Below are 72,089 nucleotides of genomic sequence, written 5' to 3'. Positions count from 1 at the left end.
AAGTCCCCTGGACTGTAGTATTTTAGGGGACAGAGTAAGATTTGTTGGCTGTATTGTTCTTGTTCTGTCCTCATATTCTTACCTAGGTAGTCATGAATAATAACTGTCAAAGCTAAGAAACCAGCCAGATTAACTTTTGATCAGACCAAGTGCTTTTCCTCTTACTTTTTAGGAATAGTAAATTATTAGTTCATAACAGAATTAAGAATAATAATAGTAACAGTAGTATTACTGGTAAAATTAACAAAAAATAATGTTCTGTAGTTCTGGAAAAATTATAAATAAGTCAAAAGTTGCATTTGTGTAATAGGTAGGGGAAAGCAGTGACTGGTTGATGAATAATAAAATTTTGAAAAGTTGAATGGTATTTTGTAGAATCACTTCTAGAATACACTCAGTATATTTTGCAATTTTATTTTCTAAATTAAAGAGTACATAGTCCATAAAATTCAGAATATAAATAAATAATAATAAATAAATAAATAACAATAAAATTTTAAATGTATAATTATAATTTATAATAATAAAATTAATCATAAGAAAACAACTTATCCTTGATCATTTATTTATTTATTTATTTTAAGCAAAAGATTAAAACAATCAGTATTTTGACTGGGAGAGTAGAACAACAGAAATTGTGAAGCAGAAATCAAATTTTAAAATGTTTCTTCTTCATCACAGCATTCACTGCTCTTAAGCATGAATGTGAGGTCATATATGTGAGATCTGAATGGGAAAACAGACTAATGATTACAAGATTCAAAATATCCCTGCACAATTGAAAACAACAACAAAAGCATTGAAAAGAAGGGCTGTGTGTATTAGGAATATTTTATTCCATACAGACTTGTGATAGATAGCAAGTAAAGCACTAAATATAATTATAACAGTATATATGGTTTGTATTCTCAATGCATTGTTTAGATACTGTTTTTCTTGTTTAATGCAGACAGACCAGCACATATCAAGACATCTCCACATACACAGGAGAAGAACAGAAGTTACGTGCAATTTCACAAAGTAAAAACTGCTCACGATCTGGAGAGGCATGGAAGATAAGTCTCGTTCTGTCACTCAAATCACAGGGCTGAAAACCAGGGCTGTTCCCCATACCGACCTTCACTGGGATATCAATATACATAACAGATGGCCACTACCAGCATGTGCTGTATAATTCTGACACTTCACAATAAGTGCAGGTGCCAAGTGCCAACCCTCCGTGCTAGTTCTAGGCAGATTTGGCCTCTGGGAATGATCCTGATTTTCTCCAGTCAGAAGAGTCAGCACCAGTAGTTTCAGCTGAGTTATCACCAGAGACTTGGTGTGAAACCATCCTCCTCCTTTGTTCATTAGGGGAGTTTCATCTGAGCAATAAAATGTCATCATTCTCCCAAAGTAAACTGAGCTCTTTACTCTTGCAACTTCAGACACTGGAGCTCTTTGACACAATTGTCCAAAAGGTTTGGGTGAATTTTACCTGATATTTTTATATTTTACACAAATGTCCTAATAGAAAAGGTGACAATTGTATGGAGTATTTCAATATATTAATTTTGCAGCACATGCAGTATGACCACAAGTTATCTTTTCAAATCATATTGACCAAGTGTTTTTGCAACAGGCAAGATAATCACATCAGAATTAAGAATGAAATTGTAATGATGAGAAGTATAAAAAGAATCAAAATTTCATTTTGATGCATTTCTATTTTATCACAGTGGCCTTTTTTTCCCTACTGATTTCAATTTTTTATTATTATATTGTAAAATTTGTAAATGATAATCATTTAAGTTACATAACGCTACTCCTTTTAGAAATTCCAAAGCACAAAAACTTAGCCATAGTTCAGAGTTCTGTTTTTGAAACATGGTGAGATCCAAAATTAACTGTAATTCCACCATGCTTAATCACTCAATTATTATCCAGTATTATCAGTCACTCAATTATATTATTATTAGGTAAACAGTAAACAGCTACATTTGATAAATATCTTGATAACAGTTTGGTTAAGATATTATGGGAAAGACTTTTTCTCTTTGAAATAGCAGCTGTCCAACAGTTATGTTTTCCAATACTCTCTTCATCCTAAATTGTATTTAAAGTGCATTCAAATATTTAAGCCAGCTCTAGTCCAGTGGTACATGACTTACATGCATACAATTTTGTAGAATTAAGAATTCATGAATTATGCATACAAAATGTGCCTTTCTCCCCCCCCAAAAAAAAAACAAACAAACAAAAGCATATAAAATTTGATCACCTAAACAAAATGAATAGTAAGAGTTTGACACAGCCCCTGAAATAAATGGTGGTGGATGCTCCCATATATCTATCACCTTGGGTACATGCTCCAAACAAAGCCTTAACTGTCCTCTTCATTTTCTTTCCACTACAGCTGATTCCTGGTACACAGAATTGAATCCTTCTATAAAATAACCTGAGATGTCATATCTTATGTGATATAGATCTGTGCCCCAAAATGACAAATAAATTATTTTTTCCAAACTCCAGAAGAACATGGGATATGATTTCTAGTGCTTCTAAAAGAAAATTTTAGAAAATTTTGGCTCACTTTTTGATGATTTAACTAAGGTATTTATATTTCATTTTCTATTTCACTCATACCAAATGAGAGTGAAACTCTTGGTTTCTGGCTAATGCATTCAAAAGTCCCTTGGCCATCACAGTGAAAAGGAAACCTTCAGCCAGACTTCGCAACTTGTAAAACCTAGGCAGAATGTACCATGTACCCTTGATAGAGGTAAGACAGAATTTTCTCCTCTGGTTTTGTGTGATTTTTTTTTTTTTTTTTTTTCTGTCAGAGGTGTGCGCAATATTTTTGAAATAGATGGAAAAATAGATGATCAATAGATGATTAATAATGATAAAAAATTAAAAATCAAGCTTGTCTCTTCTTTCTTTTCTTGTACTTTCCTATTAGTTTTTCAGGAAACTTCCACTTATGTCTATAAAGGATAGGAAAATTTGTGCAGATGTCAGCATGATTCATTTGTATAGTTTGCTGTGCTCTTGTGGTTGTCATGTTAATGCTCTCTATCATATATAGATACTCAATTCTCTCCTTCACTCCCCTTACAGTTCGCTATTCTTTCTTTTTCTTTATGCACTGATGCACAGCCCCATTTTCCTTCATTGCTCCTCATTTTAAGCAGTAGCTTGTCAGGGCTGGAGTCATAGTGAGCAATAGCTTAAAGACCCTGGAGCTGGGTATCTGGATTTTAACCTCTCTGTCCCAGCAGTTAAAATTGTTCTTTTATGCATCTGCACTTCCGTGTGTGAGTTAGAAATTCACTTTGTATGCAATTTCACATCTTTAAACTTTTTAACCGCCCTTAAATAACAAGTTCATTTATTTATTTATTTATTCCCAAAAATGTCTTTCTGAGCTCAAAGTACTCTTGTCCAGAAATTTGGTCCAGAGGATGAAGTTCCACCAACAGGTACACCTTTGCAACTTTGTCTTTTCAAGAAATGTACTTTGGAGTCTCAAATGGGTGTGCCTACATTCTCTGGCATCCATACTACATTATTATGGATCATACAGACCACAGGTAAGGGTTTTGAGGAGAACAACAGGAAGTAGTAAATGAAAAGAATTTGATTTCTGCTTTCATGTAAAGGGGGGAAATCTCTATTTGGAGGAAATTAACTGTAAATAGATTCAGAAAATATAATTTGTCTTAATGTCTTTCTAAATTATGATATTTAACTGTATATTAGAATAGAACATAGTTCTTGCCTACTAAAACAGTGTGTGCCTACAGTCTGTGAAATTCTTTAGAAGAAGAAATAATAATAATATATTTTTTTTTCCAACAACAAAATGGTGATGTCCAGTGGGATATGTTCTTCTCCAGCAGTTAAAAGACTCTGCCAGATGCTTTATTCCTTTAACATTTGCAAAGTTTTTGTTTCTGTCCTCATGAGTCCTGCTGTTTCGTTTAAGGCTGGAAAGGGTAAATGTTGGTGCAAACTCATTTGCATCAGAAATACTGAGCTTATCACAAAGTAATCTAAGAACAAATACCCAAGGCTCTGGAACATGTATTTAACCACATTCTGTTTCAGTGTATATGAAATGAAAACCAAAGCTATAGTCTTACACCTCAGGCTGTATCCTTGTAAAGGGGTTATGTAGTTTTCTTAAGAAGTTTAGGTTAGGGATTTTTATTTGTTGCAATTCTTTGCTGTGACTTACCTCTAACTCTCTATCTATGGTTTTACTTAATTGAAAGTAAAATGACCTTGAAACAAGACCTTTGTTCTAAATAACCTAAAGCATGATTCGGTAAGAGAGTCTGAGTCAAACAGCTTTTCTAGATGTTATGAAATGTTAGAGCTGGTTCATTAAAAATAATAAGCTTACAAAAGAAATGATACTTGATTACAAAAGACTATAACTTTTAACTCTTTTTTTTTTTTTTTTCTTCAGGGATTAGTAGGTCAGAGAGGTCAAGAATGTAGAATGATCTGATAGATATGATGAGAGAAATTAGGTCCCAGGAGTCTGCCATATGAAGGAGGAGAGACAGCAGATGGCTCTGTGGCCTGTCTTGGTCCCATCTTCGTGATACCTATATGCCCCTTCTGACAGAACATTAAGTAACTTGCTCCAAATAAGATGAAGATTGATTGTTTCTGTCTCCAGAGTGATAGTCTTCTCCTGAGGCAATGTATCCACTATAAGGATACAAATGTGCACCTTGAGAGTTTCTCTTTTTTGTTTTTCCTCCCCAAAAGAAAAGCCATTATTACTTCCTCTTGCTTGCTTGTTGTAGTCACAGCCTAGGGTTGTATGGATAGTTTTAATGTGGATTTAAGGTGCACTGAGCTGAGAAGGCTGTTGGCATTCCAGATGGTTTGAGCTCCTCGAGGAAAAGAAAGTATGGTCCATGCAATGAGTCCTAGCAAGACTAATTTTCAAATAACCAGAATGACATTTATTTTAAGCAACATGACATTGTACTTAGTTGTTTAAGGCCAGACTTTTAAAGGCAGTTTGACACCTGGAATTCAAACAAAATTCCAAGATAAAGTGTACTACCACTGACTTCAATGGGAGTTAAGTGCTTTTTGAAACTAAATTCCATTTATTTGCATCATCTTAAAAATTTTTTTTTTTCAAAAAAGAAAAGAAAACAAAAAAAATACAAACAAACAAACAAACAAAAACACTTCAGGGCAAATCGAAAAAGTTGTTTCCTTGCAGACATTCCAGTTGACTTATAAAACATCCCCTTAACATGACCAGGCTGGCTGGCAGTGATTCAGTACAGCTTGCTGGAGCTGATTACCAAGAATAAGCACCAACTGTCCTCACTCTTGTGGTCTCCTCACTGGTAGTTAGGTTCCTCTTGCTCTTATGGCGTGGACCCCTAAAGTGGGGAGTCATCTGTCCCAGGGACCCACTTACTACCCTGTAGGTAGCCCAGTGACTATCCCCATCTTATATTACTACAATGTCTGCTGAGCCCTACCCTAGCTTGATAACTATAAAACTCTGTGTAGCAAGGGTTTCTTTACATATACAAAACTTGCTTTCATTGAAGGCAGAGGTAATCCTTGTTGCTGACTTTACTGGGAGAAGAGGGAGATTACTTCATTTCAAAAAGGTAAGCTGGTCTTTATCACAATTGTAAGGTATGTTTAAGTAAGTGGATGTGTTGTTTTCATATTATAATATCTAAGTGGTTTTATATATATACATATATATATATATAAAGCTATTTTTTATTATAATTTGGTGCCTTAAGTAACTGTAAAGAAGTTTCATCTGCACCTTGTTACTTGATTTAAATTATTCTCCATTAAGTCAGTGAAACAGAGTTATCAGGACTTAACTCTTTTCCACTTTTTATCATTTTATCTGATAAAATTGTAAAATCACCCTGTTTCATTCTTTAATTCTTTGTTTCAAGTTAATAAATTCACTTTAGAGATTTGGTACTCTTAATTTATGCAGGAACAAGGAATATGAAAATAAGCACATATTAACGTACTCAGAGAATGATGCATATAATGATGTAATATTTCTTGTTTATTTGTCCCCCATTTTATAAAAGTAAGCATGAATATGTGACAAGATAAATGAGGTATCATTCTAAGTTTATGTTATTTTTAGGCTTACTAAATGATATGGCTAGCACTGATGAAATTGTGGTGAAACTGTGTTGATAGTCTGCTGTTGAAAGGTGTAGCACTAGATCAAAGTTCATCTATTAAATTCTTTACTCTGAATGATCAGCTGACGCACAACATTTCAGCATCATGCTTTGTCCTCAGAAGGTAATGCATGGGCTTGACCTGGGTATAATTCACTGAACTTTTCATTTTCATGGCTCACTATAGAACCTTACAGTGGAGATATCTCTCTTATTTGTTACTAAGACTTTGCTGGCAGAAATATGTCTTCATATGCTTCTGTCTTTTAAGAAGCAGAAATCAGCCTTGATAATTCACTTCTAGGTTCAAATTTTAAATAGTAGTTTGTTCTGTAGAAATAGTTGGTTAAAACATTTGGGGAAATAATATGTTCCCATTCTTCTGCTTGATGCTGAAATCTCTTCTACAAAGCATCCATTGTTTATAGTGGACTGTTGATTGTCTTGATTTGCTGGTTTGAAGCCATGTGTGTATATGTCTCTGTGTCCTGGACAAATTCAGTTACGTTTACAGTCTTTTATTTAAACTTATCCCAGTAGCCATGAGTGTGTTATTTTTAGACCCTTTTCCTAAATTTTCTAAAAAGATTGTATGTGGAGCAGCTGTTCATCTCACTCTAGAAAATACTGAATTTTATGAGTGAACGGAGTTTACAGATGCCTAGAAAGCTGCAAAGATAAATTTCAGTATTAGAAGAACATTTCTCCCTTCTGTAATTTCAAGGCTATTAGATGTACATTTATTTTACTGTTTAAGTATGAGTCTCCTATTGGTACAGTCATACATAAATATGGAAAGCTACATTGAATCAAGAGTGTACTAGAGACACAAGTGTGATTCACACAAGTCAAATGGCCTTTTGAGTTCCTAATTCAGAAAGGACTTAACCAAGAGCAGACAGGTGTTAGCTGCCCACCTGGCACAGATCTAGCTCCCCACTGCATAGGCACTAGGCAAATACCAGTACACTTGCATGGTTTTGGCATACACGTATGTGTAGTGATTTAAACTCTCAGATGGAATGAGTGGCCCCTTGTTCACTTCATACTGCTCACTTTCTCTTTTCCTAACTCCATGTATGTTTTTAAGCAACACAGTTTTACAATAAGTCACAATGAATCATGCAATGTTTGAGGCTGGAAAGGTCCAACCCCCCTACCCAGAGAAGGTTACCCTGGACTATGTCCAGACACCTTTTGAAGATCTCCAGGGAGGGAGACTTCACAGCCTCTCTAGGTAAAGGTTCCAGTGCTCGGTCACCTGCACAGTGAAGTGCTTCCTGGTGTTCAGGAAGAACCTGCTGTGTTCCAGTTTGTGCCTATTTCCCTTTGTAATGTCAGTGATCACCACTGAAAAGAATAGGCAGCAAATTTAAAGAACCTTTTGGTAAAGGAAATATAGCATTCAGCTAATCTGCAGAATTTTTTTTTTTTTTATTAGTACTTTGTAATTAAAAAAATATATCAGTTAAAGTTTAAGAACATATTTCAATTATTAGGTTCTCAGGGCCAGTTCCTCACATTTTCCCCCCATAATAACAGCCATGGAACTATTTCCTTCCCCAAGATGGAAGACTCTTAAATCCACAAAGGACTTTAAAAATTGATTACTTTTATAGCTAGGATTTGTTATATGAGTATTCACATGATGTGATTTTTTTTTCCTGTCAAGCTTATCACAAAACAAATTTTGCTAACCTGATTATTCGTAGGAAATAAATAAAACACTTCAGAAATTCTACTGAAGTGGATGTATTGCTTTTATTTAACTGAGTATTTATAAATACATTTTTATAAAATTTACCCTCTTCCAATTCTTATAATTCAAAAAAGAACTTTTTAATCTGCAATAACTATTATATGAATGTGGATGATTGAAATGTTATGATGATTTTCAGCCACGATATTAGTAAACATAACTAATCAGTACTCAAAGTAAAACTTGATTTTCTGAAATGTTAGTTATTTGTCTGAACCTCAGCTGGTATTTACAAACTGCAATTTTCCTCCTGTATAATGTGTTTGTGCTCAATATAAACAGCTCATTAGGAGCCTCTGTCAGTACCCATGATTAGTTAAACCACAAACCTGATTTCAGGCTATAGTATGCCAGACTGATAACCTGCATGTTTGTATTCATATTGCTAGATGTGTTTGAGTGCAGTGACATCTCCTTGTGGGCAAGGCTGTGATATATCTTCTCTGCACAGAATTTATCAAGGAGATAATTCTATGTCTTGAGTTTCTTTAGAGTTTGGAATGATTGCATGCTTGTATGTAAACAGTGTTCAATGTGAACAGATATTTGACTCAAAGGATAGAAATAGAAATGTGTGTCATATCAAATTGCCATCTTCATAGAATCATAGAATGGCTTGGATTGTAAGGGACCTTTAAGATCATCTAATTCTGACTTCCTGTTATGGACAGGGGATGACACCCCCTCGATCAGGTTGTCCAGGTGCACATCCAACCTTTTTTTTTAACACCTTTGGGGATGGGGCAGCATTTTCCAGTGTCTCACCACCCTATCTTCATTTTTAGTAACTAGAATCTTCTTAATTTTCTTTTATTTTCTTTTCATGGTGAATTGTAATACATGAAAAGTACCTTGCTTAAAACTAAACAAACAAAAAAATCTCTTCAAGTCTTTTTCTGCCTTCAGATTTCATCACTGTTTCTCAAGGACATGATTACTCTCTTGGTGTTGGTATTTTGGCTGGCAAGGGATCACTGCTTGTAGAAAAACATAGATCACCTAAATCAACTGTTCAGAGGGGCACCTGGCACCACTCCCAATATGCAGGGTGAGGGTAAAAGGGGCCCACGAAAATATGTTCATGAAAGCAAGGAAGATGGATTTTCTACTTTCTGAGCTGCTGACTCAGCCCCCTGTGGATGCTTAAAATGTGGGTGTAGCACTTGCTGGAATTGGAGATACAGTTCTTAAAAAGCCTGTGGCAGGTCCTTTACACTTGAAAGTACAGTCACTATGTAGCCTGGGCATAAAAAAATAATACCAGCTGAAAGTGCTACTGATAAACATTTTTTAAAACTGAAGTTGCTTACTCGGCCAGCTAATAAGATACCAGTTATATCCTGAAATAATGAAATATTTTATTAGCCAGTGCTCAGCAGAATTGCCTCACTGCTGTTAAAAATATTTATAAAATGAATTTGAAGGACATTGTGGCCCATTAATGTCATCACTCCTGACATATTATCGGGACAGCATACCACAATCTAATGTTATTTAGCAAAAACTATCAGCTAATGCCAGGACCTAGCAGTGTCTGTACAAAGTTATTTAGCTAAGTTGACTTCTACTGCAAAGAATAAGAAAAGGACAGCTTACTCTAGAAATGTATAATTATTTTTATTCTCTATGTGTACTTAGATATTTTAAATGGAAAGGGGAAAAAGCTATTAAATGTAGCAAGAACAACATATAAAAACATTAATTCTATTGGACTGATGACCAAGGACATTTTAAAACTGTTAAATGGAAATTTATGCATATCTGTTGGGCTTTAGCTCCCAAAAATTTCATGGTATTATGCTCACCATAGTATAGCACATTATTCACCTTGCAGATTTTCTACATAATTTCCTTGTGTAGCATATGATTAAATTTCAGAAAAATAATACAGAGGGGAAAAATACAGTGTTCAATGGACAAGCAGGTGCCAGACCAGAAAAATCCTTCCACCTCCCCATCTCTCCTTTTTCTGTCTGCAATTTTCTGGCATATCCTCAGAATCTGTGCCTCTGGCTGCACAACTGCAGTTAGAGCCTAAGCTGCTCTAGCTTCTGACTGACCCCACGATCCCTCTTGCCCTTGGTCTCAGGTTTGCACTCCTTATCTTGTATATTCTCTGCAGTTTGTGCTGGCCAGGGATGTTCTGTTTCAGAATACTAAACCTGCACAAAAATGCCACTTGCCACATTGGGGCAGCTTTCTGCCAAAGAAGGGCACCAAATCTATATATACAGGGGAAGGAGCTTACTGCAGTGAGAGGATGATTTTGGTGCTGCAGTTGGTTTTGACTCCCACAGAGCTGCCCCCTCAGCCCATTGACTCGGGGGAATCTCTGAACATCTCTCTGAAGACATCTTAATCAGGGCTGGAATAGCACAAAGATTATGCTAGAGATAACCTTCTAGAATGATTTTGGAATTAATTTCGGCGCTCCTATTAATGCTGTAGGATACTTTTTCCCAGGAGGGGGATATTTGACTTCAGTAAGATTATTAGTCTGAAGGAGTGTTGCTTCACATGAGTAGTCCTGCTTAAATAAGTTGTGTTTGACAGCAAAGGCTACAGCGTACTCCTGTGTTTCCTGAGACTGCACAAGGATATCTTTGTCTGGGTGTTTTCCAGTTTTTCCTGTCATATTAATTTCAAGGAGTTGGGAGCATTAACAACTCCTCTTGAAGAGCACTGGCAAGGATTTCTATCTCCCCTTCTCCCATACCTTTAATCACATATTAGGCCCCAGGAGGAGACTGTAGACCACTAATGCTGCACAAATATGCCAAAGAGATAGCATCTCTGAGTTACCTGTGAAAGAAAGACAACAAGTACTGAATAATGGAGTATTCAGCTATGTCAACATCACCTGTACTGTATGGAGGAAAGGGACATTTTCACTAAATATAGGGACTAGTTGGAGGTATGCATGGAAGGGCAAAGGAAGGAAGGAGAAAGCTCCTAGTCACAGATTTCACAAGCTTGCTCAGTCTTAAACATAGGAATTAATGCCTTTCCAAAGTCTTATTCCAACAAAATAAAACATTGACTGCATGTCAGAAATATGCTTGCCTCTTTCCCTGGAGATGAGAACTCTCTCTGCCAGAAACTCATCCAGAGACACACTCTCTCTCTCTCTCTCTCTCTTTCTCTCTCTCTCTCTGTCTCTCTGTCTCTCCTTGTGTTTTGGACTCTTCCATGCTATGTTCAGAGTTGTATGTAGACAGACCAGGAAGGTCAGCCATAAACTGTGTATTCCACTGGAACACTTGTCATAATATTAGATAGTAACCTGTACTGTGAAAGATGCTTTATTTGAATTAAGACTATACATGTTAACTGAAACTGGACCGTTCTTTCCATGTATATTTAACAGTCAGAAAATCTTCGTTGTTAGATATAAATTACTGAGTTTGTTGAAAAGAACTCTCTTGTTTTGTGCAAAGCTATTTTGCTGACTGCTTCCTATCCAAGGTGTTCCTATGCTGATAGCATCTTGCTCTCTTAAGTGAATTTCTTGTAAAAAGATGATGTCAGCTTTTTCTGTTTCAACAGTTTTTTGTAGTTATAACTCTAAGCCATTTATGTTCCACATTACAAATTCAATTATTTGATTTGCCATCATTCACCTCTGTAATACTCGACCATCTGATATACCATAGAATGTCATTGTAAAAATTTAACATAACTATAAAGAGAACAACATATTCTAAAGCTATTTGTTTGGAGATGTTGGTTTTCATAATAGTTAATATATCAGCATGACACTCTGAAACATACTAGAATACTTTGCATATTTTGATACTTTATCTTTCATAAAGTCAGGATAACCCATTTTCTCATTTCAGATTCTCTTAGTTTCTTATATTGCCAATTAATTATTTATCAATAAAATAATGTAATTAAAGTATTTTCAACAAAAATGAAACAAGAAAGTTTGAATTATTTGTGACAAGTAACAAAGGTGTGGATAAGCTAGTACCATAAACAGTGCAGTAAACCAGTACAAAAACAATGACAGTGAGATTTTTTTTTTCCTTTCAAGGTGTGCAGATGTGGTTAGACTGATTTTAAAACAAAACAAACAACAGCAACAAAAAAAAACACCACCAACAACAGAAACCAACGCTTTGGCCTTGAAAAATTCTATTACTGACCAGTCATCATATCCAATTTTCCCTGGCTGATGGAATCTGACAAGATTGCAGCCTATGGGAATATGGCTGCAGGCCAGTAATTTTTTTTTGTTCTTGTCAGGCATACTCAAAAGGGTAAGGCCATCTGCTTTCCAGCAATTAGATACTCCCCTTTCAATTGTAATATATTGTGAGTTGGATAATTTATTCATCCCAGGGTAAACTTAAACATTTGCAGTATGGTGAAGCCTGACACAGGAATAAATAGCTCCACTCTTTCTTGTCCAGTCCATGGAATTCCTCAGGAGCTCACTCATGTTGTCCCTGTGAATGAACATGCCTTCTCATGCTCTTTTTACTGCTTTGATATGTAAAGCATTGGTCATCATTACCCAGTTGCCTGAGGAATTCTGGAAGTCCATGGAAATTTAGCTTAAATATTTTCAGTAGCCCATAAAGACCTAAGTAGATGGTATGATTCAACCTGGTAACGTGGCTGTTATGGTGAGAAGCAGATACAAAAGTGGATAGTAATATAAAAGACAATGCCATAGTTGATCTTTGAGTTTTGCAGAGATTCAGAGAAAATTGTCCCACTTGAAATAAAAATTAATGTTTTGTCTTGTACTTGAGAGTTTTTCTCAATTATAGTGTGTAGTTTTCAAGAACATATATAGATAAAATTTCACTGGTGGAACAGTTTTTTTAAAATATGCATAAAAGATACATATACAAGTATTCCTAGAAATCAGCCTTAAATCATAATTTGCACCCATATGGTAGGGAATATTGAAGTGAGTCAGGAACTAAAAATATCACAGGACATTGATCAGAATTAAGAATATCAGTTCCAACAGAGCGGATCCTAGAAATTAGAGTTCTCCTGGGTGAAATTAGAAATACTTGGTCATCATGGAAGTCAATATGCTAGACCTGGTACTTGTGTAGATTAGGATTGAAATCAATACAGCTCTTGCAGTTTGTCATAGCTTCCAGTGATGTTAATTTAGGGTAATATTTATGACAGTATTTTCTAGTGTTTTGTCTCAGAAATGTGTAGATGGTCAGAAGGGGTCTGTTTGCTCTAAAAATGCATTAAGAAACATTAGGCATGAAAAGGAGGAGACTAATGGTGAAGATGATGTGGTTGTGGTGGTACATACTTGATCTGGAAGTATTTCAGTAGCATATCATCCCATTAACAGACTGAACCTTTAAGAGAAGAGGCAGTGTACAGAGCCTTATTGCAGCATTTTCCATCTGCTAAAAAGTTAGATGTTGCCATTAATTCCATAGGCTCATGATTTAGCACTCTCTCACACCTGATGTTGTGTACGTGCCCCCTGGCAACCATCAATTGCAGTGGAGACTGAAATTTGTCTTGCTTTAGGTGAAACAAAGTGATATTTACTGAAATATTAAACAGGAGAACAGATTGCAAAACCCCAGGCTAGACATCACGAGGAGCTTCAGACACATCTTTAGGGCAATTTTTTTCTACTTCACTTCATAAGTAGGATAAGGTAAACACCTACCTTTTATGAGCAAACATTGCTTCTTATAAACCCATAGGCAGAAGATATTTACTTACTTACAAAAGAAAGTTAAATTCTGATAGGAATGTGATGTATATTATCTCTAACTTAATGGAAGTGTGAAAATTCATTTTTATTTTCTGGAGTGTACTTGCTTCCCGCAAATTCTTTGAAAATATACTCTTTACTTTAAAAACTTCAATCTGGCTGAATTGAGGTTACAACCCTAAAATGTTTCCTAACACTAATCTCACATATTACCAGGGTGATAATAACTTTCTTCGGCTGAGAATGGTGTAAAATGAACAGTGAATAGGACTGCTGATCTTTCATTTTTTGTTCCTTCAGTCACCTTTTCTGAACATATATTTGATCAAATCTTTAGACGAGAAAGAACAGGGATTCACAAACTCAAAGCAGTATTTCAAGAAGATATTTTTTTTTTCTCTGTATATGCTAACCTTATTTTATCAAAATAGGAGAAACACCTAGGACTAAGGAAGGCCTTAGAAAAGGGATCCAAAAGCATCTCCAGATAATTTTGTTCTTGACATCTGTGAGTTTTTCTTATGAAAATGTTTTCTCTATAGACTGTGGGAATATTTTACCTGAGACAAACAACTACATTTCTGCAAACTTTTTATCTATAAAAGGACGTGGGTGAACTGTGGCAGCATTGTGCCTAATGTTCAATTTCAGGAGTAGTATTCACAAACTCAGCTGCATACCCACACTTCCCTGGAATGAGTGAAAATCGACAGAGTCTAGGAGTGAGGTGGATAAATCCCAGCACATTGGCTGGAGGATGCCTACACTGAATTTCCAGAAGAATGAGGAAGTATATGAATATGTTTCTATGTTGAATATGTTTCTCTCGGATTTACAGTATTATCTGCAATAAGCATCTGTGTAAGAGTTGGATTTTTATGCTGAAATTCTTCTTTTCATGTCACTTTACTGAATGGCTCCACTGGCAGAGTAAGGCAAACTCGGTATTCTTCTTTTAACATGGTACAAGAGGTTTGGCCAATTCCCATCAAGAATTCCAGACTCTCTTTGGGAATTAGAAATGTGATTTATTTTCTTTATTTCTTTTTAAAATTCAATTTATGGAGCTGGGACTCTGTGAATTTCTATTTTCTCCACCGTACGGTGGAGAACCAAGAACCCTGTGGAAATATGGCTTCAAACCTGGCTCTGAGGGAAATCTTATTACAGTGCTGTAGCTGTAGCTGGGATTGAGACTTGTGCTAATACTTGTTCCTGCTCTTTACAGATGGCAGCAGTTTTTCTTTGGTTTAGATGTCACCTGTGGAAAACAGAGACAAGATACTGTATGTGCAGTTGAAATAGTTTTTTTCAGTATGGTACTGCAAACCCCACCATTAATTCATTTCTGTACAACTTGAGTATGAATCTTGCAGGTTAGTTGTTTTGTACATCTCTCTCTTTTTTTTTTTTTTTTTTTAATTTATATATATATGTGTTTATTATTATTTTTTAAACTCCCCTTAGCAGGAACTGTTACAGGGTCCTCAATCATCTGAAATGGGAGATGGCCTCAAACTGGAATACCAACTCTGTGCTGCTGCCCACATTTGGGACAGTTTCTGACTTGACAAAAATGTCATGTTTCCTGCTCTCTCTGTGATAGCCAGAATGTGAAACATAAAAATCAGATGCTGTAATCCAGGGAGGAAAAAAAAAAGAGGAGGGAGGTGTTCAAATCTAGGCACAGTCAGGATCTCAATTTTACATCTCAGGTCCACTGAGAACTGTGATATGGTACTTGATCCTTAATTCCATGAAGTACTTCAATTCTCTCTGTCTTCAACTGGAACTTAAAGTGCTCAGAACACAACATTCACCTTGAGATGAACAGTATGCCTTCACCCCAAGGGGAATGCTGCAGTAAGCTTTTAGATCACTATTGCTTTTGTATGGATTCAATTTATGAAATGATGATCATTCCACAAGAGAAAATATCCGGGTGAGACTTACACTTTTAATTGGAAAGGATTAAATTGTGATCTGCTTAATATTTCATATTTAGCTTAATGTCTTCAAGACTTTAAGAACTCATGCCAAGTATGCTTACAGATCATCTTCTGTAGCTGTCAATCCGAAAAGCAGACAACTGTGAGATTACACTACCATTAAAGGCAATATAAGGGAGCAGAAACGTTCCTCTCATGCTGTTGTCTATCTTGTCTATTATAGCAGTATTTCAGTATATGCATGTTGTATTTCAAAACATACTCATATAATATTTCAATATATATATATATCCTTAAGTATCACACTTTCATTACATTATACACGTTTTTTATGTGTACATTTGTGTTTGTTTTGCAAATAATGTAAGTTACTAAATGAAGCCCAAATTAACTTCAGGCATTCTTAAGGCTGGGTTTTTGTTTTTGTTTTGGTTGGGTTTGGGTTTTTGCGTGTGTGTGTGAATTTTATGCCTATTTCTGGGGGAAAAACAGTCTTGATCAGCTCTTTCATGGAGAAATGCAGTAATTCATTTTTCTTAAATACAGTGATTCAGAAATGTTGCTAAGGATTAACTTTAAAACCACTTAAGTTTTGGCATTCTTTGTGGTACTTTCTCTACATTTAGGACAAGCTAATGGAGAGATAGAGACCCTTGCACTTTCCCTGCTTTCCACCACCCCATTAAGCTATTGCTCACAACAGTGAAACTGCACACTTTGGTTAACACACAGAAAAGTTCATGTTTATGTAAATGCGAAAGTTAAGGTGTTTCCTGAAAGAATGGAGGGAAATCCTTAACTTGAAATGTCTTCTATCAGTAGCTACTCAGAAAGTGCTTCAGACACTGCATAAACATCTGTCATTTCAGATGACTCCCTATTTCTTTTTTACATTTTACAGAGATCAATATAAAAAAATATATTTTTTTCAATGTCTATCTTCATGTTTGGAAAAATCATAAGCCTTTTCTGCATCCAAAAATTTCCAAACATTATGAGCACTACAACACTGTGCAGCTAACTGGCTATATGTTTGTTGTACCTGTACAATCTCATAAAACTTTATTGATTATTGTCACTCACATTTTAAAAATATGTTTAAAGTTTTGTTATTTTTCTGTAGTGAATGTTATAAATATTTAAACATGTTATTTTAAAATACATTTTATATTTTTAATGAATTTTAAACTTACATTAAGAAAATGTAGAAGCAATTAAGATTAGTAAATATAAATGGGTTCATATGTTAATTCAAAATATGTGAGCTAGAGCATTTGTATCAAGCTTGAAAAAATAACAACTAAGTGTCTGAGATATCGGGGTGCTGCAGTATACTTTCACAGAATCACAGAATTTCAAGGTTAGAAGAGACCTCAAGACCATCGAGTCCTACCTCTGACCTAACACTAACAGTCCCCACTAAACCATATCCCTAAGCTCTACATCTAAACGTCTTTTAAAGACTTCCAGGGATGGTGACTCCACCACTTCCCTGGGCAGCCTGTTCCAATGTCTAACAACCCTTTCGGTAAAGAAGTTCTTCCTAACATCCAACCTAAAACTCCCTTGGCGCAACTTAAGCCCATTCCCCCTCGTCCTGTCACCAGGCATGTGGGAGAACAGGCCAACTCCCACCTCGCTACAGCCTCCTTTTAAGGTACCTGTAGAGAGCAGTAAGGTCGCCCCTGAGCCTCCTTTTCTCCAGGCTGAACAAGCCCAGCTCCCTCAGCCGCTCCTTGTAGGACTTGTTCTCCAGACCCCTCACCAGCTTCGTCGCCCTTCTCTGGACTCGCTCGAGCACCTCCATGTCCTTCTTGTAACAAGGGGCCCAAAACTGAACACAGTACTCAAGGCGTGGCCTCACCAGAGCTGAGTACAGGGAGACGATCACCTCCCTAGCCATGCTGGCCACACTGTTTCTTATGCAATCCAGGATGCTGTTGGCCTTCTTGGCCACCTGAGCACACTGCTGGCTCATATTCAGCTGACTATCAACCATCACTCCCAGGTCCTTCTCTGTCTGGCAGCTCTCCAACCACTCATCTCCCAACCTGTAGCTCTGCTTGGGGTTATTGCGCCCCAGGTGCAGGACCTGGCACTTGGCCTTGTTGAACTTCATGCAGTTGACCTCAGCCCATCGGTCCAGCCTATGCAGATCCTCCTGCAGAGCCTTCCTACCCTCGAGCAGATCAACACATGCACCTAACTTGGTGTCATCTGCAAACTTACTGAGGGGGCCCTCAATGCCCTCATCCAGATCACTGATGAAGATATTAAAGAGGACTGGCCCCAGTACTGAGCCCTGGGGGACTCCAGTAGTGACCGGCCTCCAGCTGGATTTCACTCCATTCACAACTCTTTGGGCCCAGCTATCCAGCCAGTTTTTAACCCAGAGAAGCATACGCCAGTCCAAGCCAAGAGCAGCCAGTTTCTTGAGGAGAATGTTGTGGGACATGGTGTCAAAAGCCTTACTGAAGTCAAGGTAGACCACATCCACAGCCTTTCCCTCATCCACCCAGCATGTCACTTTGTCATAGGAGATCAGGTTCGTCAAGCAGGACCTGCCTTTCATAAACCCATGCGGACTGGGTCTGATCGCCTGCTTGCCCTGTAAGTGCTGCGTGATCACTCTCAAGATAATCTGCTCCATGAGCTTCCCTGGCACTGAGGTCAAACTGACAGGCCTGTAGTTCCCCGGGTCTGCCCTCCGGCCCTTCTTGTAGATGGGCGTCACGTTTGCTAGCTGCCAATCAACTGGGACCTCCCCCGATAACCAGGACTGCTGATAAATCATGGATAGTGGCTTGGCCAGCTCCTCTGACAGTTCTCTCAGTACCCTTGGGTGGATCCTGTCCAGCCCCATCGACTTGCGCACATCCGAGTGCCCTAGCAGGTCGCCAACCATTTCCTCATGGATAGTGAAGGCCACATCCTGCTCTCCATCCCCTTCCACCAGCTCAGGGTACTGGGTATCCAGAGAACAACCGGTATTGCCGCTAAAGACTGAGGCGAAGAAGGCATTGAGCACCTCCGCCTTTTCCTCGTCTCTTGAAACTAGGTTTCCCGCGACATCCAGTAAAGGTTGGAGATTCTCCTTAGTCCTCCTTTTTGTGTTGGTGTATTTGTACAAAGATTTTTTGTTGTCTTTAATAGTAGTAGCCAGATTGAGCTCCAGATGAGCTTTGGCCTTTCTAATTTTGTCCCTGCACAGCCTCGCAACATCCTTATGGTCCTCTCTAGTGGCCTGCCCTCTTTTCCAAAGATTATAAACCCTCTTTTTTCTCCTAAGCTCAAGCCACAATTCTCTGTTCAGCCAGGCTGGTCTTCTTCCCCGCCAGCTTATCTTTGGGCATGTGGGGACAGACCGTTCCTGCACCATTAATATTTCCCTCTTGAAGAGCGCCCAGCCTTCCTGGACTCCTCTGCCCTTCAGAACCGCCTCCCAAGTGACTCTACCAACCAATGTCCTCAGCAGCACAAAGTCAGCCCTCCGGAAGTCCAATACAGCGGTTTTACTGGTCCCCTTCCTGGCCGCGCCAAGAATAGAGTGACCATTTTGCGGTCACTCTGCCCAAGACAGCTCCTGATAACCACATCCTCCACCAGTCCTTCTCTGTTTGTGAAGAGAAGGTCTAGCGGGGCGCCACCCATGGTAGGCTCACTAACCAGCTGTGTCAGGAAGCTATCTTCCACGCTCTCCAGGAACCTCCTAGACTGCCTTCTCTGGGCTGTGTTGTGCTTCCAGGATATGTCAGGGAAGTTGAAGTCCCCTACAAGAACAAGCGCCGATGATTTCGCAACTTTTGTCAGCTGCCTGTAGAACTCCTCATCAGTCTCCTCATCCTGGTTCGGCAGTCTATAACAGACCCTGACCAGGACATTAGCCTTTGATTTACTTAATTGTTTCAAATAATTTACTTAGTTTTATTCTCAGCCTTTTGTTTGTTTTAAAGTTTCTACTTCAAATTTAAGAAAGATATCTGCTAAAATTACATCTTTTTTTTTTCTTTTTTTTTTTTTCCCCCTGTACTGATTGTTTCTATTAAAGATGTTATCTCTTACTGTCTTAGCAACTATGCTAATACCTTCATGCTCTTGTGATTGCACTGGCAGCATCAACACAACAGAATATTCAGTTAAGTTATTCCAAATCAGAAATGCAAATTCCTTTTGCTCAATCTTGAATTTTGTCACAAATGTTTGTGCCTATACAGAAATCAAGACCAACATCCAGTGTGCAGGGTTTTTTTCCACCTCCTGTTTTCCAGTCAGCTTCATGGGACAGGTCAGAAGTAGAGTACTACATAATGAGGCTGAGATTGTAAGAATACATTTAAATATAATGCTGAAAACTTTCTGTGATGTGATTTAGCTCTTTAAAGATGACAGTGTAACTGATGAAGAAACAAAGACCAGGTCTTCAAAATATATTACGTATCAGTCTGTGACAATATTTGTTCACCTAAGATTGGTATGATGCTACTGTTGACACAGAAATATATTGTATGCAGACATACTCACAAACTATAGAATCAATTCAGTATATGTTGACTTAGCCTGGAAAAAAGTCATTTCCAGACAAACAAAGAGTGTTCTTGAAATCTCTGTAAGCAATTTATAAAATTATTTACCTTGCTCAGCTGTTAGTAGTGGATTCATTGTTTTATCTGAGGCAGAATATAATAGCTTCAAAGGCAGCAAAGCCTCTCTGGAAGTATAAAGGACACATTCAGCCTGGATGCAGTGTAATACAATTTTTATGGACTCCTTAGGTAGTAAAAGCTATGAGTGAGGACTCTGTTGTCTGTCTTCTCATTCTCTTCTATTTCTTCAGTGCATTGTTTACAATGGAGTCCAAGAGGTAATGGTGATTTCTGTTTCTGGAATGTGCTATTCGATGGTTTTTCTTTGATGTACCATGCTTAAGAATAGTGTGTACTTGTTTGCAGATATACTCTTCACAGTTTCTTTGAATCTCTTCAGCAGATGGAGTAATTTAAAAGGACTATGGGACTCTAGGACATGTGGAGGAAGATTTTCAGTCAGTCCTTTAGGACTTGGAGAATATAAGAGAGATTAATGAGATGCTGTTAAGATATTGAGTAAGCAAGACATAACTGCTGAATGTTACTGAAATAATAACCAGGCTTCTGGGAGTAAAAAGGCCCTTTCCAGCGTTTGGGGCAGGTGGGGTTTGGGAAAACATGTGAAAGTTGGTGGTTGAGCTTTATGAATTAATGTACCTTTTTGCATTTCTTATCAAATTTGAGGGAAGAGATGTAGCATACCTGTCTTTGTGCTGCTGTAGTCACTGTATTCCTGTGACCTCTCCAATGAAGAGTTCTGTGCAAAAAGTGCATCTGGGGTAGAAGAGACCTCTTCCATTCACCTTATCCACTAGCTGTGTTTTGGAGACTAGCTCCAGGAGCTGTGGTAGTCTTTACCATCAACATCCCTTTGCTTGCCTACAAAAGTAGAGCCATTTTCTACCTCACAAGAAAAACGGTAAGTTGGGATTTCGGTAACTGTGAGAATTAATGACTAGAGTCTGTAAACTGTCCTGAGAGTTTAACTGACTGGCAGCATGCTCCAAACAAAAAGTCTTATAAATTGTTTAGGAAGTGCAAGTTATGGGGAGTATCTCATATTTTCACATGGTGAGTATTCTGTATTTTCATTGTCATTATTACCGAGAAACTGTGAGGTTCCCTCTATAATAAGGAGAGCCTGGAGGGCACCTATTATGTGTGACAAAGCAGAGATCTTTCTGTTCATTCATAGCACATTTCCTTGTCAGCAGGATTGTTTTTAACAACATTGCCTTGAAAGAGAGAATAACAACACCAAGAAGCTTTGTAAGCCCTCTCTGGAAATCTGTGGAATTTGTTTGTTTAGAACATCTGTAATTGTTCATACATTTTGTTTCAGATTGAGGATCATGAAGCCCTGTGTCTGAGAAAATAATCAGTATCTTATCTAAATTAAAATCTAAATTAAATCTATGTGCCTTGTGATTCGACCTTTTCTCTTCTGTGTTTGTTTTATTGTTGGGCTGAATTCACTCTTGTTTCAAAGAAGGTGCAGGAACATTTAAATCTCCAACAGATATCCCATTCAAAGGAAAAATCAGAAGAAATAGGAAGAGCAGCCTGGGAGATCACGTTAGCCTACTCTTGTCATTTTTCTTTCTTTTTACTTGAGATGTGACATGACAGGAATACTGGGTACTACTACTGCTGTAGGTTTTTCACTGGCTGAGTAAAATAGGTAGATGCTTCCTACATTTGCCAAGCTATTTAATTTAAATGTTTCTATATAATGGTAGTGATCACCTGGGAGACTAAACATGACTTTCCTTTTTATCTGGCATCTGCCTTTCAAACTGGCTCAGTAAAGTACTATTTGAACATGGGCATTTCTGAAGGGAAAAAAAAAAAAAAAAGTGGTAAACACCATCTGTCTTCCAAACTATAGAAACAGTTTAACAAAATAAATGTAAAAGAAAAACATTGTCAGTAACTCTTGTATCCAAAGTAAAGAGGCTGGGGGTATTTACAGGACTCTGACAGGGTCTATGGGTAGGTTGCACTGTTCTCAGGTCAGAAATGACAGGCACCTCCACTCCCTCATGCTGGCCTAGGATCTGTTTGTTCCTCAAGAGCTCAGCTCCCACCAGTCGGGCATGGAGGGGCCCTTCAGGCAGCTGTTGCCCTTTCAGAGTATGTATTTCTGCTTTTGGAATTCAAAGCTCAGCATTCACTGAAATACAAACAGCCCTGGATTGTTCCTGCCTTTCTCCATCTATCCTTGCATATCTCTTTGGAAAAACATTATGAAAAATCCATGCCTAGCAGGGAACATATTTGTATTTACTTTATAGTCAGGAGTAGGTTATGTTAAAGATTATTTAACACTAACCAGAAGCAGAATGCTATAGTATGTCTAATTAAAAATAAAGTGTACCAGCTTCAGTTAGTTCAAAGGCAGAAATTATTTTAATATTCCGTATGTCACAGTATTTAATGCAAAAATGTACTGTTGTTGCTAGCTTTGTTTTGATCTACTATTCTTCCTATTGCAAATGAATGTTTAGGAGCCTGCATTTTTTTTTTATATATATATTTTTTTCCTGGACTACGTGGGAGTAATCTAGTAATTGTACTATGGAGTTCACCATAAAACCTATAGTCAGCAGTTGAGCATTGGCTCATAACTTTTTAAGAGCCTTTTTCATGCTGTGTTGATGTATAAATACAATTCATATTTTCCAGTTTATAGTGAGCCAGGGGGTGGTGTTGGAGATGGAATTCAGAATACATTGTGGTATTTAAAATAGAACATGAAGTAGGTATAATAGTTTCAGGGAAACACAGAAAATATGATGGCACGTATTCTTCAGACGCAACACTGTGCTGGATCTAACTGGAATGGAGTTAACTTTCCTCACGGTAGCTCGTATGGAGTAGCTCGTGTGTTTTGGATTTGTGTAAAACAGACCTGGTAGCACACTGGCTACTGCTGAATAGGTCTTGCAGAGCAGCAAGAATTTCTCTTTCTTTCCCTCTGTTCTCACCAGTGGGTAGGCTGGGGTGAGCAAGGTATTGGGAGGGAACACAGCTAGGACAGCTGACCTGAACTGGCCAAAGGTATATCCCATATCATATAATATTGTGCTCAGCAACAAAAACTGTAGGTGTGTGTTGTTGTTTTCCTTGTCAAGGGAACTTGCTCAGAGACTGACTGGGTATCAGTCTTTTTATGGGAGATGGTGACCGATTGCCTTTACATCACTTTTTTTCCCCTTCCTTCTTTTGCTTATTAAGCTGCATTTATTGTGGCCTATCAGTTTTCTCACTTTTGCTCTACCTATTCCCTCCTCTGTGGTGGAGGGGAGTGAGCAGCAGTGTGGGTACTAAGACGCTGGCCAGGAGCAGCCCACTGCAGCTGCAAAGACTCTCTAGTATGCTCTACAAAGGTGGTTAGAAATGTGATTGTGAGGGATGTATGTGGCACTTACATGCATTAGTTTTAGAGAGAAGGCCAGGAAATATTTGAATAATTATGAATCATTCCCTTTTAAAACAAATAAGAATGAACACTGCTGGAAAACCTAGCTGTTTATGGAGAATTAGTTGTCTATGAATCATGTACTGAGTAAGAAGAACTTCAATATGTTACACTGAGACAAACTTACTGTTAGTACAGCTATGTTCATCTGTGTTGTATGGGTGAAAACACATCAGATGTATTTTACTACTTTTTGCTCTTTCAAAGTGAAAGTGAGATTTTTCTATAGGGTTACTGTTATATTATTTTCTTAGATAAATTAACAGTGCATAGTTTCTTAAGAAGATTTACTGTGGGAGAAACTAATTGGGAGTCTTCCAGGAGCTTGTTACCCATCAAATACGCAGTTTTAAAGATCAACAGCTTGAGTAACTGGTAAGTTTATTTAATTTACTCTTTGCATAAAAAATTGTGTTACAATTATACTTACAATTTTTAGTAGATATTCTTTCATTTTCATGTGGTATTATAAAACATCTAAGGGGTAGTGGGAATGTAATACTTCAGACAAACAGTGTGGTCACCGTGTTCGTTAATTGCCCAACTATTACTTCATGCTTTCAGACCAGTATCATTGTTTCAAAAAGTAGATAGGGAGAGATTTCAAAGAGAACTGAGTCAAACCCAGAAATCATATATATTAAAATTTGTCTTGAATTGACCTTGTAAAACAGAGTTGCCCCTTTCTCTGAATTTCAGCAATTATTGTTTCATTGATAGGAAAGACCTATGGAAGCAATTATGCCACAGTTATAGACTTATCTTTCAAGTCTTACAAAATTCAGATTTTGAAATATTTTTTTTTCAAATAAATATCTATACTCTCCTAAGAGTTCTCAATAGAGTTTAAGTGTTGGTCATTGTCCTTTCCTGGTGTTTTTTTTTTTTTTTTTTTTTTTGTGTGTGTGTGTGTTTGTTTTTTTTTTTCATCACAAGAAGGAGTTGCTCAAAGTATTATATTTTATGAATGAAAAAAATGCTTAAATTAACATTCTGTGATTTTTGTCTGATTTGACTAGCCAAGTCTATTCAGCGTAATAAGTAAGTCTACAGTTATTCATGTTCAAGTTCACTTCACTTTAAATTTCTAAAATGATGAAACCCAACAGTCTGTAAGAATAAGCTGTCATGAATTTGGCAAACTTCATGGTTGCAGAAATACTGAATTCCCTCTTGGTGGCAGAGTCAGAACTGTGACTGAGAATTGCATTATGTTTTCTTGTAAGGATACATTCCAATGGAAGCATTATCTGGGAGACCCTCTTGTTACACAAACACAAATTCTAACCTGCCGTAATACTACAATGTGAACAGTTGGCTGAGGCTGAAGTATTTACTGAATGAATAGTTTATGTTAACCTACTGCTTTGCTCAGCAGAGTTCTTCATATATTACTGCACACGTAAAAGAGAGATGCAACCTTACTTCCTCACTACCAGCCTTATAAAAATGCTGTTCTCTCTCAGGCTTCCCTCAGATAAGACCTTCTCCCTCTGTGGTATTTATGACTGCTAATCTGAAAGCATGAATTTCAGAGATGGGACTCTACATTTCATTGTTATTATTATTATTATTATTATTATTATTATTGCCATGGTGTACAGTCTAATTTCCTTTTTCATTTATATTTTCTGAAAGAACATCCATATGAAATTTGTTACGATGTTTAGTTTGTTTACTGTGGTCAAAAGTAATTTCAGTGCAAACAACACAGCCTAGAATTTACTTTCCACTTCCAATGTTACTGGCATATTAGCATTAGATCTAGTTAATAATATAGGTGAAATTATAGGAAATTGCAGTGTGTCTGCTAACTGTGCCAACAAAGTTATAAAAACTCAAAAATAGCATTCCAAAAATCCTGTTTTCAATGTCAGTGAGTATGAGGCCTATGAGTTATGAACAGCACAACATAGACAATGAAAACTGGCTAAAAGGAGTTCCTGTATGTTCTTTGGTAAATTTAAGATGTTAGTGTATCACTTTTACTTTTTGCAGCAACAATTATCAGTTCTATCTTAGGTTACAAATTAATACCCTCTGATGAACTGCCAGTCTGGAACAACTTATGCTTTTGCTGATTAATATACAATGCCTATTTCTGTTTTTAGACTGGGCTATGCTTTCAAAGCCACCTTTGAGCTGTGAGCTGTTCTAAGTACCTTACATAATGTATATGAGAGAGATAATCTCTCTCTCTCTCTCTCTCTCTCTCTCTCTTTTTTTTTTTTTTTTTTTTCCATCTAGGATATAAGCACTCTGCTCTCTTTATCCAAGAGGACACTGGTACAGCCAGAATGCACAATGACACTGGTTGAGAAACACATGGAGGGTAATCTAAACAAAAATTAAATATTCTTGCATCCTCCAGGGAGAAAATTTTTCAGTGTATCCCATCTTTAACAATGCGGTTGTGTATGTATATTTATTAATTCCTCCAAAATGTACATAATATATATTTACTATAAAAATTTTGAGTCAACCATTTTTTTTTATGGACCAGCATAAACTGCATTGTGGGATATATATTGGACATTTTGGTGTATGCCATGCTTTGTGCAGTTGATAAGCAAACGTCTTAGAAGCATATGCAATTTGGCTGATTAACACAAGAAACACGTTAAATAGCCAGTAACAGATGTGGTTATTTGACAAAATTGACAATTCATTGACATAAGTACATTATTTTTGAGAAGGAAATCTTAAAGTTTTCAATTACCGTTCCACCGGAGCTTACTCAAAACTGCCAAAATGTTGCTCTAAAACCCATGAAATGGAAACTTAGAAATTTAGAGTTTAAAATTCTGCCTTGAACAATAGGATTGCCCCAGGGACTCCATCACCTGTGCTCTGTTCTTAGGTGGCCTTTAATGACTCTGTTGACTTCCGTGAAGACTTCCATCAAAAGGAAAACATTGTTTTCTTCCTGAAGAGGTAGGTGAGATGTAGTAATGACAGACAGCTTACCATCTAAAGATGCATCTAAAGTGCATAGTACAAGAGCAGAAATCACTTGAGAAACAGAAAGGGATGTTATCCATTCTTGGGAACATTGCAAGTTCTGATTTCCTGAGGGCAGAGCAAGTTTCCTTGAGCTCTTAGCATGAGCTACTCTGGTAGTGAGAAGATAAGTTTCTCACATCTGCTCACATTGGTAAGCAGTTACTCTTATGTGCAGAAATTAGTTATAACATGTGAAGGAATTAAAAGCTTGCTGTAAGTGAGCATATGTTTTTAAAATACTGTAAATCGAATCTTCATTATTTCAAATTGTGTTAAGAGATTGTGTATTTGAGGAAAAAAATAAAAATAAACTTGTCCACTAACTGGTGTAATGTAACTGAACAACAACTCTGAACAACAACTGAAGGGCACTGCATATATCAGAACGTGATGCCTATGTAGGATGCTCAGCTGCATTTTGAAATGTTGCCTCTTTGAAGTGTCCTGCTCCTTCATTAACAGCTGTATTACACTTGAGAAGGGCTGATGATAAAAAGATTTCCTGGCAAGCAGCTTCTTCTGTTAAGTGGGGAATGTGATGTGTTTGGCATATATAATTTAGCTAATTTGTACAAGAATCACATTGCTTAATCAGCTGTAGATTTGGTTATTGCGTGATAAAGATGGCAATCCATTAATCAATTTATAGGCATAAATACATTATTGTTCAATAAACAAAAACAAAAACAAAAACAAACAAACAAAAAAAAAAAAAAACACAAAGATTTAAAGATCCTTGAATCAATAAATATAATTAAAACAATGGCATGTTGCATTCATTTATTTGATTGTCCTACAGCTGTCTGAAGCGTGGTGAGATCACTGAAGCATGGAGCCAAACAGCCAACACTATATTTAGTTTCGTTTATTGAAATAATGAAAGGGTGTTAATGATAAAGTACAAAAGTGTGTAATAGAAATTAATGTACTGTGAAATAAAATTATGTTTGGAAATCAAGAAGAGTACAGTAAAAGTTAAAGCCTTAAATGTATTTGGAAACCACTTTGTATTGTTTTAATAGAAGAATGGTTTCTTTATGCAAATTATGAAAAATTATAGGAATGTATTCTAGACATATGAGTAAGATGAAATCAAATCACCTTGTGAAAAAGAAACTACCATCCTTAAGCTAATTTCTTGCAAACCAAGAAATGGGGAAAAAAAAAAAAAAAGGTATGAAAATGACTATGTTAAATGACTATGTTATCTAATTCTTGACATAGATTTAAATTTTCAGTCATTTAATCAATATCTATTTTCTTTATTTCAGGAAGACCATGCCAGTGATTGTTAATCTCTAGTTGGAGAACATGCACAGGACACACATGTGCATATGGATATGATTCCAGTTTGAGAACCCTCATGGATTACCATTTAAACAAAAAAGTCCTAAGTGAACATATTGAGTGATAAGCATGACTAATTTAGAAGCACAAATTGTCAAACCGTTTCTGTTTCAAATAAGAGAAATAAGCAAGTAAGATTTGAAAGAAACCGTAAATCTAGTAAAAATGTAATGATACTTAATTACTGTCTGTTAAAACAATTAGCATTTGCTTAAAGACATTGTACTTAAAAGACGTTTTCTTTTTACCATTTTATGTTTCAGTAGAATTAGCAAGCAAGAAAAACTGCATCTGGTTTGTGCACAATGTCCTAGCAAAAATGCAGCATGAATAAGCACCATTTGCTATCTTTATACATGCAGCACTTAAAACTTGCAAATATTTTAGATAACACCAAAAATTCTAGATTTGGTGATCATTATCTTCAAAACAAAAAATATATTTTGGCAGGGATCTTTGAGAAAGATTGAAGGTAAAGTTATATTCATTGGCTCTGACTTGTTATTTGCATTTCAAAAGACTTTTTGATTTTCTTTACCATATTTTTTTTCTAAGCCACCTTAGGAAGGAAGGAAGGAATGAGTGATTAAGACATTGGCCTGGAGTTGAGGGACCTCAGAACTACTGTATGAATACTTCCTGTATAACACTGGAGTTATTACTTCTTTTCTGTGGCTTTTTTTCAGATCATTTGCTATGAAGTCAACTTATGTCATGACAACCGTGTTCTCTAAAGTCAAAGGAGTGAGAAGCGATTTAAACCATCTATTATCTAAGAATGCCTGGCAGCCTATGCGGTCAATAGACTCGTTGCTCACGGTGAGTCATACACTAATTTGTATGACAATATCCATTTTTCTAACAGAGGGAAGAACAGTTGGGTCTTACAAAAATTATTTAATGAGTAAATAGAATGAGGCCATAGTAGCATTAGAACATTATGAGTAAAAAAGAAGGCAATACATTTTCTGTGCACAAGGCAGGAAAGAGGTAGTATAGATGGAGCAAATGATATAAAATGAATCCAGAAAAGTAAAATAATGGGGTGTGTATACTTTGATCTTACTGAATCTTTTGACCATCAAAGGCTTGTATACGCTAAGGAAAGCGTATTTTCAAAGTATTTCCATTGTTATCTCCTGAGGCTTGTTTCACTACAAAAGCATACTGAAAAGAAGACATAGCTTCCATGAGAGGAGGAAGCATGAACCTGTGTTGGAAGTGGACACTGTGTTATGGCACAATGGAGCTGGGTCTGTTTGTGTCTTGAATCAGGCACTTCTGAGTGAAGTCCATTTAGCTGACTGCCTGAGACTGGGAGAGAAAAGAAGGTGAAATAAGTATCTGGAAACACAAAATCCAGAATTATTTATTGTTGGGTCTTTGAAAATGCAAGCATTCCTTTTGGAAGAAAGAATAAATAAGCATAAAAAATCTTTCACTCTTCCTGTTTATATGAGATACGTTTTTATTTTCTTCTGCTGTTTGTATCAGAGTATAAACAAACGTAGACAGTGATGCTGTCTGTTTTCTAAAGAAATTTTAATCCAAATAAAACCAGAAGCAGCAAATAGCAGTAAACAGCAAACAAAGGGAAACAAAGGAAGTGTGTAGGCTTTGAGAAGAAAAACTGCTTATACAGTGCATTAGATGAGTATTATTATGGCTCCTAACTACACGTAATGTAATTTCCCATAGTTTTATATCAATAAAGAAGGCACATTGACAAAATTTTAAGGAATACATATAAGCTTGAGGTACTCAGATGTTAAAGGATAATTACTCAATAAATGCTGAAACAGAACAAAAGAAAAACTAGGAACACAAAGAAAAGAATAGCAAGCCCCAGTCTGAACAGCTCAGTAGAGCTGTTTTCTGTTTGGATATCTGGTATTTGTTTTCTCACAGGTTTAGATCTGTACCACACTCATCATTGATTTCCAATCTTAAGGCATCTCAGTATTTACAGCAGTGCAGCTTCCCAGGCAAGATCAAGCTACAGCTTTTCTACTATCTAGCCATGATTTTTACAGTCCTTTCTTTATCAGCAACACTTTCTAGACAGGTCTATAGTAGCTCCTGGCACTTGGTCATAACTTGCACATTGACGATTTCAATTCACTAACTAAATAATCATTGAAGTAAAAAGCACTAATTTAATTGACACTAAACTTCAAAGTCTGATTCCACCCTTCTGACTACAATGCTCTCTGAGTGCTGATTTTAGTTGTACAGCATTACTGAATTTTGACATGGATTGTATGGTCTCATTCAGGATTGGAGTGATGGATTTTACATATAATATAACTGAGTTCATATTTGAATTGTGAAATTAATACTGGGGAAATGGAAAATACTTCAGTTCTCTGAGCTATAGGCCCACTTGCTGTCAGTACCACAATTGATGGTGCTGTCAGCAGGATAGCACTGAGATAGTCTTTAGCAGCTTCTCAGGAAGTCCAATTTAATTAAAAGCTTATCTCTTAATACAACATCGAGCTTCTATATGACAAAGAAGTGTTTCCCACGATGTTAGTTTTCATGGCATCACACCATGCAGCATGTTGACTTCTCTCTCCATCACAGTAGAGGAAATTACTGTTTTGCCTTTGTTTTCCCTGCTGCTGGAAGAATGCTGGATTTGTGAGCATTTTTGTTTTCTTTTCTACATGCTTTCCAAGATAATCAGACCATGAAAATCTGAGAAATAACTTGAAATGAGGCTTATTAAACTTGCATAAATCTGATTTTTATGGAGCCTGCACCGTGACTTTCACTTATTGAAAGTAACAGTAAGAAGCTAATGGGAACTTGCAGGCAGATTAGCAGGCTCTTGCTGCAGTATGTTTTAGACTTTATGTCCAAGAAAGACTCTTGCTCTTAAGTTGGTTAAGTGCTCTGATTGTAGCTTTCATTTTCAAGAAGTAGGAAAATGGCATGTATAGCTCCTAGGAGCTTCAATATGTCAGAATCTAATTATTCCCTAGAAGAGTAACTCATCTGCTTTTGGAGGACTTTAGTAACAGGAAAACCCAGACACTAGTTCTGAATGTTTCCAACTGCCTAAAAGACAAGGAATCCTTTCAGACTGCAGTTTGGCATGGGCAAATTTTGAAAATTACTTGTGGGAGAGAATTGAAATGTGTATCACGTGTATTTTATATATATATATATATATATATATATAAACTTCTCTGCATTTATAGATTCTACCTTTAAATGTATCTATTTCCCACAAAGGTCATGTGTACATCATGAAGGTACTTCATGAATATACATCACGGTATATTCTGTCCATTCTGTTCGTTGGGCCAAAGTAATTTTTTATTTGTACATTTCTTAATTTCTGAAAGCTTTTAATTAAATCCAGCAAATTTGTTTAAATTGTTCATCATAAGTTTATATTCAGTATTATTTTGTTGAATATTTTAATAGAAAAACAGATGATCAGTGTTTTGTTCTATTAACAAACAAAATATTGGCCAAATCCAGTTCATTAGTGTGTTGATAACTTACACCTTGCAGACAAGTGGAGCTTCTGTTCCAGCCCAAGGAGTCTGATGAAATTACTTTCTAATCCTATAGCCTACTTCATATTCATGGAGGTGATTTAAGAGGAATGAGGGGAGAGTCTGCACAGAGTTTTAGAACAGTTTGGATGCAAACTGAAGTTTCTATGCAATAAGAAACATTCCTGAGCTGTGTTATGTTGATGTTCATCTTGAAACCTACAAATTCTACTTTTTGGGACCTTGGGATTTAATTTGGGCTATTCTGGAGAAAGAAGACTGACACAAAAAATTAATCTAATCAGAGGCTGTTTTTTTCCCTACCATTGGCCCCGAGCCAAGGTTGATCTTATTTCACTGCCATTTCTTATTAAATATTCTGAGGGCAAAGAGCAGGTTTTTCTTGGCAAAGGAGTAACATTTTTATCATTATGAAAATATTTACAACAACTCAAACTACCTGGGACTTTTTGTTACTTTCACATTAAACTTGTCATGGTATAGGTGGCTGTGGAGGATGTAACTAGTGAGAAGTAATGTCTCTGGTGGGGTGTTTAGAACTCACCAAGAAGACAGGTCACACAAATAGAAGAGAACAGAAACATCCATGCAAGTGATATCTGAAAGAGTAACATAACCTCTCAATATGTTAAAAAAAGATCCTAGTTTATGTTCCACATACAATATTTGTGGCTGTTAAATCAGTACCTTCTGCTTATTTTTTCCCAGGGCTCTGAAATTCTTGTTTATCACTGCTTTCCAAAATACTCACTCACTGACTGTGTATGTATGGCTGACTTTTTTATTTTTAAGTTATACTAAATGGTTGTTCCCAAAGACTAGCTGATCTGTGTCTTTCCCAACATTTTCAGTGCTTACCAGTCTCTCAGTAGCAAATCCCTGAAGTCTAATGCCATCTACAGTTCTTCATCAGTAACATTTTAATGTTGACTTCCAAATAATTATCAAATGTTTAGGATAATATAGGTGCATGAATTGTTTGGTAGAGGCTACTACTAGTATAATGGCCTGCCATAGGTTTCTAGCACCACCACAGATGCAGGGTATCTGAAATGTCAGCTGTGAGACAGGATCTAGTGGGGTCTGAACTCTTGTAGGTTGTTAGCTGAGCCAGTGGTTGAATCCCTCCCAAAACCCAGGTACAGGACAGGAATCCTGCTGGTGTATTGTGGGGCCTACTTGTGCTCATGCATTTCCTTCAGTACCTAATTATCCTTCTTCCATCCCTTCAATTCTTCTATGGCTTTGGTGAAGCCAAATGATCCAGATAGTGATTCCATTATTGCTATCTGCCACAGGAATTAATATTTGTCCTTGTCTTTTTTTTTTTTTTTTTTTTCCCCATGCCTTTGTGCCAACTTTAAATATAATGACATACTGGCATTTAATATATGAAGGTAGGTTATACTGGAAAAAAATCAAAGTTAATTGTTTTTCCTTTATCTTTCATTGAAGTTTTCTTGCTTACCTTTAATTTCTAAATGACATTCAGAATATAAAACATGAGGAGTTTTGTACACCATGTGATATTGCTGAATATAATGATATGATTCAGGTGCAAATTGAGGTTCAAAATGAAGCAGAGTGCTCCCAGCATGTTAAGATAGTTTATGTCATTATTCAGCTTGGCTGTGCAGTCAAAAGTGTCTAAATGTGACTATAGGTAGAAAAAGAAAATACATTTAAAACACTGTCAAAAAAAGGCATTGAACAACCAAGAGTATGTTCATGTGTGCATCTTTCTCTGTACATGCATAGACACACAACGGTTGTCCATTGTTATAACAGTTTCTTGCTTATGAAACTAAAGTCCAAGGAAAATGCATTATTTACAATACATGTATTTTATTTCACTTCTCTGTATCATTTCTTTTGCTGTAGCTAACCAGCTACCAGTGCTTGCACACTACACAAGCCTTATTAGGTAGCTGATTTCCAGTTCTGTTGAGAGTAGTTGGGATTGTTGCATATTATCTTTGCAAAGTTATAGTTACTGAGTCTAAAAGTAATATCACTGAAACACTGCCATTTCTATGAATTCTCATTAATTTTGCATTGATATTTGTATTTAAAAAATCTAACTCTTATGTTTGCTAATTTCTTTTGTCATAATTCTTGGTAACACACAAGAAAATTTATTCAGAAGAACATCTTCCAGCAATATTGCGTGTGCTTTATTCCCATTTTAGATACAGCATTATTCCTTTCTATGAGATGTAATGAGTTTTTGACAAGATTGCTTACTGCTTAAATATGTGGAAAAGGAACATGCAAGAAGGAATAATAGTAAAATTAGTAGCTAAAGCAAATTTCTTTGTCTTGTGGAAAAATCATGAATCTTTTCATGATTTTATTCAACTGCTTAGTAGGATGAGAAAGCATACAGTTAGAAGTATAATAAATCAGTTTGCAATATAAAAATGTGATTGATTCTACTACTAAGTTAGGGTGTACAATATATGATGCTGGTGCACTATACCTATGTCAACATACTATTATAAGAGGGAATTTTAACAATCTTGTAATAGCTTCCACATGGAAATGTCTATTCTGTGTAATTACATTAAAGAGAGGAAGTTAATAGTTATCTCATTTTTTTTTAAAGATTATTATTTATTGACATGATAATAAGGAAGGTAGAAATTTTAGGTATGTAATATACTTGGGTAGGGAGTTTTTGTTTGTTTGTTTGTTTGTTTTGTTCTATTTTTTCAGAAATTGGGAGAAAGAAAGGATAGATTCTAGGAAGCCTTTAAATTTGCAGTATCATCTTTCTTTTTGCCTCCCACATGCCTGCAGATCATAAAATCTGTGACCAGGAAGGTCAATGTGTTTAAATATAATTCAAATCTACATCCAGGCCCACAGAAAATCTGCTCTACCAAAATTATCTGTACTCCATAGTACAATAGAAAGTTCTTGGTTTACTTTTAAGACAGATGACCTCATTCTTTTTGGAGTAATACATGCTTCTAATAAAAGAAAATACAGACTGAAGGGTAATGAAGAAGTGAGCTTCAGTGGGATCACGTCTGACCAGCAGTCTGGCACTCCTCAGGTCCTTTTGCAGTGAGCTGTGTTGGGGAAATTCTACCTCTCACACATCCAAGAATGTTTTCTATTGAAGAATTACCTTAATTTTTATTTATTTATTTATTTATTAGTATTTCAATTATTGGTCCTTATGGAGGTGTTTTATTGAGTTGAATGCTATAAGCATGGCCCAAGTATTGAGTCTAAGAAAACTCAATTGCTTGTCTCTCCACCTCACATTAGACAGGTGAGCAGTGTGTGCTGGACTGCCCACAGCAGTTGTTCCTTCACATAAACACACAATAACACATGTGTATATTTTATATATATTAGAAAACCTTATACTTCACATATTGCATAAAGTAGAGAGCAAGCTTTACATGTTGACTTTCTCTGCTCTTATGTGATAAAAGCTTGTCATTGTGTTCACAGTAGCAACAACTAACATAAACTAAAAATGAATTTTTCTTTTATCCCAGTTTTTATTGAGTTTCATCTTCCTGTTTGCTGCCTTGGGCTATTATTTTATACACCTGCACTCAGCCAGAAATATAATGAAAAAGAATCAATCTCTGAAGAGAAAGTTATCACCAGCCAATAACATTGGGCCACTTTCATGGGTCCTGCAGTGTTTCATCCAATTGCCAAAATGCTTTACCATTATAAACTGAAGATAGTAACTCAGCTGCTCTTCCTGGTAAGTACAAAATCATTGTATTACCCAGAAGATCTAGAATCAATAATAGAAGATCTAGAATTAATAATTATTAGTATTGTGGTATTCATTAGGACAGAATGAAAACACTGTAAGTTTATGTATCTAGAATAGACTGTCTAAAATATTGATGGACAGGAATAGCAGAAAAGCATTATTTCTGAGAAAATCGGTGAGTGCATTATTCTGTGTGCATTAACTTTGTGTGTGTTTGTGTGTTCAAAGCTGTTCATACTCTGTGATTTTCTCACTTTAAAATTCAAATATTGCAGAAATTTATTGTTAAGTAACAAACTTGCAAGGCATTCACTGAGCATATTTATGTTCCAGGTGTTTAGACAGCATGTACAAGTGTTCTGTTTGTGATTGGATGAGAATTGAGCTTGAAATCAGTTTCCTTGTGTTGCCATTCATAACTATTTTAAATGATCTGTAACTGTCCACATTAAATTCATTCATTTCAGCAAGTATTTCTGCTACTAAATTAATTTGCTTGAATGCAAATACATAGGTGGTATGGATACTTTAAAAGCAAATATAATCATCTTGTTACTACATTGGGAAAGTATTTCTATCTTCCTGTGTTATGTATAAAATATAACATTGCTACTAGAATTGTGTTATTTCTATCTTCAGCCTACAGTAGATTTGGAATTGAGTCTGCTGAGTCATTGGTTCAACTGTTGCCATTGATGTGTTTTTGGATACAGTAAAATGATTGATTCCATGTGTACTATAAATGAATCAAAATTAATCAAAACTGGACATTAATTTAGCATTTGAAGCAGTCCTGTCACAGAGCACTTGCTCTCAGGAGGGAAGATCTGATTGTTATTCTGCAGAAGAACTTGACAATCTGAAATAATGTTAAGAACATTTTTTTCCTTCTCCTCCAAAAAAAAAAAAAAAAAAAAAAAGGAAAAAAGCAATTGAAAAACATTTCAAAGTAGATTGTAAAATGCTTTTGGAATCTTTTCTTTGGTGAAGACTTTTTTCTGGAACTTAACAATTAACAAACAATTAAGACATGTTGGAAGTGTTATCTCAGATAGTGTTCGTTTCCACTGGGTCCAAGACAAATTTGTCTGTCAGCATGAGAATTAAACCTCACACCCCAAATTCTTCTAGTTTAACTTCAGCCAAGGCTGCTCACTGCACAGCTTCAGACAACTTGACAGGATGTCACCTTCCTTGGGAAAAAATATTCTGAGAATCTGCATGTATTGGAGAGAAGCTCAGATAATAAATATGTCCTATTAGAAGCATACATTTTAGTTTCAGCTAAAGGTTTCTAAATTCTTCAGAAATGGAGGGCTCATCTGAGTTAGTTATCAGATTTATTTGGACAGACAACAATCTACAAGCACAGACAAAGTTTTAGACAGCTGGGCATTCAGATGTGAAGTGGTTCTGCAGATGACTGAGGCATTTAGAGAGGACTTTTCACATGCTTAAATAGGAATTGAACGCCAGATTGACGTGTGGTACATTACTTGCTGAGATGATGACATACTGCTTTTCTGGTCTAGCAAGTGTCTATCCTAAATTATTTAATTTTCCCCCATTTAGTTATTCCACCTATGGTCTGCTCCTATGACAGTCTGGATGGTCTGACTGTTCACAAACCTAGTACATGTGGCCATTTCTGAATATCCCAATGTTAAGGAAATACATTCAGGGAGGAAAACGGGGGGAAGTCATTCGTGGATATGTTTAAAACCTTTGATTCATTCCATGATCGAACAGAACTTTTTTTTTAATCTTTTTTTTTTTTCATTATTATTATTATTTATTGATTATTATTATCATTATTTGGTAAGGTTTGGGTTTTATTTTGGTTCTGAATATAGCCAGCACCTTCTGTGCCTTGTATTTCTGAGGCTATGGATATACACAGACCTAATATGCAAACAAAAGGCTGACAGGCTACTTCACAACATATACTTCAGCCCAACGTCTCTAGGCATGCATGCAGGGATGGCTGCCCCTGCTGCCAGCAGCAACCCAGTGGGACATCATCTCTTGCTCAAGAGGTAGCCCAGCTGAAGCCACTTGGCTGTGCAACCCATACCCTGAGCCAGCATGCAGCCATGCTCATATTTGCCTCTGTCTGCTGACAGAGCCCTCTCCCTGCACACCTTTTGCATCCTAATTTCATTATGCTGTGTAAGGTTGAAAAGATTCTGCTTCCTGGGTCAATTTTTTTGCAGGTTTATTTAGGTTGACATCTGTCTAACTGGGAAAACTATGTCTGGTCTTCATTAAGATATTTTTGAAGACAAACTTTAAAGACCTTGCCTAATAAGAGTGTTTTCTTTTAAAACGTGTTGTGATTAAATGCGGTCAATTACCATCTTATTCCAAACCCACTGATTATAAAGCCAATTACATGAGAGCCAAGAACACACAGTTCCTTCTGGCTGCACTGGAAATTAGTCACATTGAAGCCAAATTAACTTTTTAACTGCTCTCATGATCTGTAAACAGGCTCTCAAAAATGAATCCCCACACTCCCTCCTTTTCTTGCACTCACTACTGCAGCTTCCCACCTAGTCTTTCCTAAAGCTTTATCAGCCCACTTCTTGTGCTCTTCTTCCCTGAGCCCAGTCCAGAGGAGCTGACACCCACTCATTTGATACCCCAAATTTATATCCCGAAGTTTGAAATATCAGGTGGTGTTTCTCCATTGCTCTAGTATACTGCAACTATTTTCAGAACACAGAGAGGCCAAGGGCTGATTTAAGTTATAGCTACAGGGCTATCTCATGTGTTTTTTGCCTGTGCAAATCTAAACACATAGCATGTGCAAAATGCTACAGAGCAGTTCCCTTATATACTCCTTGTGTAGCTGAAGTGCTGCTTTATCTAGAAGAGAGACATTTCCACAGAGATGCACAGTAAAAAGATTCCCCAAACTGTAAATCTGCTTAATGGTGACTACTTGTCCCCTCAATAAAATAAACCAATGTTATAGTATATTTTTGGTACAGTATTATCAGATAAACAGTGTTTTGTTTTTTGTTGTTGTTGTTTGTTTGTTTGTTTTCTCTTTCTTTTCTTTTCAAAAGGTTGTTTAAGAAAAAGAAAGAATAGCAGGGAGCAGACATATGTTGTGCCTTTTCATTGAATCATTTATTTCTCTCTCCCTCTCATTGCCTGTTGTGTCCTGCAGCTTCCTGCAGTTTTTATTCTGGGTCAATATTAGGACCCTTTTTTGTGGTTTTAAAAAATTAAGTATAACATTCCTACTGTATTCAATTCGGGAGTTAATTGAAAATCTCTAAGGGATCATATTAATTATTGGCAGTTTCAAGTATTGCACCTGAAATTGCTTATCATATGGTCACAGTGCATTAAAAGGCTACTCTAGGCATGCTGATTATTGAAAACTCAATTTTCGCATGTGGATACTTGTTTTCCATAGCACGTTTAGTGAGTCAGTCTTCACTTCTTGGTTGTAGGAAAAATCTTACCTTGTTGTCAGTGTTGCAAGCCCTTGCTTGTAGAAGGATCAGCAGTAGGTAAGAAAACAGCATCCCGGGTTTTCTTGAAAACTGAAAATATCATCCGAGACAGAACAAATAGAGTAACTGCAGCAATACCGCACTCCATTTTAACTAAGATAGTAGATACTGTCTTATTCATATACTCCTCTCTAAGCTTATTTTCTTTTCTGAGGCTGCTTAGTAATTCCTTCAGCTTAATGAGCTACCATTTTGGCAACCACTAAGCAACTTTGATTTAGTGATGTGACATTCTTAAAAAGAAACAGTTGTAAATGTGCTGAGAGAGCTGGCTTCTTGCTCTTTGGCACCATAGCAGATACTGGCTTCAAATAAAAACACTTGCTTTGGTACTGACAAGAAACTTCACGTTGTTTCTGTGTTAGTCATACTGTATGTCAACCTCTGTCGGGGTGGAAGCGTTGGCTGTCATCATGTGGAATTAGCCTAACATGCAGGATCTGATCCAGAATTCAGAAAGGCATTACACAGACTGATTACCTGGAACAGAGATCAAAGAGTAGGCAGATTTTTACCATGAAGAATCTCCATGATGACTTCCTTCAAATATTGCCAAACTTAAGTTTCTCAGTTGCCTTTTAAATGGTTGTCTTAATCATAGTAGAGATGACTGAAGTGAATACAGACTTAGGATCTGTAAGTTTCTCACGATAGCAGTTTGAGTTAATAAAATTATCTTTTCTTTCTGTTTGATTTATAAAAGAATACAGATTTCTGTATTCCTTTTTTTCAACATCAAAAAAATAAAAATAATTAAAATTCCTATTATTCCCGCAGATTGGAAAAGAAAAAAATATCTATCCTTTACTTTTTACAAGTGCTGGAGGACTATCCATATGTGGCAAGTATGAATAGTTGTGCAAGAATTTCCCCTCTTATTTTTTGGTATTTTTTTAAGCCTATGATTCATTTTTCACTCTGCGTACTTTAGCTTAATTTTCTGCATGTTTCCTTTCCTTATCTGCTCCTTCTTCCCACACTGCCTGTCTTCTCTTCCGTGCTCTTCTCTCTGTATGCATCTCCCATACATAATCACCCGCTCTTTGCGTAAAGGTTGAATTTCCTCACAGACAGACAATTAAAACAAAGAAACAAGAGGGGGAAAAAAAAAAAAAAAAAAAAAAACACAAAACAAAACAAAACAAAACAAAACAAAAAAAAAAAAAAAAACAACCAAAGAAGGGAACTCTAAGAAGACAGAAGGGGTAACATTAGCTCTTAACTCTTTCATACTTCCACAGTTTATCTCCCCTTGTAATTTTTTCCTCTTTAGCAAAATCCAGTAAATACTTAAATGTGTGTAAATTTATTCACTTTGGGGACTGACAGAAAAGGGAGATTTTAAATTCAGAATGTCTTCCAAGCAAAAGGAAAGTATATATATATAAGAAATTCACTTCATATTTTCAGTCTAATTGCATTTTTTAATCTTTTAAATATTGAAACCATACTTCTTGATGCTTGGAATGCAAGGTTCCCTTGATGATACAGTTAAATCTGAAGGCTTATCCTTGGGAAAAAAAAATAAATTCATTATTTAGAAGTCAATGTATAGTACTGAATACTGTTATGTAACAGGCCGCAGACAAATTATTATTGTACATTTTCAGAAACTAACATGTCTAAACATTGTTTATTTATTTCTGCTGATAGAATTGTAATCAGATTGTTTATTTGATAAGTCTCATTCACAACCCAATGGAGGCAATGGCTGTGGAACAGAAAGAGAATAAAAATGACTGAAATAAGTGATGGGAACAACTAGTCACCTGTTTCATTAAGTACCATCAGAAATCTGGGGTATTTCTACACATGTTCCTTAGCATAGGAAACAGATTTTGCAACATTGGCAAAATTGTTTGTGTGTGTGTGTGAGGGAGGGAGAGTGTTTTTTTTTTTTATTATTATTTTTTTATTTATATATTTTTTGTCATATGGATCTTGAAGTTTAAATCTTTCCATTGTTTTTGGACTACTACATTTGAAAACATTCTGAAGTGTGACTATTAAAACATTCAGTTAATTATTTGATGGCTTTAATAGGGAATAAATACTCTGCCAGCACTCTAATTTTTACCTTTGATGTCAGCTAATGGGAGAGCAGAGTTTCAGGTACTTGTATCTGAAGGCCGAAATGTTTCTTGGTCTTGACTACAGAAGATGCTCTTTGGACTCCACCTTCTCATCGCAATGATGAAAATCTGATTTGCATGATATTGTACTCTCTACATGGAATTCAAGGAACCCTAAAGGTACTTTCTTTTCTTTACTTACGTAATTATGTAGTATGTAGATTCAAAACCGTGATGAATTGGTAACTGACATATGTTTGAAGGCTGTTGTAAGTGGGACATATTTTGAATTAATTGTTGTAGCTTGGAAAAAAATAATATTTTTAGAAAAAAAAAAGTTCTAGTATTGTATCATAATTTTGCTTAGGTTTTGGCTAAAGAAAGACTTTATTTTAAAAGTAAAAATAAATAAAATAAGCTCATCCAAGGAGAATTTAAGCTCCATGAAATTAATAGGAGTAGCACTAGAAAGCTAAATAAACATTTTCTTAAAATCTCCATCTCAGAAGAAATTCCTGCATAAGTTTCAGTGCCAGCAAGAATGAAACAATCGCACAGAAGAGGCATGCACTATTCTCTTGCTCAGAAAGATATCCAGTGAAGTTGATTAAGGTGTATATAGTCCAATGTTTCCAGCCATGCATATAATTTTCATATCTTGCTCTCCTCAGATTAAATATTAAGCCTATATTTTGCCTTATAGTAAACCCTCTTCATAACAGAAGAGATCGAAAACAAAATTTGCATATGCATTTAACTGTGTAACTTCCTATTCATTTTTACTAACTGGAATGACAACAGACTGATAGCATGATATTTCTGATATTTGCTAGCATTTTCTGTAACGAAGGAGGACAATCTTTCCCAGACATTTTGTTTTAAACCTAAAAAATATCCCAGATTTTTCTAGCTCCCCAGACACATTCTTACCAGCAAGAAAGATATGGCTAAAGAATAAATTCTAATTGTTCACCTTTGTGGGGATATGAATAACATGCATATTAGATTTCTCATGCAAAGAAATGCCAAGAAGTTTTTGTGTTCCTGGAGATTTCAGTAGTCTGCAGAGATAAGGGCCATTGATTTGATTTGTTATCTCTTGTGCACTTTGAAGGCAATCATGATTCCTAGTTTTTAATATTCTTTTTTTCCTATGGAATATGGAGAGGCCATGTCAACATATCTAAAACAATATATATGTATATTGCATGTGTGTGTATTTTAAAGCTTTCAGTATTTTTTCTTAAACTATTTGTATTTCAAAGGCTTGATCTAAAACCAAATGAAGTCATATTCCCAGTGTTTTCAGTGTGCTTTGGACTGCCTATTCTATTTTATATCAACTAAATGTGCATGTATTTATTTTTTCAGTTAGGGTGCAGCTCTCAAAAGATCTTCAATAAGATTTAATTACTAGAAATAAATAGTAACCCTTAATTTGGAATATGTGACTGAAAGTCATGTTTCACCTTTAAGAAATAAAATATTTGTGTGTTCAGCTGAGCAGTGAGACAGTAATTCTCATCTACTTATATGGGCGTAGCCCTTTAGCAATATCACATATTGTATGAAAAGATTATCTTGCTTGTATGAATATACATGTTAGTTTATGCCTGTTTTTTCATAACATTTAACTGGATTTTAAATCTCTCTGCTAACTCACATTGCTATGGTAGCATTCAGTACCAGTCCATGCACTAACTTTTTGGACTGACACCAAAATAAAGAGTAAAATGTTAATTAACATAAAAGACACTTGGATAATTTGAGGTGCAACATGAAGCTGAGTGAATTTTAGGTTTTCAGCAAGCCAATTTGCAAATAAGTTCCATTTTCCCCAAACCATTTGCAAACATAGACAGAATTTGTCAATTAATATTTGTAGAGCGAAGGGGGCTGGCTAGAGGGATAGGAGAAAGGGGAAAAAGAAAGGAAAAGGAGAGAGGAACAGAAATGCTTTACAGAAATTTCAGTTATATCCTTGCAGAATGTTCTTGGTGAATGACCCTTGCCTGGCTGTGCCAGTACCTCTGGCCAGGCAAAGAAGACTTCCTTTCAAAGCTGCAAGTTCCTGGGATACCTTGGGGATTCAGCAGAGCTTTTACCACTGAGGCTGCCATGCTGTCAGTAAGACACAGTTCTTCACTAAATACATTTAATAAATAGAAAAAAAAATGCAGATGACTATAAGAACATATATAAAATGCATTTGGGAGATGTAAGTACATCACCTTATGCCTTGCTATACTCCATTGTGGCCCCAGTGCAGTAATATGAAGTTGCTGTGCATCTTGGCATATGAAATTTCTACCCTCTGTTGTGCTATTCTTATGATTAGATTTCTGGTTTGAAAGCAACATTTGTATTTAGACTCTTATTTTTCTTTTCCTTTGCTATAATGTTACATTTAATGCATCTTTTATAACGAGTACATTGTTGTTCTGGAAACCTCATCACCACTCCTAACAGGGTACAACATAATCACTCTATTTTCTTTTAGAGAAGTTATTTGTTGTTGTTGTTATTTTTATTTATTTTTATTTTCCCACCTCTGCTCATTTTTCTTGCTTCTCTGCCCCTGCCCAACAAAGATTCATTGTAATAGAAAACAGGCTTGGTAATAACTGCCTGTTATGTTTTTGCTTAATGTAGTGTGCAAAATATGACAAGGGTGAATGTTAGTAGATGTAGCAACAATCAGAATATTTCTTTTATTCTAGCTGTTGTATCCTGTATATGAAATAGTTGGAAAACACGTTAAACAAGCAGGGAGAGTAAGTCATAAATCTAAAGGTTGGAAATTTCAATTGTACATTTTTTTCCTGAATATCGAAAAAGAGAGTGGTGGAATGGCATAGTATCTAAGATTAATGCATTAAAAACAAACAAGCAAACAAAAACCCACAATCACTAATGTATTAAGTTTGATGAATACTCATGGTATAAATAATTCTTTCAGTATGCACTGCAATCTCTCTTTATCTGCATCATATTGAAAACTGATTGTGGTTGCTAGCCCCTTCATCTAGATGCTATTTTAACTAAGAAACCTTAGTTTTAATTTAATTCAATTTAAAACATTTCCAGGTTACTGCTAACAAACTGTACTAACAAACCATTCAAGTCTGACACACATTTTACAAACTGCAACTACTATGAAAATACGGTTTAATTTATACCATTACTATACATTTACTTTAAATGTTAATCTGTCACAAAAACACATGTATTTCTTACATTTTCTGTAGGAATATATTTCCAATTTATATGCATAACCCAAAAACAGTTTCTGTCACCCATATATAGCGTCCTATCTTAACTTTGATTCATATATTTGAGAAGTATCTTCATGACGATTTACATTGCCTTGCTAATCTGAATTTATTCATTCTGGATGCATTCATTTACTGTTCTATCTTTAGTATTCCAAGAAAAGCTGCAGAGTAGTGTATATTCGTTGTTTCAGTTCTATAACTGTATTTGTTTATTTGTAAATCAATATATTTCAAGCCTCAAACTGAGGTCCACGGTGTTGGATCAAGAATCAAAGAATCAAGAATCTTGGATTCTTGATTCCTTGGCTTCTGTTTTGACAGGAACTTCAAGTTTTCTTGCAGACCTTTGCATCACATCTACTCTCAAAAGAAAAGATATCTCTGTAGGTGAGGAACATGCAACTATATTAGACAAAGCTGCCGAGTAGGCTGACTTAAAAGTCAATGTCAAGTGTAAATTTAATATACAGGAGGTGACACAGTTGGTTATTTAAGAGAACCTGCTTTCCAAAATATCAAGAACTCAGGGCAGAACAATTATCATGATCTAGAATAAATAGATATGTTTACTTTGTATATGAAAAAATGTGTGTAATTGCATAATTGTTTTAACAATAAATGTCCTGCAGGGTATCTGCATATGAAATATCATATATGATATATGTTTTTGTGGAAGGAACTGGAAAAAATAAGTCCAGAGTTCCATGAAATAATAAGTGATCTTCTAGGTTTTGAAGGATAATCTATTACTCCTGCTGAAAAAAAATGCAAGGTTGTTTAAAATGACTGTTTATAAATGTATTTATATTACTAGGTTCCTTTTGTCCTATAACTCCTATTAATTTAGGTCAAGGAGCCAGTCACAGTCTTGATTCCAAATAGTACTTTTTCAACATCGCTTTCTGTTGTGTCGTTGGTGCAAGGTGTTTATAGATGTCCTGGCAGCAGATGATGAATATTGTTTTACACCAGTCTCCATTTGAAACCTACCTCTGACATGTCACTTACTCTGAAAAGAGCTGGGCACTGAACATGAACTTACATTAATAAAACGTTAGAGCATTCACAGAGTAATGAATTTAATTTTTTTTTTTTAAGAGGCAAAGGTTTCCTTTGCTCTGTGTGCCACTTAAAATGTGCTAGACATCAGCTGATATCATTGAGCCTTGATTTTTTTAATTATTATTATTATTTTATTTTTCCTCCATTGTATATATTCACATATATATATATCTGCATGTTCCAAATGCAATAGATGACTTACCAATGACATGCAAACTTGATGGTGTTCCTTCATAATTTACATTTCATCACTATAGAAGAATAATGTATTTCACAGTTAACATCGTCCACACAGTTGACTTTGGAATCTTTACATTCCTTCAGTGCAGGGAGAAGAAACTTTATTTTTCTAACAGGACAATAAAATAACCTACCCAAATGGAATATTTTAGGTTATGCAGTACTACTTCTGTTTGGTGCTGAATTTTAACTTTCCTTTAAAGCTTTTCTCCTGAGATACATCAATAAGCTATTTCCTCTGCTCATCTCTTCAAGAAATAGAAAATGTAAGATATAAAATGTATTGCCTCATAGGAAAATTTTCTGTGAATTGCTTTACAGGATACCAGACTGTGAATGTCTAGTCTTGCAGTTGTAACAACTCTATTTAAAAGCTGTAGAACTATCTCTTTCCTTCTCTTCAATTTCCACACTTTCTTTTAGACATTCATAATTAACAGCAAATCTCAGATTTGATTTCTTTGTAATCCTTGCCAGAGGCTGTATGGGAGACACTCACTTCACAATCCTGCTGATCAGAGCTGAGTAAATGAGTACTTCTAGCAGGAAGATTTGTGATGTTATATCTTTGAAAAGGTTCAGAAAAAGTTTTTATTTGAGAATAAAGACAGAGGATAGACACTAGCCTGGAAACTTTGTAAAAGATGGGCCTACCTGTCGATCTCTAATTTATTATGTTGCAAAGGTTGAAATGTTTTCCCTTGAGCCTTACCACACAGAGTTAGTATTTAGAGGGCATTATGTGAGGTGACCTGTTATGACATGGGGTAAGCATGATGAAAGGGGAAAAATAAACTTCAGTGTAATATAACACTGGGGGGAGCAAGAAGGGGTTGTTCTTCATTCTTGTCAGGCAGATGGAGCAAAGTTCAAACACACCAAAAAATATCAGATTGGTTTCAGAAGTCGGGAATAAATTTCTGGCTGGTGTTTGCATCCAGACAAAAGAAATCTTGATGAATAGCTGTTTCACGAATAGGCATGAAGTGCTACAAAGCACCCTTACTTTCTCTTTGCCCTATCAATAAAGGGAGTATTCCCATTCCCATTTGTGTGTTAGTTCTAGACATGCACCAATCTTTCCTGCAGCATCTGTTAGGTACTTGCTTTGAAGATAACAATTAAAATTTTGAAAAGATGAATTTTTAAATACAGGTGAAATGTAAAATTTTTATGGAAGCCCCAGAATGGGGAAGCCTACCCATATCTAAGGGTCTATATGGTTAAATAAGAAAGAGAATATTTGGGAGTGGAGTGCATGGACTTCAGCACCTAAGTCCTTCTTTGTCTTTTTCTTTGGGGTCCTTAAACCCTTCACTGAAATGATAACAGGAGCTCATCTCTTTTTTTTTTTTTTTTTTTTTTGGGGGGGGGGAGTGGAATTCATGGGGATAAATACATTTAGAAAGAGCAAACTGTTAAGGATCTACAATCCAAGAGTCTATCTAGCTATCTGTAGAGAAATGTTTCATCTGTGGTATCAATGATTTAGTTTGAGAGCTTTGCATCTGGCTATTGACATCTTTCGTGGTGACAACCACCAGAAGAAGCATTCTAACCTGTTAAACAGCTTTTAGAAGAGACAGAAAACAATGGTGTGACTTACGTGTAATTAAATAACATTTGAGAGCTGTTTTTTACTGCTGCTGTTTGATCCTTTTTGCTCTAAAAACAAAACAAACTTGCATAGGAAAATAAATGTCCCCACTCACCACCACCACCAAAAAACAGAACATGAAAATGCTGCTTCTGTCTGGTAGCTTGCATCTCTTGAATTTCCTTCCTCTGCAGTCTTGCTGCTGTTAAGTTACAGTGCAGATCAGTGTCTTATCAGACATTCAGCAAACTTTTAGCAGCCTTATGTTGCTTAAAGCATTACTTTCAGGTTGCAGGCTCAGGGTAGCACTGCAAAAAGGTGGATTTATCTTCTCTGGCTCTTATTAGAAGGAAGTCAGGCAAGAACACACAGGAAAGAGGAAGAATTAGGAAATGAATAATGCACCAGGGAAGTAACAATAGCTAGAATCAAAGGGTCACACCAGGTATTGTCAGAACTAGACAAATATGGTGGAGATGAAGATGCCACCTAATTTTAGACTTTACATTCATTCTGCGGGGACACATTTTCCATCAGGCTAACAAAGGCACCACAGTGGAGTTTTGTGTGTGGCAGATCCAGTCATCAGGCTGAAATCGATTTCTCCCATTTGCCTTATAGTCTTTGATATGCAAACTCCAAAAGGTGATGGCAGTCTCTTCCCATTAAAATAACCTTTCAAAACTGATTCTTGGCAACATCAGAGTTCAACTACCATCACTGTTTTTACAGGACTTGATGTAGTCTTGATGATTTACAGTCCAGTCAGGAACTCTTGGATAAGTTTTGATTAAACTTTTGTAGCTTAAATCACTATTTCTTTTCTAATTGCTGTTTCACTGTGGTTACTTTTGAGAGTGAGTTTAGAATATAAAATGAAATGGACCTTGGCATAGAATACACATCTTTCCAGAACAAGAACTGTACATGGTTATCACCCTCTTTGTCATTGTGTGACTAAATCCGACTTGATCTCCTGACATGGCTCGGGCTCCTCTCAACCTCTAATTATATCTGTTGTTGTTCTTCCTTCAATCTGCAGAAATATGTTAATATCTTTTAGTAGCTGAGCCATTATGCCTAATTAAGGGATTGCAAATAAATAGGGGTGGACAGTTCCAAACATACAATAGCTGTAGATAAATAGAGAGGGACAGCTCTCAACATATGGTAATGAATGCAGCCATAAGGCCTAAAGTATGTATTTTAACTGCCAAATTTTATGAGCAGCTTCCAACTGGTTTCATTTGGCCTCAGCTATATGTCTGACAATCATTGTAAACACAGTTTTTGTGCCATATCATTTTTGTGCTCAATGGCTAGAATTTATGCATGCAAAGTTAATTTGCACTGCTGACTGAGACTGTTCAGAGAATAAATATTTTACACATGAGAAGTTGCACGTTTAGTGTGGTTGTTCACAGTACTGTTACTTTCCAGACTGATACAAATGTAAACGCTTTTAATAAGTGATACCAAGTCTCAACATTCTCCATATCTTTTTAAAGATTATTTAGTAACGTTCAAGAAATATTTGATTACCCAATCTTTATCATTTGCAGCTTGATGCAAAATAGCCACAGTGGCATCTCAACAGAGAAAAACTATCCTGGGAAGAACTGAATATGCATGGCCTCTTTAATAATTTAATTCCATGTTAGAATATAACATAAATGAAGGGCAAGAATTTCTGCTCTTAGCCCAAATGGCTGTAAAAGAAAAGAGCAACTCAAAAGTGAGCCAGCACTTTCAAGGCCAATGCCTAGCAGCTAGGGTTATCCTGGAGATGGGATCTTCCTAGAAAGAAAGGGAACGTGTGAAATTTGTTTATTGTTCTTAGTATTGCTAGGGAAGGGAAACTTACAAAGGCTGAGAGAAGAGCTGCCAACATGGGGAAGCTGCCCCATCTCTCCAGGCATTAGCATGCCTCAGTGACGGTTGCAAGCTCTAAGGGTCCTACAAGGAAGAAAAGGGGATCTCTTGGCAAATATACCATGCCTAAACCCCATTGCTTTTGTATAGACATGTAGAAAGCCTGTCACTTAATTCATTCTCCTACTCAAAATAAAGATCAGCTTAAACCTTAAGTTGGACCAAGTTGTTATTATCTCTGTATGATTGTACTGCCAGTTAGCAATTGTTTGCATTAATTTCAGATCAAAAAGGATGACTAACACTATTTTTATCATTAAAGACATCGTTTTCATGCTAATGATAGTGTTTAACTGTGCTAAGCAATTGCATCTATTTGCTTGACTTTTTTTTAAAGCTGTTTTTGTACTTTAAAACCCTTTCTCACTAAATACAAAATTAATAAAAGTTGTTCTAAAGTCTTTTCAAGCAGAATATGCTGCACTGATGTCAGCCAAGTAAGCCTACTGTGCTACATAGTCTGAGTGTCATCATAATCACGAAAGAAAACCAGAAGAGTTAACAAGAAGGTTCAGAAAAAACTTTTTTTTTTCCTTTTAAAAATACAATACTTTTAGCTATCTTGATAAGGAAGCTAAAGTTTCCAGGAGAAAAAAGAAATAAAAAAAATGCTATGGCATAGAGACTATATTCTCTTTGTGCAAGGAGTTTTTTTGCAAGTTGTTTTTAAGGAAAATATTAAAAACTCCATCTATATGAAGGATCATTTTTGCTGCATTTTAAATACTACAACTGTGGTACCTGAATACTTTGAAATGCACTCATTACATGAAGTACTCTTTATACCTGGCAACATGTAAGGTAAATTAGTATAATAAAAGCAGATGCAATTTCTTTAATTATACTATTGCAAATCTTAAATTTGTTCAGATAAAGAATGAATATGATTTGCATCTGTGAACCCAAGTTCAGGATTTCCCATGAGGAGAATCTGAAACTAATGCAACCCAGCTAATTGGAAAAGCAGAGGTTAGTTTTGGCTGCTTTGTGGAAATGTGTTATCCCCTTCTTTTCAAGTGTCAGACAGAAGAAGCTGGGCCATTCCTCTTTCTTGCTGCTACAAATTATTTGTTTATGCCCTTTATAATCACCATTTCTAATTTCCACCTGTCATCTCTGAAATGTAATCTGAATTCAGGAGCCTAAAATTCATTTTTCCTTGTCTGTTTTTACATGCTCTTTTCATTGTCCTGGGGCACTGCCTCACCTAGGCAAAAAGAGAGGAAGACCATGAGGTGCAAGTGGTGATGAGAGCTCATGCAGAAACTGGAGGTCCAACCTTACACCAACCTTACAGTCAACTGGCATTTTTACCACGTGTCTCAATCCTGAGAGATGGTGGATGGCATGCTATGGTGATTCACTTGATATAATGCTCTCCTTGCAAAAATGTATACTTTAAGTTCTTTAGTTTTGTTTGTCTTCATAATAAGGCTGGCTTGGGACTTATAGATTGATAGGTTTCCTAGTACCTGCAAGATTTCAGAGTTGGAATGAAACTTTCCACCCATTACAGTCAATGAGTAAAACTGAGGTTATAACCTGAGTGAAACTCAAGTTTCATTTTGATTTGTTTAATTGGAAAAGAGTATAGATGTGCAATAGTTGTCACCAAAAAAAAAGTCCTAACTTACCCTACTGCCATAACTACAGATTTGATTTTTTGTTGTTGCTGTTGTTTCATTGTAAGCTAGAAGAAAATTGCTTTTATCTACTTATTTGGTGGTAAGCATTTCTTGGCAAAGAGTTTTCATGAACATATTATTGGTGGTATGCTTTCACTAATGTATTTTTGCTTGTTCCTTTGAGGAGATGCCACATATATTTCATAAATGGTCACATCGGTCACATGGTGGTTATGGCTTTCCTAACTCTTTTAACTAACATATGAAAGAAACATAAATAAATGGGCCATGACTACAGAAAAAGTGTGGAGTGGAAGAAAATCTATCTGAAGGAACATACAACAAATGGCTTTATAGCTTGCTTGTAAATTAAAGATTTTTTTGTTTGTTTGTTTTGCTTTTAAAAACCAAACAAATCAACTCCCCCATCTCCCCCCCTCCCCCCCCCCCCCCCCCCCAATCTCACCCCCAATTGAGAGAGAAAGAGAGAGAGAATAAGTGAGATTTATTGTCTATCAAGCCAAATTTATGGTCATTTTGTCTTGCTGTTTGCACATTAATTATATTTCTTCTTGTTATTTGGCTGGATATTAGTCAGTATAACTAACCAGTATCTTTGTTGAGTTCATCCTTTTGTCAATGATTTATTAACCACAAGGAATACAAGTTTGGAAGAGCCCAGTGAACTTTCTAATTATAGTACTTTTTTCACCTTTTTAAACTAGAAATAGCAAAAGAAAGATTAAAAGTTGACTAATTTCTAACATTCCCGGAAATTTCTCTTAAGTTCATGATGTTCAAAAATTTGTTTTTGAAGGCTGTTGTCAGTGTGATGGCTTGGAAACCTCATCTTTTCTGCAGAGAAGCAGAGGTTGGAAGAGAGGTTTTTCAGGTATACATCAAGCTTTTTCATATCAGACAGTATCATTTTATTTGCATATCTGTGCTAACAATAGCTCTCAATGTGCAGAGAATTTTCCTAAAGGTGTATTTTTTATCAAGATTGAAATTAAAATCCTCAGAGGTGCTGGGATTTAGGAACAAATTAAACAGAAATATAATAATATTACCATGTGGTTTGCTCTGTAGAGGACAACTCGAGAACTTAGTCTAAAATAGATATTTTGTTTGCCAAACAATATTTATGTTTGTGTGCAAATGGAATCTTTCAGGAGGATAGTATCACTTAATTATACACAAGTGTTTAAGACTTTTGAAAATCGAATTAAAGTTTATAATATTTGTAATGCATTATAAATTACATCCAAATTCATATAACTATTTTTCTCTTATGACACTATTGGAAATACATTTTCATGATACTGTGTTTGCATTTATTTGAGAGGCATTATTCTTTCCAGTTTAAGGCCTTGATTGAGATCATAAGAGCACCTGACAGCTCCTTTTGGCTCCTCTAGTAGCTGTATCTATGAAAATACAGGCTTTGCCACATGCATCCATAAAATTATAGCATCGGCACTCTGCAAAATCCTGGATTGTAATCCAGGCTGCAGCATTGACCCTCACCAATAATTGTGCTGAAAGTGATGTGTGTTCCACTTCACACCAAACACATATTATAGTGGCAGCAGGCCAAAGTGTTCAGAGGGTGTTATTTTTAACCAGATTCTGGATTTTGTTGTTTTATGTTGTCATTAACAATTCATGAAGCACTTATTGAAACTAATAAACTGATTGCAAGCTAGAAAAATGAATTGATTAATATGAAATGTAAAATGGAATAGTGATGAGCTCATTTCCATTGTAAATAATGGAAAATAAATCCAATAACTGTCTGCTCTTTGGACTGCAAATGAAATGAACTCACCTACAAATCAGTCCATAATAGTTAGCCATAACTGACTTATAGAGGGTTTTTTTTAAGCCAAAGCTCACAAAGAAGTCACGTTTTGAATATAATTTTTGGCAGCTTGTACACCAGGAAACCACAAATTTAAAAGTGGTTGTTTAATCGTGATACTGCTTTCAGTGCTTTCCAGATTATCTTAATCTGGAATTTTCTCTACATCTTTATACATCTTGATTCTATTTTATGGTAAACCATGAAAGACAGGTGATGTAGTATAAGGTCCTTTCCCCCCTCCTAACGATTCAGGACTTCCGTCTGATCTTTCTCAGCCTTTCCTCATAAGGAAGATGCTCCAGGCCCTATATCATCTTTGTGGCCCTCTGCTGGACTCTTTCGAGGAGAGCCCTGTCTTTTTTTTGTACTGGGGAGTCCAGAATTGGACATGGTACTCCAGGTGAGGCCTGACCAGGGCAGAGTAGAGGGGGAGGATCACCTCTCTTGACCTGCTGGCCACGCTCCTTTTAATGCACGCCAGGATCCCATTGGCCCTCTTGGCCACGAGAGCACGCTGCTGGCTCGTGGTCAACCTGTCATCCACCAGGACCCCCAGCTCCTTTTCCTGAGAACTCCTCTCCAGCAGGTCATCCCCCAGCCTATACTGATACGTGTGGTTGTTCCTTCCCAGGTGCAGAACACTTGCTTTTATTAAACCTCATTTGGTTTCTTCCTACCCATCTCTCCAGCCTGTCCAGGTCTCGCTGAATGGCAGCACAGCCTTCTGGTGTGTCAGCCACTCCTCCTAGCTTTGTGTCATCGGCGTATTTGCTGAGGGCAGACACTATTCCCTCATCAGGGTTGTTGATGAAGATGTTGAACAAGACCGGACCCAGCACCAACCCCTGGGGAACATCACTAGTCACAGGCCTCTAGCCGGACTCTGCTCCTCCGATCACCACCCTCTGAGCTCGGCCAGTCAGCCGGTTCTTAACCCACATTGCTGTCCACTCATCTATCCCACACTTTCTCAGATTTGCTATCAGGATATCATGGGAGAGAGTATTGAAAGCCTTGCTAAAGTTAAGGTAGATGACATCCACTGCTCTCCCCTCATCTACACAGCTGGTGATGCCATCATAGAAGGCAACGAGGTTGGTTGACCATGACTTCCCCTTGGTGAATCCATGCTGACTACTCCTCATAACCTTCTTCTCTTCCAATTGCTTGAAGATGGCATCCAGAACAAGCTGTTCCAACACCTTTCCAGGGACAGAGGTGAGACTGACTGGCGTGTAGTTTCCCGGATCCTCCTTCTTGCCCTTCTTGAAGACTGGAGTGACATTGGCTATCCTCCGATCTTCAGGCACCTGACCCGTTCTCCAGGACCTTTCAAAGATGATAGAGAGTGGTTCAGCAACCGCCTCTGCCAACTCCCTTCGCACACGCGGATGCATCCCATTGGGACCCATGGATTTGTGTGCGTTGAGCCCACTCAGATGCTCCTGAACCACTTCCTTGTCAACACGGGGGGAGATCTCCACTTCCCAGACTCTTTCTCCTGCCTCTAGGATCGAGGAGTCCTGGGGGAGGAGTGCTTGAAGCAAAGACTGTAGCAAAGAAAGCATTCAGTATCTCTACCTTCTCAGCGTCTCCCATTACCAGGACACCCTCCTCATTCAGCAAGGGACCCACATTATCCCTAGTCTTCCTTTTACTGTTTTACTTAAAAAAAAAAAAAACCTTCTTATTATATTTTATCTCTTTTGCAAGCAAGAGATCTGTTTCAGTTGCATTAATCTTCTGCTTAACTAGATTTTCTACTAGGTTATATACCAAAGTACATTTACCCTATTTATCAGTTTGTATTTGGTTTGTGGCTTTGGAGGAAGTTTGGATTTTTGCTGCTCCAAACTAAGTTCATTAAACATAGCTCTTCAAATTAAGAACTTTTTCTCATACTAGTTCAGCAAGTTCTATTTGTAGAACAGTTACTTCTCAGTAAATAACAGTCAATCAGGCCTAAGTGGGGAGAAAAAAAAATAAAAGCCTTGCAGTGAAAATGTTTAAATATTCAAACAATTCAGTAAAATTCAGATGGGGTTGAATTATAACCTGGCCATCCACAAGACATTTAGTATTCTATATCTCTGGATTACTTATGTCATACACAAAATAGTTCCGAAACAGCTATTCCATAATTTCTTGCTCCTACATGGATTTAATCAAGATTAATTACGGCATAAATCTCTCAGTGCTGACCTATTTAAATACAACAGGGCATGTTTTCAAGGCACAAGGCCAAAATCACAAGCCACTATAAGTTCCTTTTTTTCTCTTCTCTTCTCTAAGATACATGTATTTCCACAGGAGTTCCACTGATGTGAGGTCTCCAGTGTGTTAGTATCTCACTGTATACACACCTCAATTGATCTGTATGTACTATAAACAAATGGAATGACACATTGAATGTCAGTTTGTATGTTTAGTAGATATTACACGTGTTGTTATTAAATAACATTAAATATTTGTAATATCTTAATTTCATTTGAAAACATGGCACATGGCCATGGAAATGCTGCATGGGCTACTCACTGAATGGTTTATATTATCTAGAATTTAAAATGAAATCTGGTGTCAGTAGCCAATTTAATTAACAGGATCTTTTTCATAACTAATGGATGCCTTTTCTTTGACACTTTCTTTACTGGATTCTAGTTCTTCTGATGACTCATGGAAATAATTGTGGCAGTGGGGATCACTAAATAGACACAGAACACTGTGTTTGCCAAATGCTCTCCTTTAAAGCAAAAGGAATTCCATATGTAACTACAAAGATTGGGCATTTCTCAGATTACAAGAGAAATATTTTACTCCAAGGCAGCTTCATGGGGCACCATCTGGCTTCACAATTCTTCAGAAGTGAGATTTTCCTTGAATAAAATGTACCCAATCAACCTCTCTGGAAATTGTATAATATAAAAATCTTTTGTTAACTCATTCATTCAGCATTCTTTAGTAGTCCAGGTGAGCTTGTGTGCTAAGCCAAGAAATCCTTTCATGCTAGAAATCTATTTTACTTGATATTAGTGCTTGGGTTAAACACAAGTGTTTTTTTTTGTTTGTTTGTTTGTTTTATTTTTTTTTTGTTGTTGTTGTTTGTTTGTTTTTTTACAACTTTAACATCCATTTCTTTCGAGGAAGTGATTTCATAAATAGCAAATTGCTTTGTTTGTTTGTTTGTTTGTTTTACTTTTAGTAAAAGTTTTCTTTCAGCTTCCACTGCCCTTTGGTCTAGCATGAAAGTTTAAGAACTCAAATCTTTGCAGCCCAACTGAGAGCATTTTAAATATTCTTTTCCATGCAATCTATGATATAATACATCTCTATTTAACACAGATAAATGATATCAGGTATGCCCTAAATTGTGATCTTTGCATTTTAAGCTATGACCCAGAGATTTTTGTATTAATTTTTAATGAAGGTTCTAGAGCTGGAGCACACATGGTACTGGACAATGGGTGACATCGTAATTCAGAGCAATTTTATTCTGAGTACAGTCAGGAATAAATTGGAATAAAAGTTCTAATCTGTCTTCACATAGATGCAAAGTTTACTCTCAGACATCTGGTTGCAGACATTGAAGCAGTTTTCTATTGTAAGTGTGAGTAGATGTCAGATTCATTATCTTCTTAAGGGTCTTCTTAAGGCTGAAGGTCTTGCTTTTTAAACCAAAATAGATGGAGGATTGGGTGAGATCTTCCTATTATACATAACACCTTATGAATTCTGTTACAGGAGTATCAGTACCAACCATAAATTTATTTTAATCTTGTATATAATTTGAATGAGAGCTTAGTGGAATTTATTTATTACTTTATCCACAGCATAGCATTCACTTCTCATAGAAACCATTACACCAATGAAGTACTTTGCCTAGAAGTGATATGAAAACAGAGTCTCAGAAATGTCTGACCATGTTCATCCCTCTTGGCACAGGTAAGAGATTCCATGAAACTCCCTCAAGGGAGGTTTCCCTACATCAGCATCTGACAAAAAGAGCAGTAGTTTGTGCTCTTCGTAGTTGTTTTTTTTTTTTTTTTTTGCAAATCTTGGAGATTGCCAAAATAAATGTTTTATACGAAAAATGTGACATATGGGGATTCCCAAAACGGTAAGATAGGCTACGATACACTAGTAATTGTAGCATCTCAGCATCATCTTAGAAATTACAGAGGAAAAAAAGTCCATGGGCTTAATCTATAAACATCACTTCTCTGCCATTGTGTTACAGATTTCTCTTAGAAAAATGGCAGTGATTTATGTCTTATACGTTTTTCAAAGAAATCAGGCATTAAAATTTTAAAAATCAAGCACTGATCACAGAAATTAACCAATGTGATCTGGAACAGACAGAAATATAGTAAAGCATTATACCTTCCACATTCTTGATAAACATTCTTGATAAATTTTAGCTGAATATATATTACTATCCAGACTTAGGCCTGATGTTATTTTTTTGAATTCTGCCTTTCCTAACTGAGGTTTAAACTTCCAAGGTAAACAGAAATTGCAGAGAAAAAAAAAAAAAAAAAAAAAGCAAGCTGTATTGCTATTACATTTGTACTGCTTCTGCCCCTGAATTCCAGCGAGGCCCTGTCACTGCCTTAGTGCTGATGGTTGTTACTATGGCAATTTGTCCCTCTGTGTGGAGAGGAAAGGACCATCCCTGCTCCTACAGCAGCAGGGCTTCCTGTAGGTAGCTCCTACAGGAGCAGGGCTTCTCCGTACTTCTGTCAGGGCTGTCTCTCTCAGATAATTTAATGTGCACGCAGTAACTATTAAAGCAGTGGCATGTGATTATTATGTGTATGACATTAGTGCTTAAGTGAGAATGTGGTAGGCACAGTTCTTGCCAATTAGAAGAGGCTGTTTCTGTACAAAAGAGCTCACAACCTAAACAAAAGAAGCAAAGAGGGATGAAGGAGCACTAATATCTTAATTTTGCAGGTGGAAACCAGGAAGAGAGCTTGTCACTTGCTCAAGATAGCTTTTGAAGCCCATGATACAGGCAGTAACCCGGGTCTTCTCAGTCTCAGACCAGCACTGAAGATTTAAGATCATTCTTCCTCATTTTCAAAGTTGTTTCATAACTACCTGCACTAACTTTCAGATTCAGAAACCTCAGGTGATGTTCCCATCAATAAAAAACAAGCAAACAAAAAGCTGTTTCTTTTAGCTTTTTGTACCTGATGCCTTAAAACATTAGGCATGCCCTGGCCCACATTCCTAATGCTCATGCTAATGAAAATCAGGAAAGTATATTCAGGGCAGCAAAGTGAAAGCAGTGTAAAACGTATGAGATTAGTCTTTTGCTACTAGGCCTCGATAGCCCAGCAAGTTTTTCTCAGTACCAATACACAGTTTTAATTTGATTTCTTTCAACAATGCTAATAAAAGAACACTCCAAGGCGAGAATTTAAAATGATTAATTACAATACTTTAAAAGATGAAGAAGAATCTGTGTGTGTCAGTCAATCTCATGGGGCAAGGAATAATGAAAATGAAATGCACACAGGAATGAGTTTTCTATTGTCAATGATAAAAGTGATAATCGCCTCAAGTCAAAGCAAAATGACAGATGAAAGAAACCTATAGAACATCGCCTAAGGGAGCTCCTGAGGCCAGCACTTGGTACTACATATACACATGCTAGGCTGATATGTAATGAAGCTCTGGTTGACTCTGTAATGAATGCTGAAGGCTCTCTGGAGCATCAAACATCATTTATTTTTTTTTGTGGGGCATGGGGTTGGGTGGGGAGGTGTGTGTGGGGGTCTTTTATTACAAGTTTTCAGGTCTTTAAATGAATGAATTTAAAAGAGGGGAAACATCCCTTTATGAAGCAAAGAAAACTAACCCGAAATGTGAATTTGTAACATTTTTATATATGTAAAATGGAAGAGGAATCACTGCAGGGATAACCTAAAGCGTTAACAAGCAAAATTAGACTGTTTTTGAAGTCTCTATTATTTATGCTAGCCAGGGATTGTCTGACCCTGGTGATATAAGGACTAGCCAATGGATTTCTAAATCATGTCTGCATGGTCTGTGGTCAAGCAGCCGAAGGTGAAAAAGAAATTGAAATAGATTCTCACCAATGATTTAATAGGGATGTGGTGATTGCACTGTATAAATGTGTCTTCTGTGGACCTTTGGGACTGTACAACAAGATCAAGACAGTAAATAACAGTTCAAGTTATATATTGGGAGTAGTTCTGAAGCCCATAGCACTGACAGGCAGCATTTCCTATCTTTTTTGATCTTAATCAAGTTATCTATGTGCCTTTTGAGGCTCTCCAGAGACATTTTTTGAAGTTAACATCACTACATCAGCTTTTGTCCAACTGATGGCCCAAATTATGTCAGATTCGCCTCTCTGCTCTCCCCCATTTCTTTCCAGCATACTAACGTAATTGCTGCTAGAATCAATTTAGGTGTAATATGTCTTAATACTGCCCCAACCAGCAACTGGTGTTATTTGCATCTGCAAGGCCCCAAATGTGTCATCCTCTAGAGATGTTATAATAAATTCTTATCTCAGTTTTTTGCTACCTTGCCTGGGCATGCAGTATGCTAAAGACCTGAATAAAAAGGATTCTGGAAAAAAAAATATATTGGCAAGTATCAACCCATGTTTGTTATAATGGGAAAAAATATTCCTGTATCTAGGAAGGAAACATTGTGAGAGGGATAAGGTCTTCCTTATAAACAGAGGTATTTTTCTACTGTTAGCTGCTTGAAGTAATAGGAAGAGTGGGAAGAAAGTGTGGTATTAGGTTGTTATCTTAGTTTTCAGAAGAAGCAGCAGAATTTTGTTTTCTTTTGTTAATAGAGAAGAGGCTTGTAGTTTACATGAGAATCATAACACCATTGGTCCTTTCTGATATTTATTTTGTGAATTAAAAGTAGAGTTAATGAAAACCAGAAACAATTTCAGGAGAGAAAACAGTCCCTCAACACTTAAAGCCATAAAACACGAGTATTTGGGGAACAAATAATCAAGTATTGCAAGCTCTTTTTCAATATTACTTGTCACCTGGGAAGGAAATAGAAAGTTATAATTTCTATTGCTTACAATTTATTAGTACCATGTTTTTGAAACTCAGTAATTCAGTACAAATTGTTCCAAACTGGTCAGAAATAACATTTTTCCAAAAATTATTCAGATGGAGTGGAGAATATTCTGGTGGTCACATATATACTGTGTGGTATAGTTACACCAAGTACAACCTAGTAGATCACAATTTGTTGGCTGTATCACAGAAAAAACATGCCATCTTCAGTAGGTTCCATACTGCCACAAGTATTTGATCTGTAGGAATACTTCTATCAGGGATGTTAAAAAAACGTAAAGGAAAAATAAACTATTAAACGAGCAGTCATTTTTGATTATTTCCTAACTGAAAGATTTTCATAATTTGGGTTTATTTTCAAAGTTTCTAGGAAAAAATTTTGAGTCCAAGTATATTCCCATGAGGCAAATTCTAACGTGCTGTTGTTGCTGCTGCTGTTGTTTTTTCTGTTGTTCTTGTAAATAAAGAAAAGTGACAAATAATGAAACTTATCCCAGAATAGGTCAGTTGTGAAACCAGAACCTGAGGCCAGGGAAGAAGGTTTGAGAGGTCACATCAGTATTCTTTTTCAGTAAGCCTAAACATAAAATGCTTTCCACATATGATCAATTTAGCTGAATACATAATATTTATTCAAAAGATAAAAATATTCATGTTTTAAACTTCTCTCTGGTAATTTCTAAATGAACAACCATCACCAGTTGTTCCCCTCCAAGGTATATCCATCATGTTTTAATGAAGCATTCTTAGCTGGACTGAAATAGCTCTTCTCTTCATCTTCATTTAACATCTCTTCATCTTCATTTAACATAACGTGTCCTTTGAACAATTAACAAATCTACACATCAAGAATGTATCAAAAAAGAACCTAATCAACCATGGAGTTGTTGTTTAGTCTTAAATGAGAAAATAAAATATTTGTGTGCTTCTGTCATGTCTGGTGACTTACTAGGTAAAGGGAAGCAGTGACTCTTGGTTCAAAAAAACAGTGGTAGAGAAGTTCCTGTTTACACATTTGAAAGCTGCTTAGTTACAATGGTTCTGGTGGAGAAAAAGAAGGAAAGGGAAGGTCTAGCTTGTTATCTGATACAAATTCATTTTACCCAATCTGGAGGCTCATTAAAGGAGGTGCAGTGGAAGTAGAGGCCCAATTTGACTGGTGGGATAAGAGCAGCAAGGAAATGCAGGAAAAAAGTGATACTACTAGTAATCATTACTGTTTTTTGGTGAAAAGAGCCAACAACTGCCAAAAATAAGATTTTGCAGACTCCATTTTTGCTGTTGCCATATCTTTTCTGTTGGTCCTCTGACCACCATATTAACTAAGAGGAGTAACTAGAAACAACCTCCCCCCATAAACAGTTTACTAAACTACTACTGTATTGTAATGTTGTCAAGGTGTTAGACAAGGGTGGATTATTAATCCACCATTTTCTCTGCAAAGACTAATTAGACACAGATCAGAAGAGTGTCAGTAAATGTATTTACTTGCCATTATTTATTTTTTCTCAGCATATCTGTAAAAGCAGAAATCATGCCAGCCATATTTTACGTCTTTAGAATTGCTTTTCCTCCCTTTACTAATAGTTTTTTTTTTTAGTTGCTATTCTCACTAAATGTTGCAGCTTTATACTGCTGAGACAGTCCAGATAAAATATTTTTGAATTTCCTGCCAAACCTATTAAGACTTTTCTGAGTGAATGCCAGCTCTTCAGAGGTTGAGCTTTGGGTTTTCACTTGCTTCAGCTAATAGGTTTACATACTGTGCACATAGGACATACAACAAAAAAAAAAGTCATTTGTATCATTTTATAAGAAATCTTCTTGTATGACTTAAGTAGAAACAATTTTTAACATTCTTCTAAAAAAGGCATATTTTCCTTTAGCAAATATTGCACTTATAGGTGCACCACACTACACTGCTGGATCTCAAAATACTATACACACAGGTCTTCTGAATTGCTTTATGTCATCCTGAAAACTCATGAACATTTCTAAATATTGAACCTCTTTGAAAAATGATGTAGAGTGAAGGGAAAAAAAAATCAGAGTAGCTGCCATAACATGTATATCCTTCACTTCTGGCTTACAAAACATTTGCACGGAACTGCTATGGATCCTATATCTTCTTCCAGCCCACCCTGGCCAGTGCCTCTTACCTCTTCTCACATGAAAAATGGTGCAAGCATGGTACCAATTCATCAGCATTTGAGAGCCCTTCTAGAGAAAGCATCCAGCATCCACTTATTTTTATTATTTTTTTCCCACCCATCTCTGAAGTCCAGATATTTTAGTTTTTCAGTTACACTGGGCACTGGCTGGAACTACAGTAAATTTTACCCTTCTGATTAATCCCTCAGTGTTGGATTTCCTATTTTCTTATTATAAGCAATGTGGGATCCCTTAATTCCTATCCCAAGTCCTGATAGTTTACCAAATAACTTTTTCTTTTCCACAGTTCTTTCCCACAGAAGTAGTTAGGAACCACATCACTCTGAAAGCATGAATAAATACATTAAATTGTGTGTAAATTAGGGCAGAGCAACAAATACACAATAGTTTTCAGGTGTTGAAGAAATGTATACATTTCCATTTTAGCCCTGACACATTAATGAAGCACCTTCCTTTCCATCAGAATAATTCTCTCTGTGTTTGGAAGGATAAGTCCTATTTCAGATAGAATATGGGATAATTGAATATATATTTGTGCCAAGATTTCCTTTGTGTAATTACATTACTGCATAATTTTATGCTCCATAGCTAGGAAAGCATGTATGGCTTCCTTGAACACTTCACCTGTCGCCGTGAGAATTTCACTCTTTTCCTAACAAACACAGCCTTTATATAAAGTAAACATAAATGAACCATCCAGGGTGGAAAGTTCCTGAGGCCAGAATAAAACTAACAAAATGTCGCCAGTATTTTAAGAAGGAGATCCCAGGAATGCATTACCTGTGGTATGTGATATATGTTCAAAGGCATGTAATGTTATTTTGTTTAGCCAGAACAGCCTCCCCATGCCTGGATGCACTCTGTAACAGACATCTTAATGCCTTGCCTTGCTCCTGCCAATGAAGATGTAAGTGGGGTTTCCTTAGAGCAGTGATGCCTTCCAGCTTCCCCAGTGCGGGACCATGCCCAAGTGAGACCAACTCCGTGGAAGCACCTGCGATGGTTTCCAAAACACCTCCTCCCTTCTGGAAAAGAGAGATTGCTCTGAGCATGACCCCTCCTGCCTGCTGACAGCAAATGCTGGTTCAACACGAATGCCTGGAGCAGAATTATTGAAAAGCTTTGTACGAGACTGCAGGGCAAATTCAGGCTCATGGGTAAGTCTATTACGTTCATTTCTTCTGGCATGCAACCATTTCTTTGGTGTTTTTTGTTTGTTTGTTTGTTTGTTTATTGTTTTGCTTTGTTTTGTTTTTCTTTTCTTTTAACTTTTCTGGTATTATTCGAATGTTGCATAACTTCTGCTGGAGTCAGTGACTCACAAGAAAAAAAGCATTCTTCCCAAGAAATGCAAAACCAATATACAATATTTGGAGTACTACTGGGAGTGGCTACAGTGTACCATAACATGTAATTTATCAACCAGGATGATGCAGTGCAGCTTCCTGTAAATTTTTCATCTGTGATATATTACATTCTGAAGCTTTCTTTTCACTTTGCAATAATCGTGTTGATTTTAAGAAATAAAATAGATGTCTGAAGAGCAGAGCCTTCAGTCTGACCCTCTGAAAAAGTACAGTCAAATAATAAGTTCAAAGAAAGTGGAATTCTGCATGTATATGTGAATTAAGGAAGCAAGGAAAATATTTGTAAGGCTGTCAAATCAATATAAGATTTTAAATTAGAGTGATACTCAGAAAACAATGGTGCTATGCATTGCAGTTCTTGCCTTGCAGTGAGTTTCTGTATACATTTGTTCAGTTTGTAAATAAACATTAGCTTTTTTTTCTTCTAAGAGCTTTTCCTGCTTTGACTGAATCATGACATTCAGATTGGAATCATGTTTTCTCCGGTGGCAGCAACAATGAGATTTCTGAACCAGGTGCTCTGTGATCTTCAGCCACACCTGGAGATCCTCTGTCATCAGGTAAAGCCACTACTGCTAGGGAAATCACATTGCCAACACATGCTTTCTTTAGGGTGGAGCTAATGGACCTTGGAAAACTAGATGATGGTTCAGAAAATGAGTGGAGGGAAGCATCTGGGCATTGTGAAAGGGGTTCGGGTAGCAGTGTGAGCTAAGATGCTAAGGGGCTAAGATGCTCTGAGAGGCACAGGATTTGTGAGCTGAACTCCACCCATCTTTCACAGGTCAAGACGAACCTCGGTCCTTTGTGTGCTGCTCTGAGTCCTGCTTGCACAGAGAGGAAACTAAGCCCTAGGATGTTGTTTTCTAATATTCTTAATTTGGTGTGTGTTCAGGGAGCTGTATCACTTGTATTTTATATCAAAATCAAATGTTTATTTGATGTTGCTTTTTAATTGTATTTGAATTGTTAAATATCCTGTGATATGTTTTGTTAAGAATACTGCACATTAGTATTAATATTGTTGTTAGCAACAATAATGATCAAAGCTTTTTTCTCAATATAGCCATCCGTAGTACGTTATTCAAAAATGAGTATAAAATTTCACATGTAAATACATGCTCCAACTGCAGTGCACAATATTATATGTCCCCGACACCTCCAGAAAGACACAAGTAAAATGCGAATGGTATCTTTGATACCCTTACAGCATTGTGATGCTTTGGGAAAGAGCAGAAATACAAATGCTTTCACAAAAGTTTATATTTCAGACTAAAATGAAATAAAGTAATTTACAATCCTCCCCATCACCTTTGCAAGGTGGGAAAAGATCGTACGCATACAGGTATATATAAAATCACAAAATATATGTCTACATCCAGTGGGATGTAGAGCAAGAGAAGCCTCGTTAGGATCAGTATTCTATGGAGGCAAATTGATGCATATGAACAGAGAAGCTGTTCATTTTTAGGTCTCCTAAGGGAACGAGTTTTAGATAATTATATGACAAAAAGACCTTTTAGGATCTATGAAAAAACACTCCAAAATGTCAAATGTATAGAAGCCATGTTTCACCTGTAATGATAAAAGCACCACATTCTGTAACCTTTCTAGAACAGATTTACTAAGCACATTAGCTTAATTTTACAGCACTGTAAATGTCTATTGTACTGTACTGTTAGGGAGCTGTGCTAAACGAATACTGGTGTCCTGCTGTATGTCAGAATATTCTGGGATGCTTCAGGACTTTCCATGGAAGAAAAACAGTAGGCAGAGCATATTTGGAGAATGCCAGAAAACAGACAACCCTGGAGTAATTTTAAAGAAAGGTTGACCAAAATTTCTTAAAAATTAAAATGAAAAAAAAAAAAATAAAACAAAAACAAAAAACACCTGGAAGGAGTTGGAAATTTTTGGATAGTATTTTCCTAAGCATTAATCTACTCTCTCTTGGTTTGGGACTTTCAGGTGATGGTGATAAAAGGCAGAGTGGTGCCTGGTTTGCAGACTCCCAGGCAGGCCAGTGGGCTGGACTCAAGCACAGCAGAAGCAGGAATTCACAGGCTCCTACACAACGTTGCTGTCAGAAAGGTATAGCATTTTCAGATTTGGCTTGCAGAACAGGGTAGCCGTTCATTAGAGGGCTTAAAACCAGCTGGTTTTGGCTTAGGTCTATTCATGCACTTCTCAACTATCCTGAACATATTGTCAAAGATTTTATGAAGAAAGATATTAAGAGGGTTCATATACTCAATGTGCAAAGCAAAGTCACATTATCTAGAAAGTATACTGAAGTAGATAAAATTAAATACATATTTTCCATAGCATAGAATAGGAGTTGCAGTGCTTAATAAATCTGTATACCACATTTGGGGATGTAGTTACTGACCTTATATGTTTATTGTATGTACAGGGTGTATACCTTTTCAGATAAAGCCTTTAGTATCAGTCTCCTAAGGTATACAAAATTTTGATTTCAGTGCATAATGAGATGTCTGTGGCCTGAGTTCTAGTTCTGTGTAATACGGAAGGTATAATTCTGATTTGCATTGGTAACTTTCTTTTGACATGCTTGAAGAACTGGCAGAGGTTGGTGACAGTTTCATATCTGATGAACATGTATGCAAATGGAGGTGAACCATATCTGACCATAGGCATGGCTATGGAAAATTGTAAGCCATATTCCTTCATTGCTGCAGCACAAGTATGCAACTAACATAGTCACAAATACTAGGAGCTCAAGTACAATTTCCTTACTATCAGTGTTATGGAGTTGTTATGGATCTCTGCTGCCCGCCACCCCTGACTGCATTATGCCCCCCTTTCTGAGTTCATACTCACATGATACCAAGCTGATGTACAATTGCAGATATGCCAGCTGCTTTTGTTCTCCTCTTCTATCCACCAGCACTGCAGAAATCTGTGGAGTGGGGGCAAGAAAACAAAGCAGACCTGTCTGACCACTTGGAAACTTTCTACTTGTGAATATAGCTGCCAATTCTGACACAGCCAGGGAGAAAGACAACTTCAAAATGTGTTATGTCTGGCTGGGATGAGAGCCAGATTATTAACAGGATGACTTGTTTTGTGAGAGTAAGTGAAAAATTCAATACCACCTATGCTTTCAGTCCCCTCTCTCAGTTCTGATGCCTGGAGTCTTTGAACTGATATTTGATTATTTATGAATGTATAATAACCAAATAGTGGCACTAAATTGAGAGACATTATCTTCACAGTTGACATAGAGGCTCCACAACTGCCCATTTCTCCACTTTTTTTTTAATACACTTGAATGACAAGCTGCTGATAAAAATAAATACTTTGTGACAAGAGAAGAAATATGACTTGAGGGTGTCAGTGTTGGAATGAATATCACAGAGGTCTTCCATCACAGTAGTTAAATGTGGAATGGCATCTAAAACTGCACAGCTCAATAAATTGCTATTATATAGGCTATATTTGTAATCAGGGGATGCTATCTGTAGTCTTATAGCTGAGTACATGTATCAGGGCAAAATATTTCTAATATCTGAAATGTACTGCATCTAAGCCTCAGCTTTCAGACAACAAAGGATTACTTTCAAACAGTATGTCTTCACAAATCAATGTTTTTCTTATCTTTGTTGGTTTATTTTCACACTATATCTAACACTTCATTATTAAGCTGTACTTTCTGTGTTGTTTGTTTGTTTTTGAATTAATTTCATGTAGGATATGGCAGATTTAAGTTTTTGTTTTGTTTTGTTTTGTTTTCATTTTGTATGAGTGTTCTGTAAATGGTAAGTGTATATATACCAGGATGGGAACACAAGTGGCACCACAAGACAAAACGATGCTGGGTAGTAAATTTGCCTTCTATTTGCCATTTAGTTTTCATTTCATAAATTTATACCTAATAATGTTGGTTCCTTTGTATAAATAACCAATAATTAATTTATTTTCTTCAGTGGAACACAATGTGTAACATTTTCTAAACTGTTTTTTGTCCATATAATTTCTTCCATCTTTAATAGCCCTTTTCCCCCAACTACTAAACTTTCTTCATAGTTTGTGTTTGTCTTAAAAATACTTGCCCCTTGGTCTGATTAATTACTTTGTATACAATGCCAATGCTTTTTAATCCTCCGCTCTTCACCCTCTTACTTATATTTCATTGTTTAAAATTTTAATGAAGATTTATTAAGGGTTTTAGGACGTGTTCTTTTATTTATTTATTTATAGAAATTGCATTATCTCTTTCATAAAATTTGAAGAGACTTATATGGGATTTGCATTATTAATGCTATTATTATCAGTATCATCATTATTAATTCTACCTATTTACTTTTGCTGGTATACTTTTTTTTTTTTTTCCATTTGAACCCTAAACTTACAAAACATTAAAAATACATTGCAATGCATGAATGGCAGGAAGATTAACATGGCTTCCCATTTAGGCAGTGTGTCTCTATGGCCTTATGCTTTTCCTTTTTAACATTACATAGAGAAAGAAATATCACCTACATTTATATATTCATTAAATGAAAATTCATAATCTAAATGTGGAAAAGTAAGTGAATTAAAGTTTGTAATCTTATATTGCATGCTGAAATTTCATAGTTGAATCTGTGAGTTATGCTAACAAAAAGAAACCCTGCAGAGTGATAATAAATACTTTCAGTGGAAACCCATTAGAAATGAAAACAGAAATATAAACAGAAATCTTGCTGACCAGTTTTTTCTTTTCACTTTCTGCCTCCTCTTGAAGTCTTGTATTGCAAAAATATGCAAAGTGTAATTTTGTACTATATATTTGGTCCCAGAAGCACACTGCAAACATCTAGCTCTAAAATTACAGTGATATTTATCTGCAGATTTCTTTGCTCTCTATTTTACTTCCTATGTCCTGGAACACAAGGTTTGTTGGCCAATATAAATATAAGCCATATAGTTTAACTGTAGAGGCTATTCTTACGCATAGAAATGCCTAATACTTCCCTCCTGTACCCACTCATAATTCCCTTAACTATGTCAATAATATCCTGTGTCAGGAAGCTTGCAAGTTCATTATACATTGTGCCTGATTCTGGCAAACTATAATTAGTTTAAAATTTCAAGTGAAAAGGAAAGAGCAACTAAAAATCCCAAAAACAAATGCAAACCAAAAATGGATCAATATAACACTTCTCTTATTTCCTACTAAATGATTCTCTATTTCTTTGTGCATTGTAAGGTTGCTGATGCTTAACTAGTATTTTGGTGCTCGCTCAGGAAATTTGCTGCACAAAAGTCAAATGCGACCTAAGTATTATTAATAATTTGTTGTGGTGTTTGGCAACATATGTTTGGCAAAGAACAGGAGTAATAAGCTTTGAAGTGCATGCATGTTTTGAGAGGGGATTTTTCACAGGTGCTGAAGCTGCATGGGTCTCAGATGTTCTTAAAGATCTAAGACAACAGAATATCTCTCCAAACCATTAAAGTTTGAAAAGCAAGTGAACAGATGTTCAGTCCTTTCATTTAATATTTCAAGCAGCTGTGTAACTTCACTGCGTTGAATTCCACCTCTCCCCCTCCCCCCCAACATTTAAAAACTAAACTGGGTTTAAGGTCAAGCCTGATGACAGCCTGAGCTGGTTCTGACAGCTGTTTAAATGTTTGTGACATCTGCCTCAGAAGCTAGGATGCGTGTCTCTCTTCTGCCTGAACTGCCGCACAACGGTTTTGTCATTCCTCCAGGCAGTTTCCTCTGGTGAATGACTCAAGGCGCAGGGAGCTGCTAAAAGTTCCTGAGATGTCGGTTGCACACTCTTAACTGCTTCATGGCCTTTTCATCAGGATGGGCAAAAATACAGAGTTTAAACTCTTTATTAGCAACTTGGAGGAAAAGCAAAAGTTCTTGAAGATATTCCTTAACATGTCTGAGGCACATTTTGCTTCATTTGAAGAGATCTGTCACCACATTCCTGATGATAGGTGGCTAATTTCGCAGAGTACTCAGTCACAACATGACATTGTCCTTTCTTCACTCAAAAGCCTGTAACTAAACAACTTCTCAAATGGCATCTCCCCATGAGGCTTGCAGCACGAGCAGACAACTGCAGAAATTCTGGCAGCTTGCTGATTAATCCCTAACATTGGGCTCATCTGTTTCTGTATTTAATTCTCAATAAGTCTCAAGAAGGCAGACTTCAACACGGTCAGGAAATCAGCAGACAAAACCTCACGGAACAATCTTAAGAGGTAGAAGGCCTGGAGAGACCTAGCACCTCCTTAAAAGCTCATTACTATATTCAAACCACCTAGTGCATGGAAAGGATGGAAAGTTCCACAGAAACAAATTGGTTAAATTGTGATCTGAAATTCATTTCTTGTCTTCTTTCAGACAGCTCCCACTGACAGCTTGTGTAATGCTGACATTAAAGGATATATTTCTTTCAGGGTGTTTAGCAAATTGCCACTTAAGGCTGGGCTTTGTGCTGATCATCTGCTTCTGTGTTACACTGCAGGGTAGCTTTCTCAATGCAACATATGAACTTTTTAATTTAATTTTATTTTTTAAGTGGAGAAAACCTTTGACTATCTTTCTATGCACCTGTATGAATGATGTCTTACTTGCTGGGGCATTGCAATTTGACACAGGATAGTAGAGAGAGCTGCCATTATTTATAGCAGTGTCTTGTCATTCCCAAATCCGTGACCTAGTGTCTCATGCTACGGGGGAGCAAAAAGAAGTATATCATCTGTAATGAGAAATCATCCCTAAATACTTACTTCAACAGTATGAAGTATCTAAGGAAGGACTTATATAATATTTTGTTGTCTGTTTTGTCCTGTGAAGATTTCATGTATGATATGGTCAGAGTTTGCTGTCCTCTTGTTTGTTTTCCTGATGAAATTTTGTCCAGTGTCATTGATTTGTGTTACCATGAACTGGATCTTATCTGTCCCAAACTCAGTATTTTCTCTGTGAGCCTGTCATCACTTCTCTCAGCACTGATGTGTTTCATCAGAATTGATGCTGCTATTCCTATGTCATCAGTTATTTTCTGGATGCCTGTAAGGTTTCCAAGTAGTCTTTGTTCTTTTGTTGAAACACTTCATTCACTGACCTTACTCCAAAAGGTAAGCAGAGAAACGTGTTTCTGCCCCAGGGTGTACTGAAAGTGCACAGTTAATATCATTTTTCATCTAATCTGACTTGTCAGTATCCATCCCTCCTACTGGGATTACTTTTAGCAGGCCAGTTGGCTTTGACCATTTACTATCACAGCTTAGCCTTCCTGAAACTGCTGGAACTCAGGTATGTTCAAGTTTCACCGTTTTTTGTCTGATGTGATGCTGTTAACAAACAGACTGAATATTTTTGTCTATACTCCCTTGTTTCCTTATCTGCTGTTTTGAACAGGTCTGTAACTGCAAAAGTACAGCTGTGCCTGGCACAGTCTGATGAATGCAGATATATGTGGTGCTCCTTAAGGGAGACTACTAATTCCTGGAAGACTTTTGGGTGTGGTCAGTGTTCTGTGAAGTTTCATGTCTGCTTTGCCTTAAAACCTTGTGTTTGAGTTACACTGGCCTCTGAGATACTCCCAAAGGGTCAAAGATCAGCTTTTCTTCAGCCATTGCCTTGTTCAGGTGACCTCAGAGTTTTACCTGGGACTCCATTACTGCACAGGTAGTTCATTTAGTTTCTTTATCAGGACTGGGATATGGAGTCTATTTTAAAAGCTGAAACTCAGCTGCTATGCTTAACTTTAAGTACATTTCTTGGAGTACTTTCTGCATGTGCTGTAGAGTTTGTCCTATTTTATGATACTGCACCCACAAGAGATTAGTCACATCTGAGTTCAGCCAGGGATTTGTGGCTTTTTCCCTGGGGTGTATTTGTTGTTTTGAAAAGCAAGAATAGTGGTTACACATGCTGGATTTGTGACAGAAAATTTGCACAAACCTGTGGTAATGTTTCTATCCATGTATGAGGCATGCAAGTTTTTCTACTGTGACTCAAGGACCCCTGGGCCCACATGCCTATGCAAATTTCAGACTACAGTGCAGACCTGATCTCTGTCTGTGCGGCACTTCAGTTCTGCAGATTATGTCTTTCTGCATGCCCAGATCAGTCTTCCTCAGACACCTTTACACAAGTGATTTATCAGTGACGCTGAACACAGTTTTATCTCTAAGCATGTCATTGTCAGGATTTTCTGGTTCAAAATCTCAAGCTTTTTGCCCCAGATCTATTACTTTCTTCCTATCTGCTTTTCTTGGTACTGGTGAGACCAGAACTGATATAATGCAAACACAGCATTTTTTGTTTATTTGTTTTTCTTTCACAGATCACAGTATTTCTAAAGCATTGTTAAGGCATCCTCTGGACTGGGATTGTTTTCAGTTTGTTGCTTTGATAACGTGATCTAAATCCCAGAATCTCCTGATCTAGTGAGTTCAGCATAATTGCTACTTTCAAGTGCTACCCTGTTTATCAGCTTTTGCCAACTTGTTCAATGTGGGTATGTGGGATGCAGAAGGGGAGGTGATTTATCACTCCTGCTGCTCTGTACTTTTCCTCTGTTACAGGAAGTGCTACGCTCTGTAGTGCTACATGGACATTGGTAGCACTAATATGCAGTCTGATCTAAAACTCTGTTTTAGAGTAATAATAATGGCTCCTATGGAGACTCCAACTAAGCAATCCCTTATCTGCTATCAGACTCAGGAGACATGTGACATCCCTGCTGGGGATTACACCTAAGTACATCTAGAGAGACCATATCGGCATAAAAAGCTAATCTTCCTTGACCTACAGGCTACACCTCAAAGGATAACCATGTCACTAATGCTTAAAGCAGGCATAAGCACCTTCTGGAAATTAACTTACTTTAGATTAGGAATGATTTGGTAGAACAAATCTACATCTAGTGATGTCACATGTCACTGAAGTTTCCTTGGTCTGCTACTAACAGAATTGTCATAAGCAGGAAACATCCATAAATAAATGTAAACATG

The 72,089-nt window shown here is 36.5% G+C and overlaps 1 long non-coding RNA gene across 1 annotated transcript; it reads left to right on the top strand.

The window, feature by feature from the left end:
• Window positions 1–28,159: 28,159 nt before the first annotated feature.
• On the top strand, window positions 28,160–68,235 carry LOC137855976 (uncharacterized). Its single transcript, XR_011096106.1, has 10 exons — window positions 28,160–28,836; window positions 35,060–35,277; window positions 38,757–38,816; window positions 39,597–39,664; window positions 40,977–41,071; window positions 42,865–43,018; window positions 56,314–56,425; window positions 62,564–62,891; window positions 63,531–63,661; window positions 65,070–68,235. It is a non-coding gene; the product is annotated as an uncharacterized lncRNA (long non-coding RNA).
• The last annotated feature ends 3,854 nt before the right edge of the window (window positions 68,236–72,089 follow it).

Source organism: Anas acuta, chromosome 4 (genome assembly GCF_963932015.1).
Source record: "Anas acuta chromosome 4, bAnaAcu1.1, whole genome shotgun sequence".
Classification (NCBI taxonomy): domain Eukaryota; kingdom Metazoa; phylum Chordata; class Aves; order Anseriformes; family Anatidae; genus Anas; species Anas acuta.
Note: the sequence above shows the minus strand (reverse complement) of the source record. Positions and strands in the feature narration are given on the sequence as shown.